General features: G+C 40.5%; 2 protein-coding genes and 1 long non-coding RNA gene across 4 annotated transcripts; 1 reads left to right on the forward strand and 2 right to left on the reverse strand.

Annotated features, from left to right (window-relative positions):
• Positions 1-2,357: 2,357 nt before the first annotated feature.
• MPHOSPH6 (M-phase phosphoprotein 6) lies at positions 2,358-23,903 on the reverse strand. The gene is made up of 5 exons (XM_028097286.1): positions 23,821-23,903; positions 18,391-18,503; positions 6,333-6,423; positions 3,479-3,573; positions 2,358-3,058 (listed from the first exon to the last, which is right to left on the reverse strand). The coding sequence occupies exons 1-5, from the start codon at positions 23,869-23,871 to the stop codon at positions 2,923-2,925; spliced, it is 486 nt and encodes a 161-aa protein (XP_027953087.1). The 5' UTR covers positions 23,872-23,903; the 3' UTR covers positions 2,358-2,922.
• Positions 23,904-23,989: 86 nt separating this feature from the next.
• On the forward strand, positions 23,990-55,963 carry LOC114198898 (uncharacterized). 2 transcript variants are annotated; one of them, XR_003607208.1, is made up of 3 exons: positions 23,990-24,066; positions 38,626-38,723; positions 55,878-55,963. It is a non-coding gene; the product is annotated as an uncharacterized LOC114198898 (long non-coding RNA). The 2 variants fall into 2 exon arrangements; XR_003607206.1 differs by lacking the exon at positions 55,878-55,963 and adding an exon at positions 38,849-38,989.
• Positions 33,622-34,040, reverse strand: LOC114198889 (large ribosomal subunit protein P1-like). The gene is made up of 2 exons (XM_028090589.2): positions 33,954-34,040; positions 33,622-33,874 (listed from the first exon to the last, which is right to left on the reverse strand). Exons 1-2 carry the CDS (start codon positions 34,010-34,012, stop codon positions 33,667-33,669), a joined length of 267 nt encoding a protein of 88 aa, XP_027946390.1. The 5' UTR covers positions 34,013-34,040; the 3' UTR covers positions 33,622-33,666.
• Positions 55,964-72,089: the final 16,126 nt, after the last annotated feature.

The raw sequence follows: 72,089 nt of genomic DNA on the forward strand, positions 1-72,089 counted from the left end.
TCTTTAAACTGTGCTACGTAACTAAACGGTTCCTTCTCTCGTTTCTATCTTGTAATTTACCAGAGGCAGCCAGAAGCAGCCATTTGTCCCTTTTAAGGTGCTGCCTGACAATTTCCCCAGCCAGATCTTACCAGATGTGGTGGGTCCTGGAGTTCATTTCTGGGAAGAACCAGCCTTGGATGCGCTGCATCTTACATTTGACAGAAGTGAGTACAATTTGGTACCTGGATTAAGTAAGAAGGGAGCAAGTGGTTCATCACAAACTAAGGGTTTTATATTTAAGATCGCCTGGGGAAAATAGTGTATTCTACTTCATTACTCTTGAGGCTTGAAGATTTTGAGTTTATGAATATATGCCCGCAGATAGAATTATATTGCAAAATCTTTGAGGAGTACAATATGTTAGGTGGATTCTCAGAAGAGTCACTTAAAAATGTTTATGTGAGGTTGGGTAAATAGGAGAAAATTTTCCTTCGATTCACTGTTATTTATGAAACACCTATTTTTTATAAATCCCTGCATGAAGAATGTGAGGTTGGAACCAGACAAAGAGTGAGGCATAGTCCCTGCTTTCAAATTAGGTAATATTTTATAGAATGATCTAAATGAGTATGTGATTATATATGGTTATACTTCAAGTGAACACTAATTGCTTTTTCAATTTTTTCTTGCTATCATATATTCACATTACATTCTTAATATTGGATCACTAATATTGAGAATACCCTATTTACAAAATTAATCTTTTGTGTTGAAAATTGATGGTTAATGTGAATTTAACTCATATCCTCTATAAAAAGCAAGATTTTAAAAAAAGGATATAATTTAAAATGTCATAGTACAATAATACTATGTATAGGTAGTACAGTAGGATTCTGAAAGATTGTTTAGAAAAAAGTATGGTCTTATTTTGGGGCCGGGCTATTTTCTGCCTGTTTCCCAATTGTATTCCTTTCTTTCCCCTACAGGGTGACATCAGAGAGCGAGCACGGGGCTTTGTCAATAGATCTGCATTTGAATCCTAAATCTAGCACTTAAAAGCTGTGTGGCACTGAGTGAGTTACTGAAGGTCTGTGTAGCCCATTTTCTTCATGGGTAAAGCAGAGATGATACTTTACAAGCCCTGCCCACGGTGCAGTGCCTGGCCAAGTGTACGAACTCAGTGTTTGTTAAACAAATGAATGTCAGAACTGTTGCTGGCACGTGGCTAACATTTAACAGCAAATCCCCTCCGTAGGGCTGTCACAGTGGTTATTCACTTGGAAAACATTCACCAGATCTGCTTCCACCTTGCTTTATTTTCTTTCGGGTAACATCTTGGTCCAACCATTATCAGCTCCCTTCTAGATTAAGTGCCTGAAAGGATCTCCAATGGTCAGGTATGGGTTTGTGCTTCATGCTCTTGATGGAGTTCAGGTTATCTGATACCACTGAATCCAGAATCTGCATACAGTGAAATCCAGGTCTGTGGGACTGCCGCCTTGTTCCTATGTTATTCTCCATTTCTGATTTGTGGCCATCCCCATGAGGTTAAATGAGAATCAGAGGCAGGAGCAGAGAGGTGTCAGATTTAAGGACAGAATCCATTTGACACAGATATTATACGTGATGAAGTGATGAACCATCAGGGACAATGATTAAGGCAGAGGTCAGACAGGGGGATGTGGGTGTGAGAGCCTGCTGTGAGTGGGAGAGAAGTCACAATAAGTCACAGTCTGCCAATATTTGTCAGATTATCCTCTTTATTACCTGAATTGTCTTGTTTGATCCTGCTGCAATTTTGCAACAATACAGGGTTACCCCTGCTACTCCTGGGCAGGCAGAGTTTTTTCCCATTCATACAAAGCTGACGGAATAGATGCTAGCAGGAGATACCATTCAGATAAAATATGCCTTAGGGAAAACAGTGTGACTTTGCACCAGCTCATCTGAGCACTCCTACTTTATAGTGAGTATCCTAAGACACAGTACATTTTCTTTCCTGGGGCCAGTAAAAACACAGGGCTCCAAGGAAAAACAGCAAAATACAGAAAGAAACCTCAGGATATACAAGCGAGCTGCCGGATGCGAGTTGCTGGTTGGGAAAGTGGTGACTTCTCTGTGCAAATGATTTCTTTGTCCAAACAGAACTAAAGAGGGTACCTTTATGGGTTAACAACTTTCATAATGATTAAAATAAGAAACCGATGATTGTTTTTGACCCATAAAAGCCAATTTCTTATGGTTCAACTGAACACGTTACCATATTCTCAATTAATGACTGGTTTTTTAAAGTTCGCATTTGGATAAAAGTTCCAATATTGAATTAGACTAAAACTATTTGAAAGCATAAGAGAACAGAAAAAGTATACGAAAACTTATTATAGAACAATTTTTATTAATAAAAGCTTTAAACAAAAATTCATAATTCCATAAACTAATAATGACTTGGCAGCATGCAAGTACTTCAGGCTGGAGAGGCATGTTTGTTCTTAATGAATTTATATATGCTAAGTCCTCTTGACATTCGATTCCAAAATGTATGTATAAATTAGCTTGGCATGATTAATAATTTAAAGTAAAGTATAAACATAAGGGCAACTTAAACATTGGTTTAATTTATGTGTGTCAATTCAAGGTCAGCGACTGGAAAGCTCTATTAAAAAAAAATCTGAGGTCAAAAAGATCTTTAGGAAGCAACCACATACCTCTGTACATTTGAAGATTTGAGGGCTAAAAATCCATTCCTGATGAACACCATTGAGTAAAGGATGTATAACATCCACCACACATCTGTTTCAAAAATGGCGTTTTTCCAAAATTATCCATTTCTTTACAAATAAACATTATAGTATTAATAACTACAGAGAAGCCATCAGAATGAGTTCCACAATATGCTAACTCTCTCGAGGCTTTCCTGAACTCTGTCTCAAAGCATTTACTTTAATCCTGGGGCTTTAGAAACATCTTCTTTACTTTAACTGTTGGTTTTGTGTGTCCATTTTCATCTTCTTCATAATTGGCACGGTCTCTTTTTTTGGCAAACTTTTTTCCAATTGTCCCCACCAAGGTCTCATATCTGTTAAGATGGTATACAGCACAAGTTTAATTAAACAAACAAAAAACAAGGTAGGAGTCAAGTCTTGTCAAGAATATCAAACCAAATAGGCAATGAATAAGAAAAATCAAAATGATGATTAAAAGAAACTGATTCAAAATTTAAGAACTTTTCCATGAATGATTAAATTTTTCACTGTTTTGTTTTTGCACTATCCTAAATAAATTGAGATGTGTATCTTAAAATATGTATTAGAAGCAGCACTGGACAAAAGCCCTCAACTGCCAGCCTCTGACAGGTATGAATCTCCCCGCGCCCCAGCCCAATTTAGAGAAAGCAGAAAGTCATCTTCCCGCTGGGGCACTCCATGGAAGACTGTGGGGAAGAGGAGCGCCCATGTGAGAGCCAGTGATTATAATGCGGTTCTGAGGTGACTGTTACCTTCTGGCCATTTCTTCATCTGACACATCGAGCTCCACTGCTTCACCTTCAACTTCTTCCACTTTGTTCTTAGCGTTCATCTGGAGCATTAATTTCTGAAAAATGTAATAGTGCTTTCAGGACTGGAACAGGCTTATTAAAGAAACTGGTATCAAATGTATTTGAAGGTAGAGGAAAAGAAGTCACAATCTACAGGAATAACCAAAATTTATGAGGGGGTTGGTTCTCTGTAATACTTTCCTCCACAATGTGCCAAGAGAAGTCAGCTTATGAAAAAAATAAGACAAACCCCTACTAGACTGGACTTCCTATTAATGGTTTTAAATTGTGTTTTAGATTGTAAATCTTATTGGTTACTGACATCTAAATCAAGCACACTGCTAACACCCTAGTGAGTGGGCGAAATAAAAAGCAAACTTTTAGATTTCCTCCAAACTTCCCATCTTTGAGCCAAATGGAAGAAAACTACACTCAAGAGTTGTTAACAGGGCACCTGGGTGGCTCAGTTGGTTAAGCGTCTGCCTTCAGCTCAGGTCATGATCCCAGCGTCCTGGGTTCGAGTCCTGCATCAGGTTCCCTACTCAGTAGGGAGCCTGCTTCTCCCCCTCCCTCTGCCTGCTCCTCCCCCTGCTTGGGCTCTCTCTCTGTCAAATAAATAAAATCTTCAAAAAAAAAAAAAACCCATTCTTTAGATTGATATATTAAAAAAAAACAGTGATACTAAATGCAGTTTTTGGTGGTTGGGGGGCAGCCAATTACTGGATGGATGGACTGGGAGGCTGGCTCTGCCATTATGGGGAAGACCGGCTTCATTCCAGATCACGAGGGTGAATAAAAAGCATTCTACAAGATGTCCATGTGCCACAGTCTCACCTCCCATTTCTTTTTCTCACATTATTAACCCTTTCTTGATCGTTACCCTGGACAAAAAAATTCTTTTTAATGTACAATACTTTTTTTAGCAAAGGCAGGATGAGGAAGGGAAAGCAGAAGAGAAACCAGTTTCAATTAGCTTTTCCAACGTTTAAAGGACTGAAAAGAAAATAATTTTGGGAATACAAGCTCTGTGAGGGCACAGAACTCAGTTTCCTACTGCATTTCCAGTGCCTCAAGAGGGCTGATGAACCTCAGGTACAGAATATTTACTGAATAAATAAACTCCATGCTGGGTGTCACTAAAGATACCTAGAATACTAAAAACATGTTCGAGGGGCTCCTGGGTGGCTCAGTCAGTTAAGTATCTGACTCTTGGTTTTGGCTCAGGTCATGATCTCAGGGTCCTGGGATTGAGCCCCATGTTGGGCTCTGTGCTCAGTGGGGAGCCTGCTCGAGATTCTTTCTCTCCCTCTCCATCTGCCCCCTCCCCACTCTCTCTCTCTCAAATAAATAAATCTTTAAAAAAAGAAGACTTTTGTAAAAATGTGTTCTAAGTACATCCTGCTTATAATGAAGTAAGTACTCTCAACCTGGTATCTTTTCAAAACCAGGTATATATATACCTAACCCTTCTCACGTCTCATGACAGCTCAGATATGCAAGCCAAACAGTTCAAAACCTTTCCCCAGGGAGAAAGTATTCAGTGTTACAGAGTAGCAGTCATGAAAGCCATCTTCTAAAAGCCTCCCACATCAGGATCCTTTTCCCACTGTATGAGACATACCCTGGAGTGCTTGCCTACCCCTAGCCCTAGTCTCTGGGTAGCACACACGCATCATCTTTGCTCCCCTGACGCCCCCTTTACCTCACTGCCTTCTCTCTCGGAAATCTAAAGCTTTAAGCAGGCCAAGGCAAGGAAAATACCTATTATAAACAAACACTTTTAGTGTTGACTTTGTGTAAATAGAACACCTTAATTATCATACACCCTCAAAAAAGGGGGGAAAAAAAGAAAACCCATGATCTTAAACAAACTCTGGCGATTAACTTGGTTAACTGTGATTCTCTATAGGCATCCTCAGGGAAGTAATTTTCAATCAGGGGTAGTTTTGCTCACCAAGGGACCTCTGGCAATGTCTGGATACACTTTTGGTTGTCACAACTGGGGTGTGTGTGTGTGTGTGTGTGTGCGTGCGCGCTCATGTGCACACTACTGGTATCTAGTGGGTAGAGGCCAGGGATGCTGCTGAACATCTAAAAATACACAAACAGCCCCAGCTACAAAGAATTATCTGGCTCCAGAAGTCAGTTGTGCCAGGGCTGAGAAACCCTGGCTTCAACTGAGAGTTATAAAACTAAACTTTATATCATAAACCTCCATTTCATTGGTGGAGTACCTGATAGGATGACTTTTAGTACATGTGCCAGAATTCTAATAAATATTAAACGAAGGTCTGTGCTTCTCTACAAACCTGAACCAGGAAAATTCAAATCAACAGCTCATAAGGTGAATTATTTACTTTTCAAACAAACTTTCCAAAAGGTTCATTTAAAAATCTATTTACAACCTTGGATTAAAACCTGCCTACTGAAAAGTGGAATTACTCAATTTTTAAGTCACATTTTTCCATTAGAAAAGATACATTTACAGGTGCCAGAAAATAAGTTTTCATAATAGCATCATATGAACAAAATCTGGACATTCCTGTGAAAGAGTTGAGCTGAAACTCTAACACTCGCAGGGCGCTGTCGGGGAGTGCGTGCTGCTGTATTAAATCATCTACTAACTCTGCCATAAAACCAGGCTGCAAGGGCTGCAATTTCTTTAAATAGCTCCACCAGTATTTCAAGACTTGTTATTTTGTATATAATGAGAAGAAATGGTACCTGGTGGGAAAAAACCGAAACCCAATTATTAGCAGAAAGAATTCAATTGGAAAATTTTAAAATTTTATTTTAAAGCAATTATATTTAATACCTCAACCTCAGGATTAAATCCTCTGAATGACATTCTTCCATAGAGAAGATCTTCACATAACAAGAAACTCTGCTCTTCTATTATGAAACACCTAAGTGGGAAAATAAACCTGTATTTATAGCGTGTCTACTTATAACAAAGCACTGCAACTAAAAGTCAAAATTTCAAATGAAAAATTGATCTTACTTACGGTTCTTAGTAGAATCGAGTAAAAGTAAGGTAAGACTTCTAAATGTAGGGGTAGAAATAAAAACTGATTACCTTGGCCAGCAAAGGCGTTAGATGACAAGAGCTTGCAGCTGCAGGCACAGCCTTGTCTAAATTACACATTTAATTTGTGTAAATGCCTACACAATGCAGAGACCTAGACTATTTATAATAAACCTGGATTTTTCTAATCTGAAGCAGTTTCCTTGACATTTACATCTCCCAACCCCACCAACTTCTTACTAAGTACTTATTAAATACTCCGAAATTGGAGTCCCAGGCAGCTTTAAGAGTGTTTTAGCTGGAGCTCTTAGCTGTAAACAATGACTGACTTAAGCAGAGAAGGAATTTACTGAAAGGATACCAGGTATCTCACAGAATCACTGGGAAAGCTGGATGAGCAGGAATGGAAAATAGGCAGAAATAAGGGTAGCTAGGTCGATGACCCAAAACCAAAACCATGAAAAAAATCTCCCTAGTAAAAATGACGCTGCACCTGAGGGGGCTAAGCTCTGCACAGCTGAGGGCACTGGGAGGCCAGTGTTGCCCTGAAAAGGGGATGCAGGTGCGACATTTCGGTCTCTAAAAGGCAGTCTCCTCTGAGTCACCAGTTTATTACCCCAGTCCCAGGGGAACATATCTGACTACAGCCTGAAACCGTAAAACTATTAACCATAAAGCACACTAGGAAGGTAAATACCTGGCCTTTAAGGCTTCTTTGGCAGAAAGTAGACACTACTTCTTGTGTCAAGATTCACTCCCTCACTCGCTCACTCACTCAGCCAACACTTAGTAAACCAAACTGTGTGCCAGGCAGTGTTCTAGAAGCTGGAGGGGTAGCCTCGAATAAGAGTCTCTGCTCTCACGGAGGTCACATTCTAGAGTGGTGCCAAATGACAAATAAAAGATTTATATTATACAGTGGAAAAACGTGAAGTAGGTTATTTCACGCCTGGCTGAAAGAAAGCAGCTGGTACTAAACCAGTCCTCCTACCTATGCCAACGATAAAATAGGACTAAATAACAAGTCAAAGAACAAGTCAAAGCACAGGGCTGTGGGCCCTGAGAGAAAAAAAACAAAGTAAACTTTCTGACTGAAGGTAATGGATGCCCACCTTCCTACTGGAGGCAACTTTTAGACTGTGGAGCAGGGAGTGGGAGCCCAAACCGAGCCCAGTCTCACTGAACTGAAGAGACAAAGGAACTGAAGTTCGGGGGTGCAGAGGGGGCTGAAGTATAGGGGTCAAGATCCCAGAGAGAGGGGGATACTTAAAGAGATTCTGGGACCTGCATACACGGTCCCCTGGAATGTCTGGCTGAATTCTAGGCTGTCCAAGTCCAACAGTGTCAGGAGAAAAAAAAAACAATTTCCAGAGAACAATTCCCTGGTGCATTAGTTTCCTAGGGCTGCTGGAAGAAATTACCACAAAACTGGTGGGTTAAAGCAACAGAAACTTACGCTCTCAATTCTGGAAGTCTACAGTCAGTTTCACTGGACCAAAATCAAGGTGTTGGCAGAGACGCGCTCCCTCCAGAGGCTATAGGAGAGAATTCATTCCCTGCTTCTGCTGACAGCTAGGAGTACTTGGCATGTGATTGCATTACCCCAACCTCGGCCTCCATGGTCACATTGCCTTCCCTTCTATCTCCCTTTTATAAAGATATATGTGATTGTATTTAGGGTCCACCCAGACAATCCAGAATAATCTCTCCACCTAAAGATCTTTAACTTAATTACACCAGCAAAGTCGATTTTGCCATATAAACTAACATAGGTTCCAGCGACAAGGACCTGGATATTATTTGGGGTACCATTTTCCAGCTTACCGTAACTGAGAAAGAAAATTTTTTTTTAAATTTTTTATTTATTCATTTGAGACACAGAGAGAGAGAGAGAGCATGAGCAGGGACAAAGGCAGAGGGAGAGGGAGAAGCAGGCTCCCCACTGAGCCAGGAGCCCGACGTGGGGCTTGATCCCAGGACCCCGGGATCATGACCTGAGCCGAAGGCAGACGCTTAGCCATCTGAGCCACCCAGGCGCCCCCCTGAGAAAGAAAATTTACCCTAAAACTGTATGTTGAACAAATACAAGACCTTGCACAATGGAGGGAAATGTCTGAGTTGTGTCTATCCAACCAAGCTGAATATCCTGTGACACTGAACAGAAAGGTCACACCTCAGGAGTAGGGCGCATCTAGCAAAAGTCAAGGCTGTAAAACCCACTCCTACAAAAACAGGGACCAAGCTGATTGGCATGTAAATTAACTGCCTAAGGGAAAATTCAACACTTCATTAAGGAAGACAACAAAATCCAGGTACTCAACAATGTAATACATAATGTGAGACACACAATAAAAAGTTGCTAGACATGTAGGGTAGCAGGAAAATGTGACCCATAAACAGAGGAAAAACAAATCAATAAAAAAGATGATGGTATTAATAGAAAAGAACTTTAAAACAGTTACTTTTTTTAGATGGGGTGGGGAGTGAGGCAGGGGGAGAGGGGGAGAGGGAGAAAGAGAGAGAGAGAGAGAGAGAGAAACTTAAGTAGGCTCCATGCCCAGCATGGGGCTGGATTTCACAAGCCTAAGATTATGACCTGAGTTGAAATCAAGAGTTGGACGCTTAACTGACTGAGCCACCCAGGAGCCCCTAAAAACAGTTATTATAAATTTGTTCAAGGATTTAAAGAAACACAGGAATGTAATGAAGACACAAATAGGGAACCTGATTTAAAATATGGAAACTATGGGGCGCCTGGGTGGCTCAGTTGGTTGGGCGACTGCCTTCGGCTCGGGTCATGATCCTGGAGTCCCGGGATCAAGTCCCGCATCGGGCTCCCTGCTCAGCGGGGAGTCTGCTTCTCCCTCTGACCCTCTTCCCTCTCGTGCTATCTCTCATTCTCTCTCTCTCAAATAAATAAATAAAATCTTTAAAAAAAAATAAAATATGGAAACTATGAAAACTCAACCAATAGAAATTTTACAACATAAAAAACAATATCTGAAGTGAAAAATTAGAATAGTCCTATATCAAAAAAACTGAATGCATTAAGAATCTTTCCACAGAGAAAACTCCAGATCCACATAGCTTCACCAGTGATTATTTTTTTTAGATTTTATTTATTTATTTGAGACAGAGAAACAGAGATAGCAACAGAGACAGCAAGAGACCCTGAATGGGAAGAAGAGGGAAAAGCTGGCTCCCCTCTGAGCAGGGAGTAGGGAGCAGGGAGCAGGAAGGAGGGCTCCACACAGGGCTAGATTACAGGATCCTGGGATCATGACCTGAGCTGAAGGCAGACGCTTAACCGACTGAGCCACCCAGGCACCCTCGAATAAATAAAATATTAAAAAAAAAAAAAAAGGGGCACCTGGGTGGCTCAGTCGTTAAGCGTCTGCCTTCAGCCCAGGTCATGATCCCAGGGTCCTGGGATCGAGTCCCGTATCAGGCTCCCTGCTCCACGGGGAGCCTCCTTCTCCCTCTCCCACTCCCCCTGCTTGTGTTCCTGCTCTCGCTATCTCTCTGTCTCTGTCAAATAAATAAATAAAATCTTCAAAAATAAAAATAAAAAAAAAAGAAGTGTCTGCCTTCAGCTCAGGTCATGATCCCGGGGTCCTGGAATGGACTCCCATATCGGGCTCCTTGCTCAGCCCGGAGCCTGGTTCTCCCTCTGCCTGCCGCTTCCCCTGCTTGTGCTCGTGCTCTCTCTCCCCCCTCTGACAAATAAATAAAATTAAAAAAAAAAAAAGAAAGAAAGAAATAGGCAGGCCACAAACTGGGAGAACATATTCACAATACATGTATCTGTTAAAGGACCTGTGTTCAGAATATAAAGAACTCCTACCTGTATAGAAGTATGTAAGTTTTATCAAGAAACAAAACCCTATACAAACATTGAATTCTAGTTAATGATACGCATGTTTGCAACTTACTCTGAAATACACTAAAAATAAAATGAATTGATGGATGTATAGAGGGATGGATAATTATGTAATATAAAGATGCTAGAAAAAAAGAACCATCTCATTTTTAAAAATGTGCAAAAGATTTGAATAGGGACTTCACAAAGGGAGATATGGAAATGCCAATAAGCACATAAGAGTTCTTTAATGTTATTAGTCACCAGGAAAATGCAAATTAAAAATCATAATGAGATACTACTAGAATGACAGAATAGGTAAAATTAAAAAGGTAACACAAAACGTTGGAAGGACGTGGGAAAAATCAGAATTCTACTTAGTGAAAGTGTAATAAAATGGTGCAGTTACTGTGGAAACCAGTCTGAAAGTTTCTCATAAAGTTAACTATATGCCAACCTTATGACCCAGCAATTCCACTTTTACCGAGGAGAAATTGTAAGCGGAAAGAGTTAGGGGTCCCCCCCCAAAAGAAAGACAAGACATAGTATGACACCAGAGAAGTCATTTTAGGCCCCCAGCTATTTTCTGGGATCTCTGCCCTACTTGCTCAAGCACACTTCTAGCACAACTTCCTGGGAGGTGTCAGAATCACAAAGAAACACAAAAACCTCAGTGGTTAAAGATTTTAAAGGAACAAAGAGAAAGCAAAAACTAACACTCTACCAGGCCAGGAAACAACCTAACCAAATCAGAGACAATAAACCACTGGTAAAACTCCCTGTGCTATTTCAAAAGCACGCAAGGCCTTGCATCAGGAGCCCAAGACCCCACCCCATCCAGTTTATACTAGCTCTTGGAGCACTCCCATGAGCCCTTTCCCCAGTAGAGAGTTACCTTGGCTTCACTGTCAAGTTAGTCTCCACCCTCAGAAGAACACAAGCTTCATTAACATAACAGGATACATGTATAGGCATGTTTTTTTTTTTTTAAAGATTTTATTTATTTATTTATTTGAGAGAGAGAGAATGAGAGACAGCGAGCACAAGAGGGAAGAGGGTCAGAGGGAGAAGCAGACTCCCCGCTGAGCAGGGAGCCCGATGTGGGACTCGATCCCAGGACTCCAGGATCATGACCTGAGCCGAAGGCAGTCGCTTAACCAACTGAGCCACCCAGGCGCCCTAGGCATGTTTTTTTTACGTATGCCTACACGACCTCCTGTCTGCCATTACATGTGATGACAAAGCCCCCCTTTCTGAATATTCATCCTAACCCTAAATAAAAGAAACCCACTCACCCTCACTTGGGAGAATCATGGCTTTGGAAGTTATTCCCCGTGATCTCTTTATTTGCTGCAAAAAGTTTCCTTTGTGGGAAAACTCCACCTGGTTTAGTCCTTATCCCTAACTCAGCAAGGAGCGATGTCACGTTAGTTCGGCTACAAAATGAAAACGATCTATCCAATTCATTCAAATTCTTTTTATCTAAACTTGTCTTTGGCTGCTGTATGAAAAGTGGTCTGGATGGGCTTCTTCTGAGCCAAGTTCAGAAGGCAATGAGGAACACAACATGAGGCCTGGGGAAGAACAGCTGTGGGACCAGTTAAAGACCCTGAGAAGGGAGTGTACAGGGCCCACCTGAGAAACGGCGAGGAGGCCTCCAGACTGGGAAGGAGTGACAGAAGGGAGCACTGGTAGGAGGTCAAAAGTATTTTCACGGTGACATTAAGATGTTGTCTTCTTTGGGGCGCCTGGGTGGCTCAGCCGTTAAGCATCTGCCTTCAGCTCAGGTCATGATCCCAGGGTCCTGGGATGGAGCTGCGTATCGGGCTCCCTGCTCCGCGGGAACCTGCTTCTCCCTCTCCCACTCCCCCTGCTTGTGTTCCCTCTCTCGCTGTCTCTCTCTCTGTCAAATAAATAAATAAATAAAATCTTTAAAAAAAAAAAGATGTCTTCTTCACGGTCGACACTTACACAGAGGGTGCAAAAGCAATTGTGAGTAAGAGCTCATTTTGGCATGAATGAAAGTAGGGATACCATACTACGCTAGTAGTCACTGCTGGTTTTCAAAGTCTAAAAAAAGGGAAAGAAGCCGATAAGAATGTTCTTAATGAAGCAGTAAAAAAATTTATTAATTTTCATTAATCTTGCCCCTTGATTACACTTTTCAAAAATATTCCACATGCAAATGCTAAGTACTTCTGCACAGTTAGGCATGACGACCATCTTGAGGAAATGCACTTGTGTGACCGAGTTCTCAGTTGAACTAGCCACTTTTATCATGGAACACTATAGCTATGCTTATTCAGACTTGGGTACTTGGCAGACGCTTTTCTGAAAATGAATCAGATGAACTTGTCAGTTCAAAGGAACAACTGACAGTACTTGTTGCCAGTTACAAAATTCAAGCTTTTGAGCAAAAATTGAGAATCTGAATAGCTTGTGCATGTCATCTTGGGCTTGAAGCTTCTCAATACTTAAAAGATTTTTCTGATGAACCCATGGTAATATTAATGAATATGGTTTTTGGTATTATATAAGGAATTAAGTTAGCATTTAGAAAATCTATACAACTCACTGAACTAATATTTTCCAAAAGAGAAATGCATGATGTTATGAAATCATGCATGGATAAAAGATCTATTCCAAATGCAAGCTAGACTAATGATTATGAAAACTGTATTGACACTTTGAGATTCCATACTGCAGTTAAAGAAACTACTAGTTACTGGGTTTTGGAGTAGTGTCAAAAAATTATCTAAAAAGGCTATTATAATACTCCTCCCCTTTCAATTACATCACTTGTGTAAGGGTGGATTTTCTTTATGGGCCTCAACCAAAACAACAGACTACAACAGGCTGAGTGCAGAATTTAAGAGAATCGACCCAGAGAATCAACCCATCTCTGACAATACTGGACATCAGAAGATTCAAAAATGTAAGATAATGCCTTTCTTCTCATTAACATTTTTTGGTCTTGGGAAACTGTTCCTTTTCTTTCTTTCTTTTCTTTCTTTCTTTTCTTTCTCTCTCTCTTTCTTTCTTTCTTTCTCTCTCTCTCTCTCTTTCTTTTTTTTAAAGATTTATTTATTAGAGAGAGAGAGGGAGAAAGCAAGCACAAGCAGAGGGAGCAGCAGAGAGGGAGAAGGCTCCCCGCTGAGCAGGGAGCACAATGTGGGGCTCAATCCCAGGACCCTGGGATCATGGCCTAAGCCGAAGGCAGATGTTTAACCAACTAAGCCACCCAGGCGCCCTGGGAAACAGTTATATTTCATGAAAAATGTGTTATTTATGTTAACAACATGAGTTTGTCTTTAAAGTGAGCATTTAAAAAAATTTTGTTGTAATTTTACACATTAAATATCGACATGAAATATATCACACAAATAGAAGCTCTTCAGGGGTTCTAAGTAATTTTATAAAATGTAAATGGTCCTTGAGCCCAAAACTTTGAGAACCACTGTTCTTCGGGTTCCTCTCTCCCTGGCCCTCTAGTTCAGCCAGCACCTCACTTCCTTCAGGAACCCCCCTCCCTGAGGGAGCCTAAATTCAGGCACACATTCTCCAGAACCTTTTGTTCAACCTTTTCCATAAGGTGTGGGATTCCCTCTCAATTGACTAATCCTGGTCATTATCGAGTGCAGCTGATAAAACCTCATCCCTCTCCCCAAATCCATCACCCTCTCAGGAAAGCACCATAACTACACATTTAAGCACTCAAGACAAAAGACAGATCCAGAGGCTAGGAATGGATGCACAGCAGGACCACTGCTCCAGTCAGAGGACTTTCCCAGAGGTTTCCACTGACACAATAACTTTAATATAAAAAGGAGCATAGGTGTTTCCTTATCTACAAGCAGTTTCAATAATTAGGAACATTAATTAAACACAGAATTAGCAAAAAATTAAATATTCTAAAACTGTAAGCATTCTGTATTTTAATATCCTTAATTTTTATTAATAAGGATCCATAATTTTAGAGCCAAAACACATCCAAGATATTATCTATTTCATCTATTTTTACAGATGAGAAACTACTGCTCAAAAAACAAACAAAAAAACCCCCAGACTTGCCTTAAAGCCACAAATAACATGCATGGCAAAGCAGGGGAAAAACTCACTGTAGGAAAACAATTCACTATGGGTCTCTCCAGTGAATGAGACACTACCTGCCCTTTTGGTCTGGAACATCTTTTCAGGGATGTGTGTATAGTGAACCATTTTGAAAGGCAGAGCTATTGTCTTCCTTCTGAGCAAAGTGCAGACTTGCTTAATATCCAGTATAATAATGTCTTTGGGGGCTAAGGGCAAGTTGGCTTGCAGTCACGTATTAAAGATACAGATTTCCTAAATTCAAGACTTCTCAGCTGTGATACAAACCTATTGTGGGCAACACATACAGATGGGCCTCGCCACATCATCCCCCATGAGATTTGAGGGACACAGGGGAAATGATGCAAAAGAGATGCTCGTACTGTTTGCTGCGCTGTGAGTAATGAAGTCCTTGTGTCTGACCCAAGAGTCTTGTACCTTCCACCAGCATCCATGAAACTGTGTCCAGCTAACCTATTAATTTGCAAGTAGGGTACAATCTCGGATCTCACAGTTCCCAACACTCATTAGGCCACAATATACAAGCATAAGAACATGGTAGCCAAATATACTTTCAAAGCAACATTCTATGGCAAAAAAGCACTTAAACTGGCTAGTCTGTGTATTGGGGCACATCCTTTGGAGAAAAATATGGCAAAAACACAGCACAATCTTTGATCTGTAAATTCTACTTCTAGGAACTTATACCAAGCATCTTGTATCAGGTTCCCCAGAAACAGACTTTGAGACAGAATTGTGTGCATAAGTATTATCGGCCAGGGCTGTTTGGGAGATGCCCCTCTATGGAAATGAGGATGGCAGGACTGGGCAGGAGGAGGTGACATGCAATGTGGCTACACTAAGGCCTCAGCCCCTACGAGGAGCTCTGGGCGGAGGGGGAAGGCTTAGAAGGCCCTGCAGGTGTTCCCAGTTGAGGCAAAGCAGTCCCTCATCCCCCTCAGAGCTCAGGCACAAGGATAATTCCCTGAGTGGTGGCCCCTCAGGGAAGCTGTGGACTAAAAGCCCTAATTGTCCTTGCTGAATTACGGGGCGATATTGCTGACATCACAGATGGCAACCTCTAGACTTCCAGAGCGTATATACAGTGAAGCCTCCAATTTCAAAGAGAGCAGTAACCCTCTGGAATAATTCAGATACATCAAGGAAAGACTCACAAACACAAAAGAGCAAGAAGGAATGGGCGAATTTCATAATATTCAAGTATAAGGCAATACACGTGCTAGCAGTGTTTATCGTGCTTTGTGCCTGACCTGCTGTGATAAAGGCGTCACATACCTTAGCTCATTTACTTCTCAAAATGTATGCGACAGACGCTACCATCATACCCAATACATAGATGACAAAAGAGGAGTTACACACCTTGTCCAAGGTCACAAGTAGGCAAGTGGCAGAGCTGGGCATCAAACACAGATCTGCCTGATTCCAGAGCCCATGCACTTAATTAACTAATCCATTCCTCTGGCTCCCTATGTGGGGTGTTTAAAAAACACACACCCTGAAGAAATACCATCCATTTTTCTCTCCAGATCTACTTCTCATTATCTCCCCCCATTCTGTATCCTGGGAGGCTGATTTAAATGTTATACTTGGAAGGGGTCCTTTGTAGTCTGGAACCAGGCTTCCTTCCTGTGGGATTACCTCAGGCTGGCTGTGCTCCCTTATGAAGATAGCAGCTCTTGTAAGATGTCTTCAGATTCAGTAACCATTCCCTCCCCTTGACCCTTTGGTCCTGGAGTGGAAATTACTCCTACCACACAAGCTATGGGGTATGCACCGTCCCTGGTGGCCTCCCTGTGCCCTACTCTGTTATACTCTTGAATTACCCAATTTGACAGTGTCATCTTTTCCTGCCAACGACTTAATCTAATGTACATATCTATACACAAATAGGCACTGGATGGTGGCAAAAGTATATTATTTCCTGCTAGGGTCTGACTGCTTGTACCCCCCACAAAATACATATGTTGAAATCTTAACCCCGAGAGATGGTGGTATTAGGAGATGAGGCCTTTGGGAAGTAGCTGAAGTCCTGAGGGTGGGGCCCTCATAAATGGGATTAGCACCTTACAAAGGAGACTCCACAGAATCCCCTAGACCTGGGGTGCCTGGGTGACACAGTTGGTTAAGCCTCCGATTCTTAGTTTCGGCTCAGGTTGTGATCTTGGCATCATGGAGATCGAGCCCTGAGTTAGCTCTGTGCTTAGCAGAGAGTCGGCTTGAGACTCTCTCTCCCTCTGCCCTAACACCCAGCTACCTGCCCTGCTCTCTCTCAAATAAATAAATAAATAAATAAATAAATTTTTAAAAAAGACAAAAAGAAAAGGAACCTCCTAGCCCCTTTCACCAGGTGAGGACACAGTGAGAAGGTGCTGGCTATGAACCAGGGAGACAGCCATCACCAAAACACCACCACAGTAGTGCCTTGATTTTGAATTTCCAGCCTCCAGAACTGTGAGAAATAAATTTCTGTTCTTTGTAAGCTATGGTGGTATTTTGTTATAGTAGCCCAAAAGGATGGAGATATTTGCCTCCTAGGAAAGGAATCTAAAGGTCATTTTTCTGCAAATATGCTATGTTGGGGGAAAAAATACTGAAAACAAGATAGAAACCATCTTGCCCCTCAATAACAATAAGTAAAAAAAAATCTGGAATACTTTGTGCAAGTTTAGTCAAGGCATAAAATGAAATTATAGATCCTTACCAGTAATGGTCCCTTCCTACACCACCCTGCTCCCAAATCCACACTGTCTCTGGCTTTATCTTCCTCTTCCTCAGGGCCACCTTGCTTCCTCCGAGAAGCAGCAGAGAAAAGCAAACAAAGAAGCAAGCAGAGAAAACAAAGTACCTTCCTTCCATATCTCCTGGTGGGGCATGCTTTCTATCTTTAGGGAAGGATATCTAGCCTTCCAGAAAAGATCCAGAGAAGGTCAGCCAAATGAACAAAGGAATACAACAAAAACGAAAAAAAAAATTATTAGGTAAAGAAAGGAAAAACATAAATGTGCCCGAATAAGCAGCATCTTCCATCATCTGACAAAGCTGAAATAAAACTACCATACCACAGAGCTCACTAAGATAAGAAAGGCACCGAGGAGAAATGATAAATAGTTTTAAGAATTTAGATAAAAATCAATGGATGATATGAACCTGTCACTCCTTCATTCAAAATTATTTCTCAAGCACTAACAATGCTTAGAGGTGGAAGAGAAACAGTCTAGTATGGTATCCAGCATTAGCGATGACCAGCTGGCTGACTCTGGGCAAGTTACTCTCTCAAGCTTCAGATTCTTCAGCTATAAAATGGATGGAATGACAGTAGCCAGCTCCTAAGTCTGCTCTGAGGATTAAATAATTAAGAGATTTTAAATGCTTAGCTCCGTTCCTGGCACATGCTATGGACTCAATAAATGTTTGTTAAGATGACTGGTATTAAAAGCAGTAAAAATTAAAAGAAAAAAGAAAAGAAAAGAAACACACCCTAAACTCTTGACTTGCCTTTAAGAACTCTTACTATTCAAACAAAACTGGAGAGGCCTAAAGTACACACCTTCCAACTTAATCTTCAAACTTAATGTGACAGGGAGCACACCGCAGATTCTCATAAAAGCTCCCCAGTTACTACCAGAGATGAATGGGCTAGATTCCTTTATTCATCACAGAAAAAGAACAACATTGTAAATGAGGGCCAGTAAAAATGTATAAATCCAAGTAGAACTTATATAGATTTAATAATTTTAGAAAACTATTTGCAAAGCTAATTCAAGAAACTGAAGAGATACTATTTTATAGACTTTGTGTCACTGAAACGATGAGTCCCATTTATAGGGATTTCCCTTTGAAGGCCCAAAGCATCATTAATATAATTTCTAATTAACCTACTCTTTTTCTTTAAGCTCTGGCAAATCCAAATACCAGTGCTCTTCACTAATGATTTTCTTTTCCTCCTCTTCTAGTTGTTTCTTGGTCTCCGAGTCCAGTCCCCTTTGCATGAACTGTCAAAACAAAACAAAATCAGTGTCAGCAACTAGTTTTCTCAACTTAGAGTTGAGGAAAACTCAAATAACTTTATTCCTCCATGTGCTTTCCCTCATTTCTCCAGGAATACTATCTCAGGGGTGAGGGCGGAGGTGCTGGGACCAAAGCAGCTTAGCTCTGCCCTTGAGAACGTCACACCGGACTAGCAGGGAGGCCACTAGAGCACACAAAAAAGTAATGTGGACTTCCTTCAGAAGACTTCGGAAAGATCTTTACCGTACTTTAGTTTGTCTAATTTAATAAAAACAAACAATAAAAAGACTGTATTCGGTAAGTAGCTCATAAATGTTTCAGTTTTACATAGTAGCCAGTGGGGAAGGGCTAAGACAAAAGACACAGATCAGGATAGGCAGGTAGAGACGGAAAGTGAGAGGAGCAGAAATAGGAGAGACTCAATACGTTCTGAATCTCTTGATGACCCACGGAGCCCAGTGGTCTCTGTACCTGCTGATCTTGGTCTGGAATGTCTTTTCTCGTGCTCCTCCACCTGGGCAACTCCTAGCCCTTCTGATATATAGGAAAAGCTACTCCATCTCTATGAAATCATCTCTGACACCTGCAAGCCAAACTGACATTTCTCTCCTAGATGCTTCACATGACATCCTGAAACAGTCTCACCACACTTTAATTTCTTGAGCACCTGTCTCTTCTGAAGACCTTGAGGGCAGGGACTTTGTCTAGATTGTTTCCTTGCTCAGTTTCAGCATGATGAATGATATGTAGTAAAGGGTCTATAAACACAGACCAAAGCAAAGCTGTATCTATAAGCCTGCTCTTCACATATATTTGTCCTCTGAAAGGCTGATTACCTCTGTGGCTGCTCTTTATTCTAAAAAGGGCAAAAGCTCAACTCAAAATAGGCCAGTAGAGAAATCAGCAGTCTAGCTGCTAGTCTCTTCCCTCCATAAACAATATTTCCTCAGGGGACCAGTGAACACAGCAAAATGATAGAGTATTAATAAGGGAAAAATAAATTCAGAAAACATCCAGGATCCTCCAGAAGTTAGCTCTAGAATTCCACTAGTTTCCATTTATCCTTATTTCTTTCCCTTGTCCAAGCTCTATATTACTTTTCCCTCCATTCCAACCCTTCCAAAAACAAGCATTTTTAGGCATAAGGGCTTTACCAATGAATACTAAATGAAATGACGAAACTTGAAAAACATTTACAAATAAAATACAGTGATAACATCCAGTTCTGATGAGGATGTGGTACGACTGGATCACTCATACATTGTTGGTGGGAATATAAAATGGTACAACCTCTGCGTAAAACAGCTTGACAGTTTCTTATCCTACTAAACATACACTTACCATACAACCTAGCAATTGTTCTCTTGAGCATTTATCTCAGAGAAATGAAAACTTACGTTCACTCAAAAACTCATACAGGAATATTCACAGCAGCTCTATTTGTTAATAGCCAAACACTGAGGACAACCAAAATACTCTTCAACAGGTGAATGGTTAAGTCCTATGGTATTTCTATAGCATGGAATACTACTCAGCAATAAAAAAGGGAAAGAGCTATTGCTATCCAACAACTTAGATGGAATGCAAGTGAATTATGCTGAGTGAAAAGAAAGCCAATCTCACAAGTTTACATATTGTACAATTCCATTAATAGAACATCTTTAAAATAACAAAATTGGGCGCCTGGGTGGCTCAGTCGGTTAAGTGTCTGCCTTCACCTCAGGTCATGATCCCAGGGTCCTGGGATCTGGTCCTGCATTGTGCTCCCTGCTCCTCATGGTGATGAAACAGTTCTGTATCTTGAATGTGGTGGTAGTTACATAAATCTGCACATGATAAGCTGTATGGAAAGATCACACACACACACACACACACGAGTAAAATGGTGACATAAAATGGTGGCTCTGTGAATTGTACCACTGTCAATTTCCTGGCTTTGCATCGTACTCTAGCAATAGAAGACAGGGAGTGGAGGGTACATAGGATCTCCCTGTACATTTTTTGCAACTTCCTGTGAATCCAACATTATTTTAAATAAATGTAAAGGAAATGTTTACACTCTATCTAAAGTGTTCTGTAGTCTTCATCCTTTTACCAGTGTCTCTATCCTCACCCAGGAAAGAACTGGCAGTTTCTGGAATACATATCCTGTACTTCCCAATCTTTCTGCCTCTGCTCCTCAACATGTTTCCATTTTCTACCTGGTAAAATATCCACTTGTAAAGGCCCAGAGGACATGTCCTTTGGGCCCTCCTGACTGTTGTTTGGCCAAGCTCTTCACAGACCTGTTCCCATAAAAGAACATCTTTCCCTACATCTAAGAGCCTTATAAGCACCGGCTTATTGTTCATTATGCTTCTTCTGTGTCTCCCAAAAGACAGATTCTGAACAGCAGACTATGTCTCTTGTTCATCGTCTATTACTAGTACTCAGGCTGCAGCAGATATACAAGAGTTATCCAGATATACAGGCTCTCCGCTGAGCAGGGAGCCCGACCCTGGCCGACCTGAGCCGAAGGTAGATGCTTAACTGACTGAGCCTCCCAGGTGCCCCTCAGAAAACCTTTATTGAACTCTTGTATATCCGCTGCAGCCTGAGTACTAGATGCACTAGTACTCAGCGGAGAGCCTGCTTCTCCCTCTCCCTCTGCTGCTCCCCCTGCTTGTGTGTTCACTCTCTCTCTGTCAAATAAATAAATAAAAATCTTTAAAAAAAACAAAGGTTCTCTGAATGTAAATCCAGACTTGTCTTATTCTCCCAGACTCTCTTTCTTGGATGGTTCTCTTTAAACCCAGACGCCTCATTTCATCACTTATATTCTTGGTGATACAACTCACCAATCCTACCCAACTGCCTTTTTATCTCCTATTTTTAGTCAAGTAGGTATTATTTATGGCATACAAAATAGCTCTATATGTCTGTGTGTGCGCACGCGTGTGTGTATTCTGTACACATGGAAAGGCTAGAACGCCCTGTGAATATGAATCAAGCAACTCCAGATTTAGCAATCCAATTCTCCTGACTCTACAAGCATCTAAGAACTCTCTATTAAAACTTAGTGATTTGGCTTTACTCACAAGTGAGGGCTTACAGCAGGTATCACAAATTACACTCCTTAGGCTGGACATCAATTGCTGTAAATAAAGTTTTATTGGAACAAAGATATGCTCATTTGGTTCTGAGCTACAATGGCAGAGGTGAGTACGTGCAACAGTGACTGGCCTACAAGCCTAAAGTGTTTATTATCCGTCCCTTTACAGAAAAAGTTTACCGACTCCTGTCTTAAGAGCCCCAAAGAGCTAAAATCACAAACAAGCACCCTCTCTACAGTCATTCCATTACACTGACAGAAATACCACCTACATCCTTCACTTTCTACTTCCCATCAGGATCACCCTCCAGTTCCCAACAGGTGACCAAGGCAGAGGATTTCAGGTACACTTGAAAACAAATGTATTAGTATTAAATTCTCAACTCTCAACTCTCTGAACAGCTACAGTTACACTGGATACAGCAACCTAATGCAGTGCTCCATTCATTCTCACAGGACAGTCCTCTATCTGTATATATATTATTTCCTGCTATCCTGCCAATAAGTTCTTTCTCATCAATGACTGAAGCTGCTAACCCAACCAGAAAATCTGTGTAATATTTCTCCCCCTCCTTTGCTTCCAAAGTCCTGTTGAGTCTTCCCCGCACTAGGGTAGGGGTTGATACTTTTTTTAAGGTAACTTCTTCCTTCCTCTTTAGTCAGATCTTTGGTCTGAGTCCTAATCACTCAGGCACATCTTCGTTTGATGTGCCTGCTTTGCCAATCCAACCCAATTCTCTGATTATAAACCATAAGTCAAAAGAAGACTCTGTTGGGTAAAAATTCAAATTTTGCTAATATGTATGAAAGAAGTACCTTAGAAACCATAAGTTACATGATTTACCCTACACCCTCACTCACCCTATTCATCCCTAGTTACACCCTAGCTTAACTCCAAATCCGGCACATGCAACATTTACTCTCCAATCTTTCAGAACATTATTTATGCCTTGCTTCCTTTTTTCTGGAAATGACTCTCCAAACATGACATCAAACACTGTGCTGTAGTGTTCAGCGACAAGCAGTACAGAGTAGCAGTTGAGAACAGGGGCTTTGGTGCCAGATTGCCTGAGTTTGGTTCTGTCTACGCTACTTGTTAGCTGTGTAACTTTGGGCAAGTTACTTACTTGTCTGTTTCAGTGCTTTCAGCTCTAAGAGAGGTGTCGTAACTGTTATCTACCTCAGAGTTATTAGGTGGATTTTATGGGCTGATATATGCAAAGCACTGAGAACAGCTGTCTGGCACCTACCAGAAACTATAAATGTTTGCTATTATTATTATTATTATTATTATTCAAGTTTTTAAGGCCTGGTTGTTTCCCATTTTTAATTTCTGTATTCGTTTTTATCTACCCTTGTCTTGTTTTTTTCACTTTGAAATTATTTGTGAAATGGATTCGATTTAGAACCTAAAAATCAATTTTGCTAAAAGTCCATGATATTCATTTTAACTGTTCTAATTCTATTCCCACCGCCACTGCGACCAGATCATCAGAACTTCGAACTTGGTCTTTCTGAACGCAATTTTGTCCCATGTCAGGTCTTTCTCTCACCAATGTATTCTCCAGAGGGCAGTTAAAGTAACTTTGAAAATTAAGAAGGACAGCTAAGATGCTGTTACCCGTGCTCAATCGCCTCCCCATGTTCACAAGATAAAGGAAAAAAAAAATCTTAATCTGGCCTAAAATTCCTCACGTGGCCACTGGCTACTTTTCCAGGCCCACTTTTTGCTACTTGCCTTCCAGACATACTGAATTATCTTTAGTTCTTGGAAATCCCAAGGGATTTCTCGGATTTTTGCGTCTCAGACTTCTGAACTCGCTTTTCCCTGGGTTTACGTTGCCTTGCGGCCACCCTCCCACCTACCCTTCAATCTCTACTTTAGGGCCACTTCCCACAGAAGCCAAGTAAGTTCCCGGGGCTTCCGGCGCTCCAAGCATCACCGCCCTGAGTGCTACGGCATCCTGCCTGCTTACGCGTCTCTTTTTCTTATCCCACCGCAGGCTTTATGAGGGAATCCGCCGGATCTATAAACCTGTTCCTGGTGCTTGAGGCAGAGCAAGCGCTAAGTGAGTGAATGAATGAATGCCCAAGCTAGAGGGCCTCCATGGCTTCCCTGGTGCCCCCGCGCGTCTGCCGCGTCGACCCCTGCCAGGTACGGAAGCCCAGGTACCCCTGTTGCCCGGCCCGCCTCCCCGGCGTCCCCGCACCTTCATGCGCAGCAGGTTCTTGGACAATTTCGTCTTGCGCTCGGCCGCCATATCGGCTCCGGCTTGGAGCCGCGCTCCAGCACCAGCCCCCGCTGCGCACGCGCATTGCTGCGTGCGTCGTGCCGTCGTCTCACGCAACCCACGTTGTCCCGCCCCGTGGCTCCGCCCCCGTTTCTCGCGCCTTGGTGCGTCCGGGGATCTCCGCGCGTTGTCTTAGGGAGCCCTCGCCTTACGGAGGAGTTCGGGGTAAGGACACGCAGGGGTGAGAGCCACTTGACGTGGGGAGGGGAAGTCTAAAGAGGCCTCATTCCGAGGAGGCCCGAGTTATGGCCCTGGGAGCGGGCGGTGGCGAGTGCCGCCGCGCGCCGCCGGCCCAGTCGTGCCGGGGAGACCCTTGAGACGCTCACCGCACTGTCCCGGTTGGACCGCGTCACACACGCGTTTGCGTCGCGGACGGCGGCCCTCCCGGCCCCCGCACCACGGCCCGCGTAACCGTTTCTCCCACGTTGAGGACACTGAGGCATGCTAAGGCCGCTCCACTGGCCCGGGAGTCGGAGCGGGGGAGGCGGGTGCAGACCGGGGCAGTCCGGGCTCCTGAAATGCGACGGAAAACCGTGCTGGAGTCACCGTTTGCGGCTGTGTGCGCGTCTCTGACTCTGAGGTTCTGTGACACAGCCCGAGACGAACCCACAGGCACGAGGACGGGCGGCTCCCTGGCCCAGAGAACTGGGGAGACGGTGGCTTCGGTGCTGCGCGGCCCACCCGAAGACGACGTCCACACCGTTCGCAGGAGGGCACCGGGCCTGAGGCCGTGCCGGCGCCTAGCTGCCCCACGCCGCGTTCTTGGCGCTGGCCGCCTCGCCTGCGTGGTTTTTACCTACACCCCCTTACAGCTCGGGACACTGTGTTGTCATGTCCTTAGTGACCCTGAGGCCTACGGAGGGAGGTTAAGGCACTTACCCGCGTTCGCCCAGCTAATAAGTGTGAGAGCCCAGAGTCAGAAAACTTGGTGAAGGGAAAAAAAAAAAAAAACCACCCTAAAAAACCCCCCAAATCGTGGCCCTGCCCTGGCAGGTTTTCTCAGTGGCGTCCATAAAGTCATTATGATACGGTAAGTGGTTATAGAAACTCGCTCATAACTGTGAGACACTGGGCTACAGCCGTGCATAAAGACACGCGACCTCCCTTTCCTGCAGCTGACCCTAATGGTGAGTGCCACGGAAGAAAGAAAATGATGATGTGATACAGTGACTTGTAGGGTTACTTTGGGTAAGGTGGTCCATGATGGCCCTTGTCAGGTGATAGTGCTAAGGCTTAAAAGTTGAGAAAAACCTATTCTGCAAAGAGTTGAAGAAGGGATAGCAACTGAAAGGTCCTGAAATGAGAACAAGACAAGAGTTGACCTAATATTCCAAGTGCAAACAATAGAGGTAATCATGTTAGGGGTTGAATTGTGTCCCTCCAAAATTCATCAGAGTTTTGTCTTGGATTCTGACTGTATTTGGAGATAGGGTTTTTATTTTTTTATTTTTTTTTAAGATTTTATTTATTTATTTGAGAGAGAGAGCACATGACGGGGGGAGGGTCAGAGGGAGAAGCAGACTCCCCGCTGAGCGGGGAGCCCGACGCGGGACTCGATCCTGGAACTCCAGGATCATGACCTGAGCCGAAGGCAGTCGCCCAACCAACTGAGCCGCCCAGGCGCCCTGGAGATAGGGTTTTTAAAGAAGTGATTAAGTTAAAACGAGGCCCTCAGGGTAAGGTCCTAATCCAGTGTGACTGGTGTCTCTATAAGAGGAAGAAATTGGACACAAGGAGACCCCAGGGTTGCACGCATCCAGAGGGAACACTATGTGAGGACATAGAAGATGGCAATCTGCACACAAGGAGAGTGGCCTCAGAAGAAATCAGTTCTGCTGACACCCTGATCTTGAACTTAGAGCCTCCAGAACTGTGAAAATGAAGTTTTAAGCCACCTGGTCTGTACTGTTTTGTTACGGTAGCCAGAGCAAACTAATATACCACATAATTAGCGGTAGATAACAATTATAATAGTAAGAACCCTGTAAGAAAAGTATGGGGTTCATGTGCGGGTATAGCAAAGGCATCTAAACCTTTCTGGCCTGGAAAATGGAGGGACTCTTAAAGGTGTGGCATTGTAGTTGAGATCTGAAAGGGGACGATTTAGCCTCAGGAATAGCCTTCCAATCAGTCTTAATTTTGTGCTACCATCACTCCCATGCATACATGGGACACATTTGTAGGAGTTCTGACAATACTAACTCCATCTTGTTCATGTTTGCTTAGTGATCTCTCTTGGGGTTATAAGTTCCAGGCCCCTTGGAGATGAATATACATACCTTAGAAATGCCCACAAAGGCTGGGATGAGGAGAGGCTTGTTTGGCCTCTCATGAATTTGTTAGAGATAATGTAGTTTCTCCCCTTCTTGACATGGTGGTGCCATTAGATAACTAAAGGTTAGCTGTCAGGTGTGTGCAAGCCCTTTGAGGTGCATTTGAACCTTTTGATCTCAGTACAGTGCCCTTCTGCATGTCTCTTCCCTTTATAAAATTTATACATTAAGGTCTGGATTTTTCAGAGAATAACTATGCAGCTGCTGCTGATTGTTCTCTGCCCCATCCCCCTTGTCAGTAAGTTACCCTGAATAAAACTCTGTGTAAACTGTATGGAGTGACCTGCTTCGTTTTCTAGTCTCAAGGTGCCTTCTCAATTTGGGGGATATACTTTATTGTCTCTGCTACACCTTCTAACAACATTTCAGCCTGCAAAACTGAAATTCTGTACCCATTAAACATTAATTCCTCATTCTCTACCATTCTGTTTTTTATCTCTGAATTTGACTTCTGTTTAGAATTTTGAAAGAAGTTCTGTGGGGGCAGAGGTGAAGAAGTGACCCAGTCTGCTCTCTGCATCCAGGAAACTGCCTATGAACTAGATCTTGAGGGATGAGCACATGTCTTGACACTTAAGAGGAAAACAATTCCTGGGAGAAATAAGAGCATATGTACATCTGCTAAGGATGCTAGGAGCTCCACACCTTCCCTATGGACCTCTTGTTACCAGTCTACTTGCACACTGGATTCTGATTCATTTTCATGAAACTGGCTTCATCATGTCACTCTCCAACTCCAAAATTTATAATAACTTATTGTCTGAGGGATAAAGGTCAAATTCTTCAGCCTGATGCTCAGATTTCTACATTTTTATTTGACAATGGAAATACTTAAAACTAATCACCAAAGGCTCTTCCCACCCATCAAAATGTAATAAATGAGAAGTGACTAAAGATGTAGTAATGTAATTTTAACTTTGAATTAAACCACCTGACTGGAAGGATAACTCCTTGATCGCTCTTTGCTACTGAATTATAGAATACAGAAGATAACTCTCACATTCAATAAGGTGTTGACCTGTTTTAGTTACAAAGTCAAGGAAATGTCATTTTGGGGGAAGAGATACTTCTGTAGGTCTTGACACAATTCTGAATCCGTTCATAATGGAATTTATTGGAAGTGTGAAAACTTCCCAGTTCTTCCAGTTACTAGATACATCAAGAAAAGTTCCCCTGAGTCTCTTCACTCTTGTAGCAGATCTAAGACTGCAGCCCAATATAGTAAGCCTAGTCATATATAGCTACTGAGCACTTGAAATGTGGCCATTGTGACTGAGGAACTGAATATTTAATTTTAGTTAGATTTTTATTTAAAAAATTTTATTTGACAGGGACAGAGGGAACACAAGCAGGGGGAGTGGGAGAGGGAGAAGCAGGCTTCCTGCTGGGCAGGGAGCCAGATGCGGGGCTAGATGCCAGGACCCTGGGATCATGACCTGAGCCGAAGGCAGATGCTTAATGACTAGGCCACCCAGGCACCCCTAATTTTAGTTAAATTTAAAAATGAGTAGTGTAAAATATTTTCTCATTATACACGTTTTAGTTTTGGAAGGACTACATTTCACTTTAACCTTTGAAAATTTAGTGTCCAAGTTGAGGTGAGCTATACATGTAAAATACATGGTATGTTTCAAAGACTTGGAACAACAAAATATCTCAGTGTTTTTTTATATTGATGTTGAAATAATAGTTCATATGTATTGCTTTAAATAAAATATAGCATTAAAGTTGATTTCATCTGTTTCTTTTTTTTAATGACGCCGAGATAAAATTTAAAATTACATGGATCACATTTCTAACTCTATTAGTTTTTGTTCTTTTGCAACTATCAAACATTGATAATGGCTTATTAAATGGGGATTTATTAGAAGGATACTGGATAGTTTCTAGAAGTAATGGTCTGAGGACAAGGCCAAGTTAAATGGTCAGAAACCAGGGCAGCCCAAGGATCTCAGAAGCAGGAATTAACTTAGTGCCACGGCAACAATGACAAACACCAACTGATTTCTCTGCTCTCAGGATGCTCAGGCTTTCAAAGTCTAAGAGAGAGTCAAGACCTGATTATAGTTCTTGTAGGACTACAAAATGGGGGAAGGTAATTATTTTTTATTTTTTATTTTTTTGAGGGTAATTCTTTATAGAGAAACTGGGTGCTGTAACCCAAAGAAGAGATAATGTTTGTAATAGCCAAAATAGCAGTGTCAAATAGAAATACCCATTTGAGGCAAGAAGGAAGAGAGTTCTGTTGACAGCGCTGAAGAACAAATTATTGGTAGAGTCTCAGTTGGGAGAAACTCAAATCCAACATCAAATCTACTCTTACTGCTCACCTGGTTCATTTGATAATCTAGTGTTTATTGGCTGCCTTTTATATGCAAATTGTGACTAGGTCAACCCGCTAAAAAAATCTAATTTGTATAATAACATCCTTTTTGCTCTTAGATTTAGTTACTTACCAAGTCCTCTTATCAATTACTTGTTTGTGGATATTTTGGTTTAATTAGAACTTAGAGCTGAAAGTTGCCTTACAGGACATCCAGGTGAATAGTTCCTAAATATTGGTTAGATATAGTTATGACAGAATTATCAAGAAAAATTAAAACACATTGAAACAAAAAATCATCCTTATTCCTGGGTGATTTTGATGATCAGTCAGGATTTGGACACTGCTGAGTTAGATGAATCTCCTAATTGTGTATACTGAATTGCATCTACTCAGTCAGGATTCAGGTTTGTGAACTTTCCATTTAGCATTTTTATTGTGCCCCTATTCATCCTTTCTTTTCCATTGTCACAAGCCTATCCTTGAACTTAATGGCTAAGTCTTACTACGTTATGATTGTGTGATAGATAGGCTCCTATTTTTTATACCCCCTGTCTTTTTCATTCTTTTAACAAATATTTTTGAGCATCTGTTTTGTTCCTGGCCCTTTGATAGGTGCTAAGGGAACTACCCCTCCCCTGAGGATATGCCACAAACAAGATATAGGTCCTAAAGACTTAGAGATATGAGTTATGGCAGGGAACCTAATCTGGCTTTGAGGAGCTTGGAGAGCCTTCCTTGGGGAAGTGACATCTAAGCTGAGATCAGAAAGGGAAAGGGCTGAGAGGAGTGAAGGAGTGTTTCAGTGAGGTGGAAGGGGGTTTGATTGATGCCTGTGGTATAAGTGACAAGCCTGGAGGGGCAAGCTAGGGCCAGATCTCTAAAGGCCATATGTTAAGTCAGTAGGATTTTCAAAGACACTGTGAAGCTATTGAATTGTTTTGAGAAGAAAGACACTTTAAATTGTACGATAGAATTACGTCATTCTTGAGCTCACTCTGGCTGAAAGAGGAGTAGGGAAATGGAGAAAGGAAAAACAAAAGTCATCTCAAAAATTCTTTTAGATTACTCTTACTCATTTCTCCTAGATTAATTTTTTTAAACTAGTTAATCCTATTATGAGATAAAATCCAGGCTGATGGTCTAGGGTTCCTATACCTGTCATCTAGCCTTATTTCTTAGCCCTCCCTGTCTTGTATACCTCAATTTAGTGTCCTCTAGCTAAACTGATGTAGACAGTGTGCTTCCAAACATTCCACATTTACCTGCCCCCCCATGCAAATATTTGTACTGCCTTCTATTTCTGGAACGATGCCTGGAATAATGTTGTCTTTCAACTTTTCAAATCCTGCCCATCACTCAGAACCCAATTCAGATTTCGCTTTCCTCTTACATCAACTGAAAATGATCATTTCCTTTTTCATTTCAAATGATGATAGGGCTGTTTTACAGTTTTAATGTTTAGTTATACACTACCTTTTACTGTTACCTAACATGACGGCAGGTGCAGGAGGACAGTTCTGAGTTTTATAGTTATCTGAATCTTTCATAGCTTCAAGCAGTTTATATACTTAATAGGTACTTTCTGAGTGGATAAGTGAAAACTCTTTAAAATGGGTGAGACAGCATCTTTAAAATTATTCACACTCTTTAATAACATGTAAGCACCAGAATGCCTAACCAATTCTATCTAGCTGAATTGACATTAAAAAAATTTTTTTTCATTTTACAAAACAAAAAAATATGAAAGGCCAAGGATGTGGTAATGAAACCAGGTTATTTTCCTGTACTAATTCTATTCAAAATATTCTGTTCAGTTAAAAGATTTATGTTCAGACTTTTGTGGAAGTTTCCAAAGAAGCCAGTTGCCATGGGGATTATGAAAAGGAAAAAATTTAAAAATATGACCAATTTATACAAAGGAAGCCACCATGTCCAAACCTGAAAGACCTTTTTGAAGGATGGAGTAAGTCCTCAGAAAGAAAAAGAATGTGGAAATAAAGTATTAGGGGAACATGTATGATTGTGGAAGTCAAGCCACAGCTCAGATGTATGTTTATTTTTCCCAAGGGGAAATTGTGTGTTTACTACTTATAAGGAGGAACAAAAGAAAGGTCTTAAAGCTGAGAGCTGTAGACACTAAATAGTCTTTTTTTACCCATGGCAAGTTCTTTTTACTCAAAAAAGGAGAGATCAGGTTATAGAAGTCAGAGCCAGTAGTTGAAAAGGAGGCTGTTGGGAATTTGAACCAAACCATTTGCGCTAGGAAAAAAAAAAAAAAACCCAAAAACAACTCTCTCTAAATAAACTTTATATCTTTTGAATTGTTTTAAGAAAGAAAAGTGTCTTTGATGGTAAGGCATTACAAACTGTTATAATCTCTTTCCTTGGTTGGATATGCCTGCAGTTGTTTCTTTGTTTTGTTTTTCTCCATTTCATGAGAAGGTTTGACCATGACCTACTACCACCATTGGGTGGCAGCCTAAATTGCAACCCCTTAAGAAGTGAATTCATCTTTGGCATTGGGTTCTGTGAATTTGACCTTACAAATGACAACTTTGCACAGATGTTTTTAAATGAAATGTCGAATAAAATTTTCCTCTTCTGTCTGACAAGAATGTGTGTGAGACAGAGCAAGAGAATACAACAAAGCTAAGAAAATATCTAGTGACCAGTGACCATGTCTGGAAGAAAATCCTCTCTTCCATTAAGCCATTTTGCTCCTGCACATCTACTCTCAACAGCTCAAGAGTCACCAAACCCTCTTAACTCTGAGAGGATCAAATGAGACAATATGTGAAAATACCTTACCAAATGTACAAAGCTGTGTAGATGTGAAGGATGGTAATTACAGCATGAGTGCAGGTTGGTTTTCTAGCACTTTTATTGGCATGGTTGCTTTTTAAATGGAGTAGACTGTATGAATTAACAAACCCAAACCCAAATCTATAAAAATTATTGCACATCTTTAAAGTTCACTTAAACCTGAAGCTAAGATCTCCTCATACTTCTGGGCTGGCAGGAATTAACTAAATATTTATTAGTGCTCTCCTGAACCAAATACTGTGCAAAGTTTCAGGGTCTTAAATGTTGCCGAAGCATAGGTAAAAATTCCTCTGGTCACTGATCATTAGGTCTCACTGGATAATATGGAGATGGCCATTGTTCAGCCAGCTTGGTCATTTTAGATTCTGCTCCTCTACAGTTTATAGTCCATACTTGGTGTTCAAGAATCTTTGAAAGGAGTAGGGGTCAAGTGTCAACCTCTTTGGGTGCACCTCACAGATCCTTCCTTTCCTTTCCAGATTCTGGGTCTCACTGGGCCTTCTGAATCCTGACCTCTTTCCAATACTGAGAAAACTTTAACTCTTCCTTTTTTTGTCCTAGAACTCTGGCTATCCCATCTGCCTCCAGGCCACATAGATATATACCTCTTTAGTCAGCGTAGGCTTTGACAAAAGTCAGGAAGAGCTGTAGAAAACACGCCAACTTCTGCTCTGTGTCCTATTAGATAGTAAGGGCTTGGTTGCCTTCTTGGAACTATTGAGGTTTGTGTAGAGCAAAACAGAAACTAAAAACTCAAAACATTATTCTGCTCCTCTGGCAAAATAAAGGCTTTCTCTTGGCTTCAGCAGGGCAGAATTTTGGTGAGTGCATTCCGGATTGAATGTGTCCTGTTTGGGTGAACAGAGCACACCTTATCTTCTTGATTTCTTGATTCTACATGGACTAGAGAAATGTTTTCCTTTTTTCATCCAGCTGCAATAATTCCAATGTAACAGAAAAAGGAAAACACTTCTTAACTCTAAAAAGCAGTAATTTTAATAGTTTGTAATTTACACTTGTTGATAAATACCTCCCATAACATCAGTGAACATTGCTTCTCTGGGTTGGTTTTTGTATTTGGATTTTTATAGTAACATTCAAACTACAAGGAAGCTAAGTTGCTTTCCTTTGTGCTGCTTAGGGGATAGGCATTAGGAATGATTAATTTTGTTGATTAATCAGAAATTAATTGCTATAGGGGCACCTGGATGGCTCAGTTAAGCCTCTGGCTCTAGATTTCGGCTGGGGTCATGATTTCAGGGTATGATATCAAGCCCGGCTTGGGGCTCTGAGCTCAGAGGGGAGTCTGCTTAAGATTCTGCCCCTCCCTCCCTCTGCCCCTCCCCACCGTGCTCTCTCTCTCTCGCTCTCATTCTTTCCCTAAGATAAATGAATAAATCTTAAAAAAAAAAGAAATTGGGACACCTGGGAGGCTCAGTCAGTTAAGCAACTGACTCTTGGTTTCGGCTTGGGTCATGATCTCAGGGTCCTCAGATCGAGCCTTATGTAGGGCTCTGAGCTCAGCGTGGCGTCTACCTGTCCCTCCCTTTGCTCCTCCCCCCTCTGTGTCTCTCTCTCTGGAATAAATGAATAAAATCTTTAAAAAATTAATTGTTGTAAATTGAAAATATAGCTGTTTGGCATTTAGTAGATCAATTTTAAGGATAGAAAATAATTAAATTTTTTTTTATTATGGAAAACTTCAAAATACTCAAAAGTACAGAGAATAGGAGTCTAACATTCATATACTCACCAACCGGCTTTATTATCAACTCTTGGCCAATCTTATTTTGTTTATGTCCCCCAAATTTCCTTCTCTCCATCCCTCTTCCAATTATTTTGAAACAAATTCTAGGCATCATATATTTTATCTGTAAAAATTTCAGTAGGTATCTCTAAATGGTAAGAACTTAAAAAACGCAACATAATCACAATGCCATCATCACACTTACAAGTTAAACAATGATGTAAGAACACTTTATTCTGATTTTCATCATTTATTTGTTGTCTTAAAATTTAATATTAAATTTTTATCAACAGTATAAATCTAAACATATTAACATATCCTGAAAGATATCCAGGATATGTTGTCAAGTGAAAGAGCAAGTCATAGAATAATTTTTATCACAGGCTTAATTTGTATTTTAAAAAATTATAAATAACTATATTTTTGTTTAAACATGTAAAAGGATTAGAAACATACCTCATACCTCAAGCCAAGAACTGTTGTTATTTTTTTTTTTTAAGAGTTCAGCTTTTTATTGAGCAGCCTATAGAAGAGGTTTAGTCAAAAAGACCAAAGCCCATGTCATCGTCAGACTCCTCAGATTCGCCCTTCTTTGCTTCCACTTTCTTCTCAGCCGGGGCAGCAGCGGTGGGAGGAGCAGGACCTCCGGCTGGCGCAGCGCCAGCTGCTGGGGCCGGTCCAGCAGCTCCTACATCGCAGATGAGGCTCCCCATGCTGACGTTGGCCAGGGCCTTTGCAAACAAGCCAGGCCAGAAGGGTTCAACATTCACACCCGCTGCTTGAAGGAGGGCATTAATCTTATCCTCCGTGACCTCACGACGATGAGTCGTCGTGCAGGATGAGGGCCGAGTAGATGCAGGCGGGCTCCGAGACCGAGGCCATAGTGCGGGCGAGTGCCGAGCGGACGCTGCCGGGCGCGGTGCTAGCCGGGGATGAAGTGAGGGCCTCACGCCGACGCGGCCTTAGCTTCCTCGGAAGGACCGAGCACCTTAGCGGCAACTGAGGAAAGCCTGTTGTTACTTTTTTTTTTTTTTAAAGATTTTATTTATCCATTTGAGAGAGAGAGAATGAGAGATAGAGAGCATGAGAGGGAAGAGGGTCAGAGGGAGAAGCAGACTCCCCGCCGAGCAGGGAGCCCGATATGGGCCTCGATCCCGGGACTCCAGGATCATGACCCGAGCCGAAGGCAGTTGCTTAACCAACTGAGCCACCCAGGCGCCCCTGTTGTTACTTTTTAAAGTAAGACTAATCAGGGTTGGTATTGGGGATGGGAAAAGGACTTTCACTTCTAACCTATTCTGTAGTAGTTTTTATTTAAAAAAATGCATGTTTGGGAACTAAATTTTCAAAAAAGAATTCATGAAAGGAAGAATTTAAAAATAAATTATGTCAACATGTGAAATGAGAGACATTCTTAGGTCAGGATGTCCTGTCCAGATATTGTCTCTCGGTTGAATAATCTTACTCCTGGTCTAGTAAGAGTGGTGGTGAGCATGTACAGTGTGCCTGGCTCTGTGCCGGGCACTTTCGGCAGGTGCTTCTAAGCTGATTACTTATGGTCTCACCACTAACCCTTTGAGGTGAGTATTCCCATTTCTCAGGTAAAGGAACACAGTGTAGAGCAGGTAAGTAACCTGCCAGAAGTTTGGAAGAGGCTGAACAGGATTGGAACCGAGGTCCTGGGACTCTTTGCCCACTCTTTCTTTAATCACTTCAGTGAACTTCCACTTCCCTTGAAGTTCTCACTATTACAGAATGAATTTTGTTATTTCAGTCTGTACTGGTTCGACTCTTTTGTTTTTACATTTCCATATCAGCCTCAACTGCTCCATTTTACTATAAACTCAATGGCTCAGGCAAGACAGAAGGCTAATTCCTCTCATTCCCCCCACCCCCCCATTCATAGAATCTGACTGGCCTGAAGGACTAAGGGGAGAAAGGATCCCAAAAGAACTTCATGCTTTCCTGATTCAAGAAACATTTCAATAATAGGCAGATGGTTCTTGTCGTTAGTGGCTTTCTGTGCAGTTCTCCAGCTGCCTAACCTTTCTTTCTTGATGGAAAAATGTCATAAAGCTCTTCTTAATTTATCTATTCCATAAACGTAGGACAAAGAGATTGCAAGTATATGAGAATCGAAGTGCCCAGCGCTTTTACTTGCAATATATTCCAAGTGATAGATGTCAACAAGCTGTAACTATCCTTTTTAAAAAGTTATGGATTAGTTCTTGCATACTGTAGTAGCAAATTTATTTTGCACAACTTGACCTTGGCACCAACAATGCTTTGGGCTTGTTTGTGGTAATTTTTTTTTTTTTTTTAGGAATAAGAAACTTATTCTTTAACATAAAAAGAGTGCAATAGGAAAGCTAATTTGTCTATAAAACAATATACCTCCCCATACAAACACTATGATACATATGTTCTTTTTGTATTTGCATTATTATAACCCTTATCTATCCTTTATCTATTGGAGATAATTGAGATATTACTGTGTGCCCCCAAGAAAAGTCTTTAACCCCAAGAAATTTGATCCTTACAAAATTCTGCTGAAATTATTCAAGTGATTATTTAAGAAGATGAGTAGTTTGAAGTTTTCTATCCTTTGCATGCCTTCGCTCTACCATCCTATCAAGGATCATAGGAGCTCCACAGACTAGGTTGAGAAAATGCCACTGACAAGACAGAGTCTTCCAGAACTTAGACCACTTGATGTCCCTCTTTACACACAGTGAAAAAGTGTAGCAAGTAGGAACTTCACTGACCACAGGAAGATACTGCCCAATCCTGCTTGTATTATTAAAATAAGATTCCACAATGAATCATGGAACACTACACCAAAAACTAATGATGTAATATATGGTGATTAACATAACGTAATAATAAAAAATAAAATAAATAAGATTCCAGATTTTAATCACTTAGATTTAAAATTTTGCCCTTCAGACAAGCTGAATGATAGGTCACTTTACTGGATAGTTCACACTGTTTAGAGATATAAATTTAATATTTATTCTTTTGCAAATGTATGGCTATACTCTCTGTCTCTGTGTCTAGATTCCCCAAAGAGGATATTTGAGAAATTTCATAAATACTCATAATTATGTTTGGTGAGATGGTTTAAAATAATTCAATTCTAACTCTTTTAGGAGGCTTAGACAGAGGTGAGAATTTTTGCTCTGAAGGGGGAAGAATTTTCTACTGCCTAATGTCCGAAAATATTGTAGCATACTTTGGGAGGTCTTTAGTTAATTTAGAAGTCATATTGTAGGAAACCCTGCTCTCTAGCCTGCCTCCTAAGTAGGTCTCACGCCAGTGTCTGGGGCAATTCATGAATTTAGTCTAATAAACGGCAACCTTATTCCTCCAAGGGTTGTATTTTTCCTGTGACTTATATACCATTGTTGGCTTTTTAGTTATTTTTTCCTCTGGATCATCTTGCAGTTGTTAGTAGAGTGTCCAGACATGGGTGTTTGGTCGTGTATAATAAGTATAACTTTAATATAAATTATTTGGCAGAGGAGGATGTCTGTAAGGTCAAGGCTTTCTTGACATTTTAAGTGTTAGGTTTGGAAATTTTCTACCCAACTTTCTGTTTAACTCATTAGGAAACTGGCTCTGACAAGGTCAGGCAATTAGTGGCAATTCCAGGACTAGGGAGGTTGTAGTGCACTACGGTTCAGTGCTTCAGCTCTGACATCCCAGGGTCTGGGTTTGAATCCTGCTCCTGCCACTTATGAGTTGTATGATCTTGTGCAATTTATATCACCTCTCTGTGCCTCAGTTTCCACATCTGAAAACAGGATGATCATAATGCATAGTTTATAGGGCTATTATGAGGATTAAATAAATGAAATGAATTAAACACTTAGCACAGTGTCTGGTATATAATGAGTACTGAATAAATGCTATTAGAATTAGAACTCATGTCTCCTACCTCTCAGTTTATCGCTTTATAGTTGCACCACATTGTTTCTCCTGATATCCTTTAAAGATAGTAAAATACTGTAATAGTGTTATTTCTCATTAAATATTTCAGTTGATTAAATATTTCAGAAAAGAATACATATTTAACAAATGTCATCTTTTTTTTTTTTTAAATATTTTATGTATTTATTTGACAGAGAGAGATCTAGCGAGAGAGAGAACACAAGCAGGGGGAGTGGGATTGGGAGAAGCAGGCTTCCCGCTGAGCAGGGAGCCCCATGAGGGGCTTGATCCCAGGACCCTGGGACCATGACCTGAGCCGAAGGCAGACGCCTAATGACTGAGCCACCCAGGGGCCCCAACAAATGTCATCCTGACCATTTTTTTTCCACGTGAGAGATGAACATGTAATAAATGAAGAATTTGGAATGAAATGAAAAATTAAATGATGTCTGAGTATATTCAGGTAGCACATTATATAATAAATTACTTTTTAATACAGCTGTGATTCCTAATTTGCATAAACAATTGGCCACATTAGTGGCTCGTTAGATAAATTGAGCCCAACTAACCCATACAAATGTGTTACAAATGCATATCTGAAATGTGAAACTGTTCCTGGAAACTCATTGGAACTGAAATTTCCAGTAAAGGAAACCCTTGATTTTTCAATAAAAGAGGAAATATCTATTCTGGGTTCATGTAGATGATATGGATTTAGCAATGATTTGTTCTTTGATTATAATCACTGAGTGCCTTTTAAAGAGAGATTCACGTCTTTGCAGCTCTCTGTGAAGACATACTGTTATAGCAACAATGGCTAATCTTACATGCATGATACTGTCTACCAGTTAGACCATTAGTGTCACTTCTATGCATCAAGATGTGTGCAGTGAGTTGAGCTCTATTTCTATTCTTATTAGATATATGTGGCAGACACTCTGGGCTTCCTGCTCCCCTGTCATTCTCACTAGCCTTGTTTCTTGCTCGTAGAACCCTGATTTTTCTCAAATATTGGGTGGCCATGTGCTTTAAGGGAAGTTGGGGTTTCTCTTAGCCTTGAGGGGAAGTGAATCTTGAGTAGTCCAAACAAACATTCTAATTCTAATTATTACCCTTCCAGTGACTGATCTAGACATGAGTATGTGACATAATTTTGGCCAATGAAAACTGAGAGTTTTCGAGGAAGAAGGTGCTTCCGTGTAAAATTTATGTGTATAAGGAAACACTTCTGTCTCTGATTTTTGTCATCTTTATGTGTTGCCTGGAATTGCAGAAGCCAATCTGAGCACCTTGAGGAGGTGCTAGCCTCCGGGGAGAAGCCAACATGCTTATATTTGCAGAGTAGACAGATGGAAAGGACCTGGGTCCTTCTTGATGTCTGTGAATTACCAGGTGAACTCACCCTGAAGCTACTCTACCTCTGGACATCTTATTGTCTAATATAATAAAGGACATTATTTAAGCCAATTTTACTCAGCTTTCTTTTTTCAATAGAAACATGCTAATTGATGCAATGTAAAGTCATCTAATTATAATTCTGGTCTCTTTGTATTCTTTGCCTGTAGTTGCCAAAATGAGCTGAAGTCTGAAAATTGCTCAGTAGGACCAGGCATGGGGCTCTTTGTGTGGTTTCCACTTGCCAATGACCACTCTCTTGATAAATGTAAGTATTTCAACTTCTCTTAACCAGTGACATTTCTTTATACCTTGAGTTAGTGTTTTAGGTACAATCATATAAATATTAAATGATATAATTATTAATTTCACAGCATTCCATTTTTGTTGCAGTTTCTTTTTCCTCTTTTAAGTTCTTTGGTTACCCTCGTCCTGGGACACAGTACACTGAAGGAGGCCAACACGAACGGGGAATCACCTCCCTCAGCGCAAGGAATGCTGTAGACCTTTCGTTACCGTAGCTTAGCCATCTCCTTTGAGCTGACGTATTGTTTTCCTAATAAAAATGCTTAATTTAGATGTCTTAAAAATTAACTTTCCTCCTTTTTTTAAAGTCATGAGCACAGAATCCTGTAATAGCAGCTGAACTTTAGAAGACTGAACATATGTGAGTTGGGATTAGTGTTGTGATAAACAAAAAATTAATTTGACATATATTTCAGATATATTTAATTTTTCTGCTGAGTGATTACTAGACATGGATGTTAATTCATGTAAATCACCAGGGTTACAGTTTATAGGCACCTTATAAAATGAATGCCTTTGGATAATGATCAAGCCTATAGGGAAGTCTTACCACCTTTAGAAAATCTTCCTCAATTAATTTCTCTCCTTAATAAGTTGCTCCATTTTTGCTACCATGCCTTGAAATGCCTTTACCATGTACAGTTACTGACATAATAGTATCTCCCTTTACTTTGTGAGTAACTCTTCTTTGAATGTCATGGTTTCATGAGGAGATTTGTCATTGGACCCAGTAGGGGACCAAACCATGAAAGTAGAGGATGGGGTCTCAGTTAAGGGTGACACTATGCAGTCAGGTATTTCATTCTAGACAAAGCAAATTGTGAATGAACTGAACAGATGGGTCTGTTCAGAGAGACTCTTAGGAAAGTCGCCAGGTGGGGCCTGAGCCTTTGGCATCACCATATAGTGATTCCTTCTCTTGGTAATAAATAAACTAATAGACTGTGATCATTGTTCTTAATCAAAGAACAAAGTCCTATTCCCTTTTCTGGTACACAAACTGCAGTACATTTACAGTGAGGAGGAAAATCAAAAATATCCACAGAAAGCTTTAAAAATACCCCTGTAAAGCCTATTAATTTAGAATACCTGCCTGCCAGCACTTTTTAGTAGGTATGTCTATAGAGAGATTGGGAAGAAACTTGTTCTTTCTTGTCCCATATAAGGCAGAACAAAGATGTAACTCGATGTTACTATGTGTTTCTGATTTCTGCCCATAAACAAGTAAAACCTTCTTCAGAATTCTGTCTACTTGCTGGGAAACCTTCCTCTAATTCATTCCTACAGAAACTCACCAGTAGGGGGTGAAACTCCTTTCCACACTCCACTCCCTAATTGAGCAATGCTAGCTTTGGATGATAAAAATTCTCACCTTTAAGCAGAATGCTGGAAGTACGATGAGTTATAATGAAATATTGTTTGGCGTTGCATTTGATAGGAGATAAGAAGTGCTTAATATTCTTTTATGAGTCTTTATCTTCTGGCATCCTGAAATTTCCTCCCCATCACAATATAAAGAATTAAAGTACAGTTTATATTGAGATGAGAGACATCCCCAATTTTGGGGAATCCTAGGACAATATCTACAAATTCTGTCTTTAATGGCATGCATGAGGCCTACAGCCTCAGATTAGTGTGAATCACTAGCAACTTTGGTGAATAAGAATGAATATTTGTGGGGGCCAGGAGGGTTATGTAGCTATTGTGCCAGAATCTATAAGTTTGATTGCTTTGATGCATCTTGTGAAAAGTGAAATAATAAAGTCTTTTTGAAAATATTAGTCTGTCTCATTTGTAGTAAGGAGTACCAAGAAAATTGTGTGTGTGTGTGTGTGTGTGTGTGTGTGTGTGTGTGTGTGTGAAAAATCACAAGGCAGAGCTGTGGTCAGTTGGTCAGCCCTCCTGTCCTTCAGGAGCAGCTCCTTTAAGTGCTAAAAGCTGGTGTTTCATTTTAATAAGGAAGGTGATATTCTCATGTAGTAAATACACACAGCCTTATCTAATTATATATACCCTTATCCCATTTGTTTTCATGTGTCAGGTATTCTTAACATGTTTTGCAAGCATTTTTTTGTCCACTTTCTACCATATATTGTAAGCCCTTTGCATGAACAGATTTTCTGTATTCCGATTCTTTTATATTCTTATAGGTGACACCCACTGCAAATTGCAGGGATTAACTAAATCCTGATAACTTGCCAGTTTTAACTAATAGATAAGATAGTGCTTTAAGGGTTACAGAAAACTTTAGCAGTTAACAGCAGGAGTTGTCTTACACTCTTTTCTTTCCTATTTTAATGAAGATTTTTTTTATAGCAGTATTACAGACAAACATATTAGTTTTAGGCATATAACATAATGATTTGATATTTATATATATTGCAAAATGATCACCACAATAGGACTAGTTAACATCCATCACCATTTGTAGTTACAGTTTTTTGGTTTTGTTTTGTTTTTGGTTATGGGAACTTTTAAAATTTACTCTTTCAGCAGTTTCAAATATGCAATACAATATTAACTACAGTTACCATTTAAGCTCTTGAAGAATACATTTAGGGAAGGATGTGTAAACATTTTAGTTAGTAGCATTCTTCCTATGATTTCTACTTCTTAAAGAAAGTAACAGTAGATGTAATTAAATACTTTAGCTACTGTCATTGTCAAATCTGTTAAGCACATAATTGTCCAGTATATGCTTTTTTTGGTATACATCCCCTTTGCCCATATCTTCCTTGTTGTTTTGTTTTTCAGCATCTTTTCATTGTTAGTTTCATTGTTAGTTTTCCTGTCTAGTCAAGTAAGATGTTAAGTACAGGAGGGAGGCTGGGTCTCTGGGGTGTCAAGATTTCTCTTTTCCCTTAGCTTATTTGATCCATTACTTGCTTTGTATCTCCAGAGTACCCCCCTGACCCACAATTAGCATTTAATGGCAACAATGGGGCCCATAGTTTCAGAGATACTCAGGGACCCAAGGCTGCAGCTGAAGCAAGAAGAAAACACACCAAAATAGATGGATCTGCCTTGGTTAATGAAGATCACAGATGGAAATACGTTTTCCCCCCTGTGGACATGGTGGGATTTTTTTTAAGAACTGATGCTATTAATCAATCTGTCCTAAAACAGAAACAGTTGCAAATATGTAATACAGAGTATCAGTGGAATGGAAAACAAACCTTTAACTAAGCCTGATTTTTTTGAAGTTGGAAAATGTTGCCAGCCTGTTTTTTATGTAATTGAAAATGTTTAGAAGCTTTCCTGAAGAGTTGATTAATATATCAAAATCAAAAAAGGCAATTTTGAGTCTAATTTTGTTTGTTTACTGTGTAATACAGGATTCTTGGCTTTGAAATTCTGCCACGCAGGGTGAAAAATGACTGTCAGTGTGAAACAAAGTAGTCTATTGAAAAGAACATTGTGTCTAATAGGGAACAGCTGATACCAGCCCAATGCTCCCTCTCTGAAATTACAATATCTCAATCAGTCTGACTGATTCCTGTGGATAAAGGAGAGTCCAGATTTGGCCAAGGGGAGCAAAAGTGGGGGGAGGGAGGGAGTCTCTTGCAAGAATCCTAAAATGGGGAGTTGATGGGGAGGCACTGTGGTGTAGGCTGGAGGAACTAGGATAATTTGGGACCTTGATAAGCTGCATAGACTGCAGTTTCCGTACAAAGATAGAAGTGACATTGTGAGGGAAGGGTTGCATAGCTTCTCTAGGAGGGCCTAGAATTTTACTGTACTCCCAGAAGCTTTTCCAAGGGCTTCCTGAGTTTCTAAATCTGAATGAACTAAAATAGGTAGTTACATTTTGGTACTCAGCTTTTGGAGGAAGACACCATGGTTCAAGAAAACTGGGTTGTGGGGGGTGGGGAGGCTTGCTGGCTTAGTCGGTAGAGCATACAACTCTTGATCTTAGGGTTGTGAGTTTGAGCCCCGTGCTGGATGTAGAGATTACTTAAGAAAATTAAGAATCTTTAAAAAAATAAAAAAGTGTGCTAGAAAAAAAAAATGAGTGAATTCCAACCAAGAGTTTCTGCCTATTTAGTTAAAACAGGAGTACTCAAAGAGAAAAAAATGCCTGTCCTAGAGTGATTTTATGTCCTCCCTTTCTCAGGAAAGTGCCAATTTCAAATATTTTCTCATTATTTCAATCATTGACATCTCCTGGAAACTCAATATTTTGGTGGCTAAATAGTCCCGGTTGATGCACTGTATCTGTTAACTGGTCTTTCAAACCCAGAAGCAACACAGAAGTCTTTTTATAGGACCACAGATCTTGGTTTGGGGTTCAGAAAATAAGGTCACTATATGTAGAATGAGGTTGGACTAAAAAACAATCCACAGATCAACCTAGTTTCTCACCCCTTTGGGTAGATACTAAAGTATCTGGGCCAGGTTGTCTTGTAGCCTCCGCATGAAGATTTCCCCCGGTAGACTGGGAGCTCACAGCTCAGAAGGCATCTAATTATGAGTAAGCTTTGCATCTGTAGCCAAACCTGTTTCCTATAGCTTCACTCATCAGGGGCAACAGAAAATGTCCTTTTATTTTGTTGTGTTGGTTCTTCAGTTATGTGGAGGGCTACTTTATCCAGCCTCCCCTTTCCCTCAAGTCAGTCCTCTTCCAGGCCAAGCTTCACCACACCCTCGTGGAGCTGACATTCAAAAGGACAAGGCTACCACACAATGTAGGGACATTATTCACATAGAATTTGTTGGCTTTGCAAGACATACATACAGAGACAGACAGACACACACACGTATGTATCATAGTATATATAATATTAGATAGTGATAAGAGCTAGAGTATATAGTATGATATCAGATAATGGCAAGAACTATGCAGAAAGATAAAACAAGATACTCAGGGTATGATAGGGGGCAAATACTATCTTATATCAGGTAGGTTGGAGAAAACCTCTCTCAGGAAGCACCACTGGGGAGAGTCCTGATGGAGGGAGGAAGTGAGCTATGCATGAAGGGAAAGGTTCTAGTCAGAAGGGTATTGATTCATAAATTTAAGCATTTTTGGTATGAATGGTCAACGAGGCATTTATTTCCTTAAAAATACTCTTATCTATCAGGTCCCAAGAAAATTAAGAGACTTGTTAAATATGCTTTCCCTAATTAATATGAACCACAGATGGATGTGAGCTTGTTCGGGTCTTTGGGGAGGCACGGAATTTGTTTTTTGTGTTCTTTTTTTAAATTTAAATTCAGTTATTTAACAGTGTATTGTTAGTTTCAGAGGTAGAGTTCAGTAATTTGTCAGTCTTATATCAGTGATTTGTCAGTCTCCCTGCTGAATGGAGAGCCTGCTTCTCCCTCTCCCTCTGCCCCTTCTCCCCACCCCATTTGTCACTCATGCTATCTCAAATAAATAAATAAAATCTTAAAAAAAACCCCGAGTGCTCATTCCATCATGTGCCCTCCTTAATGCCCATCAGCCAGTTACCCCATCCCCCCAACCCCCTCCAGCAACCCTCAGTTTGTTTCCTATGATTAAGAGTCTCTTATGGTTTGTCTCCCTCTCTGATTTCATCTTGTTTCATTTTTCCCTCCCTTCCCCTATGCTCCTCTATTTTGTTTCTTAAATTCCACATATGAGTGAAATCATATAATTGTCTTTCTCTGATTGACTTATTTTGCTTAGCGTAATACTTTCTAGTTCCATCCACGTCATTGGAAATGGCAAGATTTCATTTTTTTGATGGCTGAGAAGTATTCCATTGTATATACATCACCTTTTTTTTTAAATGATTTATTTACTGATGAGAGCCAGAGAGAGAGAGGCAGAGGCAGAGGGAGAAGCAGGCTCCCCGCCTAGCAGGGAGCCCAATGCGGGCCTCGATCCCAGGACCCTGGGATCATGACCTGAGCCGAAGGCAGACGCTTAACCGTCTTAGCCACCCAGGCACCCCTATATCACACCTTCTTTATCCATTCATCTGTTGATGGACATCTGCATGCTTTCTGTAGTTGGCTATTGTGGACAATGATACTATAAACACTGGGGTTCAGGGAGGCACAGAATTTGTATCTCCTTATCCATATGACGGTCTTTCTCCCTCTGATGTTTCTCCCTGAATAAATGTGTGCCTTCATGGAGTGTAAAGCAAAGGGAACCCATCAGCCAGCCCAATCCTTTGCATCAACCCTGGTGATGCACAGGGTGATAGGAACGTCAGCCAAGTTGCTCTCACATCCCTACCTGTGGGCATGGCACCCCACTCTCACCTGTCCTTAGACCTATGAAAAAGAGGCATGTAGGATCTTTATGTTTCCCCCAATGAATCTGTCCTGGTTCTTAGTGATCACCATGTCCTTTTCTGAGGACTCACAAATCATCTGTCTCATCACTTTAGAGTATTACCATGTTTCAAAACCAAGCTTGCACATCTGTAGATCATGGGATACATGTTTCTCCCCATGTTGAGAAACTGGAATACTATTTTTCTAGCTCCATTGCCTCAGTACCTTTTCTATTCTCCCTGATTCCTTAAAGATTACTGACAGGGACTCTTAGATTACATCTGCAAAGTCTCTCCATACTCTGGGATGTAATTTGTTTAGGCCTAGAGACTTGAACTCATTTAAAACAGCGAGTTGGTCTCCTGCTATCACCTTACTTATCTCATACTTCAGTTTCTTTTAAACTACATTTATTCAGCTCTCCTGAGTCTAAAGATCATTCTCTTTGATACAGAAGATGGAAATACAATAGAAGTTGTGATATATGACTTTCTCTTTGTTGTTTGTTAATGTTGTATCATCTGCCCCAAGCAGTGAAGTAATGTTTTTTAGGTTCATCTTTTTTACTTTGATTGTAGCTGATTAGGAGTGAGTGTGTTTCTGAGTTTGTGGATGAAAGGCTTAACCATATTTCTCATAAGCATATTTCACAACAGTTCCTATTATGTCCTTTCAGTTCAATATTCCTATGTACATTTTACCTTGTTTTAGAATGCAGTTATTAACAAAGGCTCTGGAACCATACAACCAGGGGCAAATCTTGGCTGTTCCACTTACTCTAGCAGTAAGACCATGGGCAGATCAGTTTACCTGTCTGCATATGAGTTGCTTCTCTGTAAAATGGAGATAATGCTTACCTCGTAGAATGTAAGAGTAAACAATTTAAATTTCTTTTCTTTTTTTTTTTAAAGATTTTATTTATTTATTTGAGAGAGAGAGAGCGCATGTAAGCAGGGGTAGGGGTTGGGGAGGAGAGGGACAAGCAGACTCTGTGCTGAGTGCAGAGCCTGAAGTGGGGCTCGATCTCACTACCCTGAGATCATGACCTGAACCGAAATCAAGAGTCAGATACTTAACCAACTGAGCCACCCCAGCACCCTGAGAGTAAACAATTTAATAAACACAAAGGGCTTAGAATAGTGTCTGGCATATAGTATGTACTTATTGCCCCCACCACCATCATCATTTTTAATGTATTCCTATCATCTTTCAACTATATTTTAAAAATTCTGACCTCATCAGAGAGTTTCCTGGTGAGCCACAGTTTGTCCTTTGGTTAGGGCACATTCAATCCAATTTTTCATATCTTGTATCTCTGTGTATCTAGTGTCAAACAGTGAGACTTGGTATAAACAACAAGAATGTGAGACTCTCAAAGACCATGAATCAAAAAAGAATGATTAAATACATTTAGTGTATTCATGGTGGTAGCAAAGTGAATGGACACATTTTTATAAAGACCCTCACTTGAGTCTGGTTTGAAATAAAAAAGGACTTTCTTAGAATCCAAGAGATTCCAAGTAACCTGTGCACCCATTTCCAAGCCTTCTAGCCTAGTTTGAACGATAAAGGAAAACATCCCAGATGATGCCAAAAAAATCCATAATAAATCATGGGAATCATAAAATATTGTTTCATAGCAGTATGGAAAGGCAAATTTGCAATCACCAAGGGAACCTTGAGCCTATCAGATCTTTGGGCCATATTAGGATCCTTGGAATCTTTGATAGAATTTGGTTGCTATCCAGAAGGATTCTTCATCCCCCTGCCTTTATGTTTTCATAATGGATTTCCTTTGGCATAACAGTCATTACATTCTTGGCCTTCTCTGACTGGAGAAGAACTAAACATACTTAAATCTTGGAGCTCTCCTTTCTACAGGATACTGATATGTGTTGGAAACTTACAGAAGCAGGGTGGGGAAGGTCCTACAGTAGTGTAGGGATGACTGTGATTGGTGGATAAATCTGCCCAATTGAGAAACAGTGTTAGCAAGTCTTTTTGTGCCCAGACCTCAAGCCAAATTCTCTAGTTAGTTTTATCAGTAATAATAAAACTGATGTTTTGATTTCTATTCATCTCCTGTGTCTTGTTTCTCAATAGATTTTTAACTTCAGAAGGGGTGAGAGGGATATTATTGATTCTCTCATACATCAAACAAGGAAAACAAGAAGAGTGAAGATAAGCAATATTCATTAGCTCCTCTCTTTACATGTAACCAAGATGTGAACCAAGACAGTCTTTAGGCAAACTGTACAAAAATGACCTGATTGACTTCCTCCTGGGAAAATCTGCCCTTATTTCTATCTTTCTTCATGGTCAAACAAATAAACAAATCTAGAAACCTATGATGAAGAAAATCAGCTATGGGCAGCAGCGAGGCAGAGGGAGAAGCTAGGTTGAATTGATTGGAAGATGACTCTCACGATTAGGGTGGGCCTCCTATTATTTAGAAAGGAAGTAGCAGAGTGTCACTGTCCTGGGACAAATGGAAAGTCTGAACAAGACCAAGAGCATAGGTAATGTAGATGCACAGAAACTTAGATTAGAATTTTCTTAAAATAGTTGTCTTGTACGACAATCCATGCAGTGCCTAGCTACATTTTTAGTCCCCCCCCACCTCCCTTAACAAATACACACCAAATTTTATTCTTGCTGAGCTAGAGAGAGCTAAGGAGTCAACTAGAGGTAGAAAGAAAGTAAAATGTGGCCTGGATGTACGGGAGATGGGATATGGATGTTGAGAACTGAAAAAGTTGGACCAGGTTTAAAAACTAATGAGTATGGGGCACCTGGGTGGCTCCGTTGGTTGGGCATCTGTCTTCGGCTGAGGTCATGATCGCTGGACCCTGGGATTGAGCCCTACATCGGGCTCCCTGCCAAGCAGGGAGCCTGCTTCTCCCTCTGCCCCCTGCTCATGCTCTCTCTTGCTATCTCTCTCTCTCTCTCAAAAAAACAAGACAAAATAAAACAAAAACCCCAAACAAAAAACTAATGAGCATGATTGAAACAGATTGACCAGAAAAGAAGACCCTGGATATGCTAGGCAAAACCTTCCAGGGGTAGAAAGAAATGAGCAGAGGAGAAATTAGAGTTCCCAAGGTGAAGGACCAAGGAGAACTCTGATGAACCACAAAGTTAATGCCAGGAAAGCTTTTAGATAGTGAAGATTCTTTGGAATTCAGATGGAAGATTGGTTTTCCTAGGGGCCAAATACCAGAGTAGAATCTAAATCCAAAATTCGTGAAATACTTACCGATCAGTTGCTATATGCTTATCATAGTACTGGGCACTGGTGAATGAATGGTGAGCCAATGTGACCTACTCTTGCTCATATGGGGTTTACCCCCCAGGGGGAGCGAGAGCCAATTAAAAAGAAAAAGTTGCAAGTGCTACGTGGTGCAGGATGCCATGGCAACACAGAGGCTGTACTTGACCTCGGAGCTGGGAGATAGGTCAGGGAAATCTTTATGGAGAAAGTTCCGTCTAAGCTGAGACCTGAAGGACAAATCAGAGTTAGGCAATCAAGGAAGAACATTGCAAACAGAATGAAGAGGATGTGACAGGGCCTGGGGGGATGGGCAGGAAAAAACTAGGCAACTGCAAATGGGTTGACACCGCACCCCAGGTACCTTTTTTGTACGTAATCACTTTGCCTGAAGTTTGAGTCTGAAGAAGAAATGAAAATGGGCCTTAGCAAGGTCATCAGGAGAGAATGTCCCTTGGTGTCTGTTCCTTGGGGTGTAAGGGATGGAGCAATAAAAAATGACATGGGGGGGGGGCTCCAGGTGAGTGGAATGGGTATCGTGAGATGCTCTGTATGCTGAGGCAATGGGCAGAGGGACAGCATGCTACCAAGTCCAGAAGAAAAGAATAATGCTGCATAAGAAAGTGGACCTTGTGCATAGCGAGGGGGAAAAAAAAGACAATTTAGTTTTATATGTTACATTTTAATAATAGTCATTTGTAACTGCATAATGAAATTTGTGAACAAAAGTTCATTTCCAGAAGAGTAATCTCTAACTGATATGCAATGCCTCAGTGGGATTTGGCCAGGTTTTAATTTTAGCTTGAATAAATAATGTAAGATACTAGGCTGGGAGAGATAAAAGGAAATCTCTACACTTTCATCTCTCCAGGATGGAAATAATAACTACTTTATTTCAAAACAAGTTTCCAATTAGTTTCTGTGAAATACTATTATCCTCTTTTTCCAGATACTGTAGCTCATTTTGAAACTTAATTTTGATAATATATAAACATTTTTAAAACTTACTCTACAGGAATGACAGTTATATTTGGAGAGACGAATGCTGTTGGGCTATAACTATATTATTTGGGACTGTTCTAAATAATAGTAAAAATAATGAAAAAGAATTAGTCAAAGTGTAATCTCTTTCATGGCCATTCATGACCTGGCATGGACTTATCTTTAGGCCATTTCCTTTAAAATTGTTCAGTGGACTTTTTTTTTCCTTCAAGACTAGTAATGCTTCACTTAAGGTTATAAACTCTCTTATCCCCATTTAAAGAGCTGGTATTATTTATTTATTTATTTATTTAATTAAATTTTTTAAAAGATTTTGTTTATTCATTTGACAGAGAGAGACACAGCGAGAGAGGGAACACAAGCAGGGGGAGTGGGAGAGGGAGAAGCAGGCTTCCCGTGCAGCCGGGAGCCCGATGCGGGGCTCAATCCCAGGACCCTGGGATCATGACCTGAGCCGAAGGCAGACGCTTAACGACTGAGCCACCCAGGCGCCCCTGTGGTGGCTGGTATTATTTAAATAGCCAATGAGCCCATTCAGTAAACACTTGAGTACTAACTATGAACCAGACACTGGGCTAGGTGCTGGGGCTTGTGTAGTGAATCATGTAGCTATGACATTTGCTTTTGAGGTGCTTAGTTTAGGGGTAGCTGAGAAAGTCTGAGGACTCCTTGGGGGAGAGATCTTACAGAAATGAAGACCCACATTTTAATTTGTATCTTAAGTCAGGACTTGGCCATTATCTATAAATCATTCCAGATGGATAAACTGAGGCACGGATTATTCAGGCTCAACCCGTTAGTCATAAAGTGGTGATTTCAGTTGAAAAGTTGGTCCCCTGATGAGTTCTTCACTCCCCAGGCCAAGCTCACTTTCCTACAGTTGCAGTGTTCTCTTCACTCTGTTTTTCTTCCCTCGAAGCAGAAAGACAGACTGGTGATGCTGTTTTTCAGATGAAGAAAACAAGGCAGGGGAGTTTACCCAAGGCCACTTATCACTTTTATGGAGGAGCCAGCATCACAATTCCTACCCTTTGAGTTTCCAGGCCGTTGCCTAGCTACCAAACCTCCCTGCCTCTTCCACTGCACAGCAGCCGGGCAGGCACTTAATAATCATAATTGATGGTGCTGGCTAAAAGGGAGAGCTCGGAGTAATTCTGGGGAGTTTGTTTTCACATACCAATGAATTTTGTTCTTCTTGTGGTCAATAACCTATACCTGTTTGTTTTAGATAGCATCCCTGTCTTGGTCCACAAAGAAGCTTTCTTATCTACATTGATGATTTCACTTTCCTCTCTTTCTCAACTGTTCTTTCTGGGGGAATCCAGTTGCTCTTTACAGGTATCACACACTTAAAAAAAAGTCTATCTTAAAAAAACAATGTCTGGCTTCCCACAGAAGAGTCTCACTATAGCAGTTTTAAGGGATAGAATGCAGTTTGGTGAAAGTTACATAAATTCCATCAGAAAGTAACACTTCTTAAAGTGTTAGCTCCATTAATTATTTAACTGTGTTAAAAATATTTGAGCACTTATTTGTTCCAGATACTAGTGGGAATAAAAAGATAAATTTGTTTATCCTTTCAAGTGTGTTTTATTGATTGCCTGACATGTGGCAAAGACCATGCTAATGCTAGGGATTCTGTAGTTTTCCTTATGTTGCGAATAGTCCAGGTGGAGTCAGACAATCTGTGAAATGATCACACAGGTAGGCAACTGCAACTTTCATATGTGCCTCAAAGGAGAAGCACATGATGCTGAGAGTGCCCATTATGGTGGCTTTCACAGTCAGGGAAAGCTTATTAGGGAAAGTGATGCTTGAGTTGGGTTCTGATGAACAGTAGAGGGAACTAGACAAATAGGAAGGAAAGAGCATTTCAGGCAGAGGAAACAACATGTTCAAAGGCCCTGTGGTGGGTGGGAACATGTGCAGTCCAGGAGCCACAAGACTAGCATGACTGGAATGAAATAAGAGGTCAGGAGGAAGCGGGAAAGGCAGGTAGAGGCCAGACCGTACACGGTATCAGACCTGTACTATATTATCTCATGGCCTTAGTCTGATTTCAGCCAAGGCTATAATGGACAGTGCCATCAGCTCCCACCAAATTTGTGCTGACCTCATTCTAAGTGTGCTTGGGGCTTCTCTGGTTCCCAGGCCTGGGGCGCTTATAGGAGACCACTGACAGTCACATGCGAGCCGCTCAGAAGTGCCAGGGAGTTAGTATCCATAGGCAACTTCCAATTATTGGTAGATGAAAGTTGACTGGTGAATGCTTCTCCCCTTTGTCTCTGGCGGATGGTTCTGAAATGCATTCCCCACGGTCCCTCAGAAGTCCCTATTGGATTAATACAGTTGCTCACAGTGATGGTCAACTTGCTCATTCATTTCCTCCCTCCCCGCTTCACTCACTTTCCCTAATCCAAGACTCCTATTCCTTGGGGTCACTTCCCAAATGAAACAGTACAAGCAAGCTTTTATATTCTGCTGCTTGTGGGGAGGCCAGATATGAGATACCATGTTAAGGAGCTTGGAATTTTGTCTTTGTCTTAAAAGCAATGGAAAATGATTGTTTTAAATAGGGTGGTGAATTAGCACTTTTGCACTTCAAAGAGATCATTTTGACTGCGGTGTGGAAAATGGATTGCAGGAAGGCAAGGGTAGGTGAGGATAGAACAGTCCATGGGCTGTAGTAGTCTAGGCAAACATAGCAGGAGCAATGAAGATGGAGAGAAGTAGGTTTGAAATATATTTAGGGTTCTAATTGACAGGACTTGGTGACAGATTGGCTATGGCAAGTGAGGGATAAGGAAATATTTGAAATGACTCCTAGGTGTCGGACTTGCTTAGCTGAATGGATGATGATGCCGTTCACTGAGCTGGGGGACTCTGGAAGTTCGGGTGTAGGGGAAGGAGTCTCAGTTAAGGTTCTTCATGAATATAAACTGGCTTAAACCAAAGGGGAATTAGTCGACTAACAGAAATGAGAAAAAAAAAAAGGCTAAACTGGCTTTAGGCATGACTCGTTTAGGGGCCAAACAGTGTGATAAGGATCAGTCTCTGAGCTCTACTTCTCTTGGGTACCTTTGGCTGCTTAGGGAAGCAAAATGACCACATTCGCAGACCACTGGGTATAGGAAGAGGGCTTTTGTCTCCAGGGGCCCAGCTAAGGCATCATAGTGACTCATTCGCTCTCACTGGATTATATGCCCACAGGCCAAGAGATACCCTGCTTAGGGGGATGGGATATGTGCCCTGGTTTAGATTAATTGCTGCTTACCCCTGGTTGTGGATGGGGTCATTATCATGGAGACTTAGATTGGCCAAGAGTTGGGGGGGTGAAGTCCTTGAAGTAAATCTGGATGTTGCTGCTGTAGGAAGGGGAAAATGGGTGCTGAGGTGACTAAAAGTTCTCATTCTCAGGGAGAAAGTTCCTGAGTTTTGTTCTGAACAAGTGTTTGAGTTTCCTTTAAGACCTTCAGAAGACAATGGATGGCAGGGACCTGAGGGAATAGATAAAATTAACTAGGAGAGGAATACCTACTGAGAGGAGAAGAGGACCAAGGACCAAGTGTTGAAGGATTCCAACACTGAGTTGGAATTCTTCTAGGTAAAGGGGAATTGATCTGAAAATAGGAGAAGGAATAAGCAAAGAGGTAGGAAGAAATCTTGGAGGACTGACTCATTGAATAAACAGTAAATATGACACATAATAGCTGCCTCCTTGAAATTCACAGTCCAGTAACCAGACTTGAGTTCAAAACCGATGGTGATGTAGAGAGAACTTCGATTTCCACCAAGTTAACTGTTATATCAGAGGCACGGATCCCTGGCACATCCAGCGGGAACACAGAGAAGAGAACGGCTAATTATTCTTGGTGGGGAAAGGGATCATGCGAGAAGAGTCTTGAAAGATGAATAAGATTTTGCCATTTGGAGAAGAAAAAAAGCTCAGGTCCAAGTTCCAACTTACATAAAGGAGTCAGGAAGGAATCAGAGCTAAGGGATGGCAATCTAAACTATGAGAACTTCAGGAAATAAGCAAGGACCAAGTAAGGGTATGTTGGCTAAGGAAGAAAAGCTGGAGGTATCATATAGGTCATGTTTGTGGATGGCTATTTATCTTAGGGCTTGACTGTATCACTCCATCACTTCAAAAACCAACTTGACTGGCCTTTATCCTAGATTGGCCACTTGGTTGACATATGTTGGTTTTTTTGTTTGGCATTAGAAGGACTCTAAATCTAAAAGGTTTTTATGGTGGGTATTGACTAGTTGCTTTCTGTTACTTCTAAAGTGAGGACAGGAATAAATGATTACATTTCTGCAAAGGCAATTTAAGTTAGACATTAGGAAGTGTTTTCTTATCAGTGACATTTATTTTACTTGTCTGCATCAGCCTTACAATTTATAGACTCAGTCAGACAATGATAATAACAGCCAAAGAAAGAAGGCTGTACAATAAACAAGCAAGCAAGCAAGCAAACAAACAAACAAAAAACGAGTAAGTAAAATTGTTAAGTTTATTGGGGATGGGAGTGTTAAGGAAATTACATCTGGAGCAATCACATAACATTTCCAACTAGCTAAGGACATGTTTCTGAAGGAATTATGATTTAGGGATCTGATTAGCTAGAAGGGTTTAGAGCACACTTTCCAGGCATTCCAGGCAGGGGGTAGCTGTGATAGGCACATTAATGGCCCCCCAAAGATGTCCATGTCCTCCTTCCTACAACCTGTGAATATATTTCATTACATGGCAAGGAAGAATTTAGTTTGCAGATGAAATTAAGGTTGTTAATCAGCTGACTTTAAGATACAGAGGTTTTCTGGATTATCCTGCTGGGTCTCATTTTAAAGCATAAGGGTTCTTTAAAATAGAGGAAGGCAGAAGAGGAAGTCAGAGAAAGATCTGAAGATGCTATGCTGCTGGTTTTGAAGATGGAGGTAGGGGCTATGAACCAAGGAATGTGGGCAGCCTCTAGAAGCTGGAAAAGGGAAGGAAGCAGATTTTCCCCTAGAGCCTCCAAAAAAGAAGTGTCCAGCTCTGTCGGCACCTTGATTGTAGCCCAGCAGATGGGATAGGTGGGAGCCACCCTCTTTGTAGTTCTTTGATGGAAAAGGGGCAGCGCCATCACTGAAACTTGGTCCAACCTCTTTGCATCTTACAAAGTCAAACAGCTAAAAGAAGTAAAATAAGGCAATGCTTGTGGAATGTACAGTGCACAGCGGTGATGCACGCCTCATTGCAATTACCTGCTTGCTTCTCCTGTTCAGTCATTTCTTTTGAAGGCAGCGGATCTTTGTCTTCCATTTCCGTCTTCTTCAGTTTTGATTTATTTAATTTCTCACTCTTAGCCATATTGGGTTTTTCAGACACGGATGCAGAGGAAGTGGAGCGAGGTGCCTGAGCTAGCGAAGTCTGGTCTGTGCAGTGGCCACCGAGTCTATTTGCGTTGTTTTACGCCAGGTGGCTGAGATGGTCTAATGGATGAGAGACATAGAGTCAGTTTGCTTCTGGGATAAGGATTCAGACCGAAGCTAGTTGGAAATAGGGGAGGCCATGGACTCAAGATGTTATTATTATCTCTTGTTAATTTTTATTTATTCATTTATTTTATTTATTTATTTTTTAAAGATTTTATTTGTTTATTTAATTGACAGAGAGAGAGAGAGAGAGAGAGAGAGAGAGAGAGAGCATGAGGGGGAACACAAGTAGGGAGAGTGGGAGAGGGAGAAGGAGGCTTCCGGCTGAGCAGGGAGCCCGGTGCAAAGCTCGATCCCAGGACCCCAGGATCATGACCTGAGCCGAAGGCAGTCGCTTAACCAACTGAGCCACCCAGGCGCCCCTCTTGTTAATTTTTAAAACCTTTTATTTTGGGATAATATTTTGGGACTTTTAGAAAAGTTGCAAAAATAGTGCAAAAATTCTTACCCTTTCTATAAGTTACCTAAATGATAACATTGTAACACATTTGCTTGATCATTTTCTCTTTCTACATAAATATATATATAAAACATATTACTGCATAAATACAAGTATTCTCTAATATTTCACTCTCTGTGTGTTTATATGTTATGTATACATGTATAATTTTCTTTTTGAACTGTTTGAGAGTAAATTAAAGATATGGTGTCCCCCTTTTCCCCAAATACTTCATTGTGTGAGTCTTGAAAAAATAACCATCATACAGTGATCAAAATCAAGACATTAAAAATGACACAACACTATTAGCCAATCTAAGAGCTTATTTAAATGTTGCCATTTGCCCCATTAATGTCCTTCACAGCAAAGAGAATATTTTTTTCAGATCCAGAATCTGACCCAGGATCAGATGTTGCATTCGGATCCCATATCATTTGTCTCCTTTCATCTGGAGCAGTAATTCAGTCTGTCTCTGTATTTCATGATTTCCACATTTTTAAAGAGTATAGGCCAGTCATTTTGTAGATTCTCCCTCGGTATGGGTTTATGTAATGCTCTTGTGTGATTAAGATTCAGGTTATGCATTTTTGGCAGGAGTACTCAGTAATGGTACCATGTCCTTCTCTGTGCATCATATCAGGAAGTACTTTCTTTCTTTCTTTTTTTTTTTTTTTTAGTGTTACGATCATCTTTTATGTTTCACGTTGGCATGGGATTTTACAATTTACAAAATATGTTTGCAAACATGGCCTCCATCGAATCCCCGCAAATATCCCCTGAGGTAAGACTTGTTATTCTGTCTGTGCAGGTAGGAAACAGTCCCTCAGATGCTGAGCCTTTCCGACCCAGGTCTGCAATTTAGCAACAACCAGGGCACCATTTTAGCAGTTGTCTTTGAGGATTTAATGGAAGCCCTGTTTACAAGTTTCTTTTCTTTCTTTCTTTCTTTCTCTCTCTTTCTTTCTTTCTTTTTCTTTCTTTTTCTCTTTTTCTTTCTTTCTTTTTCTTTTTCTTTCTTTCTTTCTCTTTTTAATTTTTTTATTGTTATGTTAATCACCATATATTACATAATTTGTTTTGGTGTAGTGTTCCATGATTCATTGTTTGTTCATAACACCCAGTGCTCCATGCAGAATGTGCCCTCTTTAATACCCATCACCAGGCTAACCCATCCCCCTACCCTCCTCCCCTCTAGAAACCTCAGTTTGTTTTTCAGAGTCCATCATCTCTCCTGGTTCGTCTCCCCCTCTGACTTACTCCCCTTCATTCTTCCTCTCCTGCTATCTTCTTTTTCTTTTTCTTTTTTTAAATATGTTGCGTTATTTGTTTCAGAAGTACAGATCTGTGATTCAACAGTCTTACACAATTCACAGCGCTCACCGTAGCACATATCTTCCCCAATGTCTATCACCCAGCCACCCCATCCCTCCCACCCCCGACCACTCCAGCAACCCTCAGTTTGTTCCTGAGATTAAGAATCAGGAAGTACTTTCTTAAGATAATGTTTGCCAGGTTACTTCACTGTAAAGTTACTATCGTTCTCTTTATATTTAATAAGTATCTTGTGGGGAGATATTTGAGACAATACAAATATCTTGTTTCTCAAAATACTTTCACTCACCAATTTTAGCATCCATGATTCTTGTCTAAAACATGTAATTCTATGGTGGCTGCCATTTAGAGTTTCCAATTATTTAAAATTTAAATCTGTGTCTCTAAGAGGTGGGGATTTTTAAAACATAACCCCAATACCTTCATCTCATCTAAAAGCAAATTAATAGTAATTCCTTAATTACAAATTTTAAAGGCTTTTATTTTGAGATAATTTTAGACGTACAGAAGAATTTCAAAAGCAGTATAGAGGGTTACTGTATACCAGTGATTTTCTGTTAAATCTGTAGATCATATTGGGAAGAACTGGCAATTTAATAATGCTGTGTCTTCCATCTATGAATGTGATTATTTGGATCTTCCTTGTTTTTTTTTTTTTCTTTAGTGTTTTGTAGTTTTCATCATACAGATCTTGCATATATTCTGTTCTATATATAACATGAATGACATATATGAAATTAAATTTCATTTTTGGAGGACTATTATAAATGGTATTTAAAAAAAAAAACTTGAATTCTAATTTGTCATTGCCAGTATGCAGAATTGACTCTGTATCCTGCAAAGGTGCTTAACTCATATACTAGTTCTAGGAGGTATTTTTTGGTGTATATTTTGTGATTTTCTACATAGACAATCATGTCATAATATGAATGGAGACCATTTTCTTTCTTCTTCTCCAATTTGTAAGCCTTTGATTTTCTTTTGTTGTTTTATTGTGTTGCCTGGAATGTGCCCAGTATGATGCATCCAGTTGGTGTTGAATAGGAGTGGTGAGAGAGGACATCCCTTGCTTCATCTCAATGGGAAAGCATTCAGTTTTTTGCCATTAAGCATGATGGTTTTCCTTCTTTATTTTTTTCTGTTACCATTGTGATTTATGTTGATTGATTTTCAGATCAGTATTCCTGGGATAAACCCTCCTTGGTTGTGAGGTACTATTCTTTTTGTATAATGTTTAATTTGATTTGCTAATATTATATTACCTATTCTCACTGAACTCTCTCACAGGGTGTCCATCCAGTGGCATTTACCTCAGATAAATGAATGGCCACATTTCTTCTCTCCTTACAGGTATCTGCCCCTTCTTGTGTTTTGGACCAGTTGGTTGCCCTGAGACCTCATTTTCCAATGGGTTTGAAAAAAAATCATGAATCTGTAGTTTGTCTGGCTTTTTTTTCTTTTGGTATTTGCTGTTGTAAGTGTGAGAATTATGTTCTATGCAGCTCTTTATCCCTGAGTGGAAACTAGAGGCTCCACAAGTGTTTTCTCAAAATTGTTTGTTTGAGTCAGAATCCAAATCAGATTTGTGTATGTCCCTTAAGTCTCTTTCGGTGTATATTTTCTTCCTCTTTTTCTGTCTTTTTGTTTTCACTTGCTATTTTTTTCTGTTATTGTTGTCAAAGATACTGGGTTGTCTATCTTATAATGTTTCCCACAGCCTGAATTTTACTGATTGCATCCCTGTGGTATGGCTTAATATGGTCCCCTGTCTACTGTTTTTCTTGTCAGTTTTGAGGCTTCATTAGAATCAGGTTTATTTTTCCTTGAAAATCCATAATCTGGATATTTTGTGTGTGTGTGTGTGTGTGTGTGTGTGTGTGTGTGTGTGATTTACCAGCTGCTGATGTTCAGTGCCTACCTTTATTAATTCACTAAGGCTTTTATTTTATTTTTTTAAAGATTTTATTTATTTATTTGTTGGAGAGAGAGAGAGAGAGCGAGCACACACATGCACAAGCAGGGGGAGTGGCAGACGGAGGGAGAGGGAGAAGCAGGCTCTCCACTGAGCAAAGAGCCCAATGGGGAACTTCATCCCAGGACCCTGGGATCATGACCTGAGCCAAAGGCAGACGCTTAACCAACTGAACCACCCAGACATCCCTCATTAGGACTTTTTTTTTTTTTAAGATTTTATTTGTTTATTTGACAGAGTGAGAGAGGGAACACAAGCAGGGGGAGTGGGAGAGGGAGAAGCAGGCTTCCCACTGAGCAGGGAGGACCCTGGGATCATGACCTGAGCCAAAGACAGACGCTTTAAAGACTGAGCCACCCAGGTGCCCCTAAAAAGCCTTTTTTTTTTAACTGTAATGAAGATTACAGTAAAAAAATCTGTAATGAAAATTCTGTAATGAAGATAAAGAAAATGAGGCTCAGAGAGGTTAAGTGACTTTCCTAGGTCAGTATAGCAGGTTAGTAAAAGTTGTAGCCAAGCTTGGAACCTGTGTTTTAGGAATGCAAGCCCTTTTTGCTTTCTATAAGCATATTGCCTTTCTAGACGTTGCATTATTAAGCAATAGGAGGATCAGTTTTCCATCCCTAGGTACATGAGACATATTCATCTCTTTTAGGAAGATTGAATTCTATTTTGCTTAGAGGCATAGGACCATACCAAATGATTATTCAAAAAAAATTTTCCCTCAAGTTCTGGGTTACATTCCTTTTTATGGATACAATTAAATTTTTTTTTCATGCTAATTCTAGTCTCTAGAATGGTGTCTAAACTCAACTCTGAATCCTGAGCACATTTGGGCTTTTGCTTGCTCCTCCAATGCTATGGAATAAAAGACAACAAAACAAACAGATGGAGATTAAGTACTACAAAGCAATTTGTTTTTTATACTGCATTTAAGACTTGCTACTAAAATTTCTCTTCAGCTTGGAAAGAGAGAGAGAGGAAGGAGAGAGAGGAGGGATAATGTTGTGATTGGTTTTTATCTACCACCTAAATTTTTCATGAGTTTGTATCTAAGGTGATATAGCATCTCTCTTGGGGGGCAAGCAATTTCATGAATTATTGGTTAGAGTTTTGTGGAGACAACTGAAGAAAAAGACATTTTTAACTCTATAAAAAATAGATTTATCATGTTCAAATCAACCAAGGACAGACATCTATCTTGACCCAAGCATTCACTTTTCAACACAAGTGAATGTACTCATGTAACCATCCTATATCATCTGATGCATGACTGTGATGTTCCTGAGCTTATTTTCCAAAAGAGGACAGAGCTTCCCACTCTGCAAGTATTTCCTGAAATCTCTATAATTTATTAAATCTATAATAATGATTATTATTGAAGCAACTTTCAATCTATTTCAAATCCAATTTTTTTTAAAAAGATTTTATTTATTTGAGAGAGTGAGTGAGAGAGAGAGTGTGAGAGGGGAGAGGGTCAGAGGGAGAAGCAGAGTCAGGGAGCCTGATATGGAACTTGATCCTGGGACTCCGGGATCATGACCTGAGCCGAAGGCAGTTGCTCAACCGACTGAGCCACCCAGGTGCCCCTCAAATCCAATTTTTGAATTAAGGAAGGATGAATTTGGCTTTACCTTTTAACCACAGGGTTCTAAGAACCCCCAAGCAGAGGGAAGGCTCTGCCCCCTCTGCTTTTCCCACCTAGAGTCAGAAACTCTTAAGTGCGAATGGACATTTTGGCCTGTGTTGGGGCAAATGGAGGTATTGGGATCATACTGGACATAGGAGAAAATGGAGCAGAAACCCAAAGAACCTACCTAACTTTGGAAACTGTCAAGAGTCAAGCACAAGGACCAGAGTGAACAGATGTAAAAGCAGGAATTAAATTTAGATCCCTAGAATTTTTAGAATATTTAGGTAATATGGAGTTGTAGTGATTGTCTGGTCCAACCCATTTTGGTGAGATGACTTACCCAAAGTCACAAAATTGCCACTGGCCAAAGAGATGTTGAAATTTTGTCCTCTTGAGCTGTCCCCTGAACTTCTCTCTTCCCCCAGCAACTGAAATTCAGAAAACCTGGACATGGGGTCTGGCTCTATTGTTAACTGCATCTGTGATCTTGTGCAAGTCATTGGTTGTCACTGAAACTCATTTTCCCCATCTGAAAAATGGGGATAATAATACCTTTCAGGTTGTAGTTGATTAAATGGATTTGGAAGAAGTAAAGCACATGGAGAAGTTATTAGAGCTGTGGAATCAAGCTAAGTCTAGCTAGATCTACTAACTACTCATATTCCTTAGGAAATTTCATGCTAGATCTAGACTCAACTTCTTCTGGAACACTTTGGGTGTGAATCCAAAGCCCATTAATGTTTCACGTAATTAAGTGGTGGTGAGGCGGCCAGCCACCACCTCAGGAACACCATCTCCAAGGGCCCACTTATAGTGTGGAAGGAATCTGACTCTTGGAAGTTGCTGGAAGAATTATGTGGGCATCCTTTAGCATCTTCTTTCTGCTGTGAAAAAAATATATAGTTAATAGATTTCACTACTGTCTATAGGAGTGTTCACCAGGGATCTTGGGAAAGAGTAATCTTCACATTTAGAAGTATTTTCTCATTTTGGGTAATGGAATGATGAGGTGAAAAATGATCTTGGCTACTTATGATTCTAAAAAGCCTTTGGACTGAATAATGTTTGGTGAATTAGACATAATGGCAGCAAAGAAATAACTCATTTACTACAAGGTCCACTTAGTTATTTAATCACTTTTACTGTCATACAAATATGCATTCCCATGCAAAGTGGTGAAAAGTTAGTAATGGCATAAAATGCAATTGTATAATGACAGCTCTCTTCTATAAAGGGAGAGCTTCATTCTGGACAGTTCTGTGATTGAGCCAAGAGTCTTTGTGGTGTGTACATTATAGAAGGGCAGTGATTGGTATCCCTCACTTTGTCCCTAGATTATTATACATTGTGGAACAGAGTGGCATAAAATTGGCAAGTTAGACCTGGATTCTGCTTTGTGCTTAAATGAGATCATTAGTGTGAAAATACTTTGGGAGAATACTGGAGTTATTATTGGAGTTATTATTACCTTAAATTTTTAGATAATTTAGGCCAAAGAATAGAATGGACACTATTAGCCACATATTCTGAAAATATCACCAGAAAAACCAGTCCTAGAGTTATGACAGGCTTCAAGATGCCCCATTTGGGTTCTGGTGTCACCTGGAATCATTAGCGAAAAGCACAGTAGCCAAACTGTGTTACAGATGCCAGGTGTGCAGGAACTCTGATGTGGGGCAGCCAGTGAGGAGTGGAGCAATTAGAGGGAGAAGAATGGGAAAAATGTAAGTGGGGGGAGCAGGAAGGCAGATTCCAGGCCTGTTTGTGCTCTGAGAAACTAGTCAAGGACAGTGGCTGGAAATGTATGGTCCTAAAAGTTGGGCTGGTCCTAGTGTTGTACCTTTCCTCTTCTTCTGGGTCCCCAAGGAGTTTTTAGCAATGAATCCATTTGAGGATCTTGCTCAAAGATGAGCACCAGGGTAGTCGTGACACAGAAGGTGCCAGAGTGGATGGTGAAACTTTTCTTTCTGCTCAGGCTCATTAAACTGTAAAGCAAGTGTTCTCTCCTTTAAGAGAGCTGTGGTAATTGCCATTGTCCTGGCTCAGCTCTGCTTCTCATCCTCAAGAGCTGTGACAGAGTATCTGTTAGAGCTGTGCTGGCCAATAGAAACTCAATGCAAGCCATGTATGCAAGCCACATACACAACTTAAATTTTCTAGTAGCCACATTAAAAAAGTAAAAACAAATCTGATGAGGTTATTTTAATATTTTATTTGACATCATATATGTAATCAATATAAAAATGATTAACGAGATAATTTACATTCCTTTTTTTTTTCGAAACTAGTCTTCAAAATCTGACGTATATTTTACTCAGTTCGGACTAGCCATGTTCCAAGAGCTCAGTAGCAGCATATGGCTGGTAGCTACTGTACTCAACACCACAGAATTTTCTTCTCCCTTTGAGGAGTGGCTCTGCCTGAGTTCAATTCTGTATTTGAGGATATATTTCCAAAGTGTCTGGGTGGCGTGGGGGCATCTTTCCATACCTAATGACCCATCCCAGATCAACTCCATGTGATCTAAAAAGTTAAAATATCTACCAGAAGAATTTGTATGGTTAATAGTTTTCTTAATTTTGAATAGAAAAAAAAGTCACAAAAGGTTGGTAATTTACCACCATTAAAATATAAACCTTTCAGATAATGAAAAAGCCAAAATTATCATTAAAGGAGGGAATCCAACAGATTGAGAGCGATATTTGCATTTACTATGAGGCAGCTCTTAAAGAATACCCACACCATATAAAAAACTCATTCAGGGGTGCCTGGGTAGCTCAGTTGGTTGAGCATCCAACTCTTGGTTTCAGTTCAGGTCATGATCTCAGGATCATGGATCGAGCCTCAGGTTGGGCTCCCCACTCAGCGGGGAGCATGCTTGGGATTTTCTCCTTCTCGCTCTGACCCTCCCCACCAATCAGGTGCATGCATGCTCTCGGTCTCTCAAATAAATGAATGAATGAGTCAATCAATCTTTAAAAAACCTCATTCAAATATAAGGGATAAATTAATACCTCATTTGATTTATGAGATATAAAACAATTTATAGAAGAGCAAAAAAAAGTATTCAATTTGTTTATTCCTTAAAGAAAAGAAAACTAAACTATCATTAAAGCAAGGTAATTTTTTATATTTATTAGTGAGGCAAAAATGATGGTGCCCAGTGCTGATAAAATTATAGTGAAAAGAGTACATTGGTAAAATCCTTTTGAAATTCGATACGGCACAATAGAACTAGAACCTTAAGACTACTCCTTTCTTTTCACCTGTGAGTCCATTCCTGGCTGTATTTCCTAAGGAAATAATCCATCAGAAGAAAAGAAAGTATATGTTTCAGAATGTTTATTTCTACTTGCCTATAATAGTGGAAAATTGGGGAGTAGGGAAGAAACTAGATCACCTTAACCTATAATTATGTAGCCATTAAAGTGGTAATTATAAAGATTACACAGAAAAATGTCTAAGGCATATTAAGTGGAAAAGAAGAATGCAAAATTTCAAGTACATTTTGAATACAACAATATGAAACTATGTATGTGGACAAAGACCAGAAGAGAGTGAAAAAAGACAAAAACTATGTAAAAGGTAGAGGGATTATGAGTGATTTGGTGTCTTTGTTTTACAAATTCCAAGAGATTGGATCAGGGTAGTAGGGAAGGATCATATGCATGCATCTCTTCTCCTATCCAAAGTCTCATGAAATATAAGAAATATGAGAAAAGTTAAATTTATAGTCATCCCTGAAAACCTGAAGTAGCATGAAATGAACTAAGGTAATCTGTAGACTTTGGGTGATTCTGCAGTCAGTGTAAGTTCATCCTTGGTGAAAGATGCAACAGTCTGGTGAGTGGTGTTGATAAGGGGGAGGCTATGCATGTGTGGGGGTGGAGGGTATTTGAGAAATCTGTGTACTATCTCTAAATTTTGGTGTAAACCTAAAAATACTCTAAAAAAGTTAAGTCTAAAAAAGAAGTAGAGCTGTGTGTTTAGACATGGGATGGTCTCTAGGATGATGTTGCTAAGGTGAAGAGAACAAGCTGCAGCATAAGTAGTATGGTCTGATCCCCTTCGTGTAAAGAAAGCGTTCACATATCTAAGTAAATCCGTGCAAAAATGATAGGAAGAGCACCCAACAAGGTCTATGGGATGGGGGTCACTCATGTTCTAAAATATGTGCTTTGGGATGTTTGAATCTTCCACAGGATGAACATATCCCCATGTTAATTATGTAATACAAATACAAATGAGAAAAGAAATGACAAAATTTTGTTAATATGTTCCCTTTTTACTGTTAAGAATATAAAGTAATACTTTTCTACGTATAATGAAAAATGGGCATTTAGAAATCATGGGGTGCCTGAACATGTCCCTTTACAAAAGGCATCTTTCAAAACTGGCTCACATTTCCAAATAGGTTGGGCTGCTTTTTGGGAGCATGTTTCTGATATCTGTCCGGATTTCCTCATTGGCTCCCCAACCCTGGGCTAGAGCTAAGGGGCCTTCAGTTGCCAGACGCAGGCTGGCAGTTGGCGGCGTTTGCTCAGAGGCAGGCTGATGTCCTCATCAAAGTGCTTTGCCCGTAGCACTGGCATTTCAGAAACATTGACAGCCGAGGAGAAAACACTAGATAAGCAGCATATCACTGGCCAGAATGGGCCTTCCTATTTTTCAGCTTAAATTGAAACATACGCCCAACTGTGAATTTTAAACAATGTTATCAGGATGTTTGACAGCTCATCCCCGAATATAATATGGTTCTCTTGAGGAGGAAGAAGCTATAATCCAAATCTCAAAACTCCCCTTCATACGTTGGTAAACAAGGGATTATAGGTATAGCTTCCACATACCTGGGATTGGTGTGTGTACACATGCATGCCTGAGTGTGTGCATGCACACATTCATGTGTGTACATGCATGTGCCTGTATGTGTATGCTAGAGCCCCAATCCAAAATATTTTATGCTGTTTTCCTTGAGAACCATGAAAATGTCCCTCAAAGATAAAATTTTGCCATCCAAGCTACATTCCCAAGGTGATGCTGGGCAGGATTGAGGGGTAGTGGGCAGGTGTGCTGGAGATAGCATAGGGAGCAAATTCCGATGGCAGTTATGTTGTTTAATGATTTAGAATTTCCAGTCTAACCATGCATCATCCATCCATCCACTCAGCAAGGACATTTGTTAAAGAAGAAACCCACAAAGACATATAGTAGACTACTGAATGTAGAAAGCAATGTGACTTTCAAACTTTCATGGAATTATTTTTGAAAATGGTTCCTTTCCAAGAATCTTTTAAATTTTAATTTTAACACAATTTTTAAATAACTGATGTATTTATGGCCATAATTTTGTATTCTTGAAGGGAATAGCTCAGATCATCAAGATGTTGCCTGTTTATACATCCTGTGTAAGATGTGTGGGGCTGAGACAACTGTCAAAGAAGGTGTGTGTGTGTGTGTGTGTGTGTGTGTGTAGTTGTGGTTATATGTGTGTGGTTGTGTGTTTGGTGGTGGGTATGTGTATGTGTGGTTGTGTGTATATGGTTGTGGTTGTGTGTGTGGTTGTGTTTGTGGTTGTGTATGTGGGGGTGTGGTTGTCCGTGTGTGTTGTATGTGTGTAGTTGTGTGTGTGTGTATCCTCAGTGAGGATAGGAAAGGCCAGGATTAGGTAAGAGCCACAGTGAGAGCCTCCTTTTTTTTCTTCTTTTCTCCTTTCCCCCTTTCTTCTTTTCTCTCTTTTCCTCACTATTTCTGCCTTCTCTTTTCCCTTCCCCATTTTATTCTATCTCCCTTTTTCACATCCACTATTTTTTCCTGTCATCTCTTTTATACACAGTTATGGAATTTTTTTTCAGCGTTTTATGCTTTTAGAAAGCAGGTTTAGGGGCGCCTGGGTGGCTCAGTTGGTTAGGCAACTGCCTTCGGCTCAGGTCATGATCCTGGAGTCCCAGGCTCGAGTCCCGCATCGGGCTCCCTGCTCGGCAGGGAGTCTGCTTCTCCCTCTGACCTTCCCCCATCTCATGTACTCTCTCTCTCTCTCATTCTCTCTCTCAAATGAATGAATAAAATCTTAAAAAAAAAAAAGCAGGTTTAGAAGAAAAACTCATGTGAATTACTACAGTGCTTCAAATCAGAGTTGTTCTAGGAATGTATCCCAAGTAGCTCTGACAGGAAACATTCTTAAACAATTAGTAAGTTATGTCAATAGGAATCATTATGAGGTTTTTTAGAAAGAAAAAAATACTTTTCATTCAAAAAAAAATGACGGTTTTACCGGAATTATCTTTACCTGAATACAAAAAAATTAAGACATTATAAGAAAATGTCGCATTCAGTAAAGTCTCATATCCCCTGTTCTCAGTTTATTTTTCTCTCAAGAAATGCCTGAATTCAACTGTGACATTTAATTCTCAAAGTTTACTTATGTATTACTAGTGCTTTATTTGAGATTTTGTTGCTGGTTTAAAGTAACAGAAAAGTATTTGGTGTGGATAGATTTTAATTGGCAGCTAGAATGGCCTATTGCCTAAAATTCAGTAACTGAATGTCAAACCAGAACATTATAAGACTGTCTAAACTGATCAAAACAAAGATTTCATTATATGTTAGCGTTTGCTCCTGCTGTCTCCAAAGAGGATGTTGCCCTAGTAGGTTGTGTTGGTTGTTCAGAGAAGAGAAGAAAACAAATTGAGCTCAAGATTATTAAATTGTCTGACCTTCTGCTTTTTGTGTGAAATGGGGAGAGTAATAGTACTATCTACTTCATAGGTACTCATACTATTATGAATACAACATAAGAAAGAGATGAAGTATGTGAAAAATGCTATCTAAATATTAGTTATTATTCGGTGCTCAGAACAGAGGTCATGATTCTCAAAGGCTTTGCGCTAAGTTTCATGTTTATGTTTCTAATTTATGGTTTGTTTGTGGCAGCCATGAATAGCTACTGAATTGATGAAGCCTTGGAGTGCTTATTGAAAATCTTCTGAGAGAATAGTAATATATTCATTTAAAAATTTAAACGTCCGCGGTCATTATCTTCAAAGAGTCCCCGGGACTGTGTTTATTGAGGAGAGCTCATGCATTATTATTCATCTTCACATTCCTGTCACAGTGCCTGGTTCAAGGTGTATGCTCAGTAAATACTTGTAGCATGACTGGATCTATAACTCCATTTGTGGGAGAGGATGGTGGTTCCGTCTATTACTAAACAGTTAATACCTGGGAATTGAGCCCAGAGAGTCCAGAACAGTCAAAATGATCCTTTATCTTTAAGTCAACAAATGGAAGCCATGGTAGAAGCAGGTTTTGGAATGGCTCCCCTTTTGTCTTTAGCTCCTGTAAACTCCCAGATTTTCAGGGCTCTTAGGTTCCTCCAACCTGGCTTTTGGGGGTACCTCACATACCCAGTCCTAAACTGTTCTTTTTGTATCTTCTTCCTCTTCTCCCTCCCGTTCCTAACCTCTCCAGCCCTATTTTCTCCTCTTCCCGGGGACTGATTTCTTCTCCCTGGCCTCTGCAGCAGCTCGCCAACCATGCAGTTCCATTCGGCTCCACTCTAGAATGTGTGGTGATGGTAGTGGCGGTGGTGGCAGCTTTCGGTCCCAACAGTTAGACTGTTTATATTGCCAGTGTTGGTCTCCTCGTGACACGGCCACTCTTCATCATGATGTTAATAGAGTTTCTATCTCTTCTTCCACACTGAGTCATATTACCGAATCCCCTTCTGCCATAATGTGTGCCGTGCCTGAGAAGGAGAGGGACTGGGCTGGAGAGAAGGACAAGACAATCCCATCACAAATAAACGAGCATATTAACATTTCAGCACAGAGAATATTCAATCAAAATCTAAAGTTTTGTTCCCTGTACATAAAGCACCAGAGCTCATTATTTTCAGTGGAAACTGAAGTTACCAGCACCATTGAGGTTGGAAGAAAGATCTTTTCTGGAAGCTGAAAGTAAAGAGAATGAGTCATAGTAACTGAGAGTGAGTCGTGAAAGCAGGCAGAGTCCCAGGCTCATTGGTCAGTGGTGAAGGGGTCAGAAAGCACTGCCCAGTGGAAGAATGGAAGGGGAGAGGCCAGTCTGTGGTGCTGACAGCCAGCAGTTGAATTCCCTGATAAAGTTTTTCTTCCTCAAAAGCCTTCCCATGAGCAGCACAAATGGGGTCCTGACTCCACCACTGCATGGCTGTGGAATCTTAGGCAAGTCTCTTGAGCTCTCTGAATCTGAATTTCTTTACCATAGAATGAGGTGACAATAATTGATAATATCTGCTCTGCCTTTCATAGGATTGTTACAAGTATAAAAAGGGACAAAAATAAATGACCCAAAGAGTTATTCAAGTGCTGATCTTAGGTGAGCCAACAGGTCTCACATAGAAAAGGAATTATGGGTCAAAAGCCAGAATTAACACTCATTTGTAGGTCCCTGTACCAAAAAATATGTTTTTTTCCCTTATATTGGAAACTTAACCAGTGTATTTAAAAATGATATTCATTCTAAGTCCCTTCAATCCAGAATTGAGCCAATATGTTTTGTAATTAATATAGATACCAAGCAAAATTGGATCTTTAAAATATTCAAATTGACTTTATCAAATTGATATTATATCAGATTCAGGTCTCAGACATTAGCTTGTGATGAAGCATTCTTTTCAGACACTCACTGTTGTCTGTGTCAGTGTTTTCCATAATCTCTTACAAGTGCAGCTAGAGTAAGCTCATGTCTCAAGATGCCTGCCCTCTTCAGTGTGGGCCCTGGCCGGTGGTGCTTAGGAAGCACGGCTGTGACACAGTCACCATCTCCCTGTTTATTGCTGTCCTTGCCTATCAGCATTCTGACAGGGCGGCTTTGTCACTCTATGAGCTGGCTCCTTAACTTTAACATGTAGCCACAGTGGCTTACACTAGTCTCTAGGCACCTAGGATCTGGCCTAATTAGCAAGGCCACCCATACCTCTCCCAGCTACTCCCCAGGAGCTTCCCACAAAGACCAACTTTGGGGTGAGGTTAATGCTAGATTCATAGCTTGCAAATCTGGCTTTTGATTCTGGCCCCTTGTTCTGCAGGGAGGGACCTCAGCATTAAGGAGATGAAAACAGATCTGACCCTCCGGGAAGATGAGATCCAGAGTTGGTGGGCCCAGAGACAGCCAGGTATGAGCTCATGTTGTTGAAAAGAAAGGGCTATTTCCTTGGTATGGATGGGGTTGGATGGAGTCTCTATCCACAAATAGAAGACCAGCTAATGAAGTCAACAGCATAAAAAGATACCATCAATAACAGATAGATACAGATAAAATATGGTTAGCTCTCAATTGTCTCTGTGTGGTTACATTTTTGTAAGTTAACTTATGACTAATGAATACAAATCTCTCATGGCTGATTTACAGATATGCACAGGTTGGAATGCAAAGTAGTTGCTAAGTTAGATTAAGCCAAAAGCAAAAGATGCAAAATTCATTATGAAAGCAATTGGTTACTAACAGATCCATTCCTTATTCAGGAGTAGACTAGGAATTTGTGTTTTTTTTTAAAATTTTTTATTGTTATGTTAACCACCATACATTACATCATTAGTTTTTGATGTAGTGTTCCATGATTCATTGTTTGCATAACACCCAGTGCTCCACGCAGAACGTGCCCTCTTTAATACCCATCACCAGGCTAACCCATCCCCTCAACCCCTCCCCTCTAGAACTCTCAGTTTGTTTTTCAGAGTCCATAGTCTCTCATGGTTCGTCTCCCCCTCCGATTCCCCCCCGCTTCATTCTTCCCCTCCTGCTATCTTCTTCTTCTTCTTTTTTTTTCCTTAACATATATTGCATTATTTGATTCAGAGGTACAGATCCGTGATTCAACAGGCTTGCACAATTCACAGCACTCTCCATAGCACATACCCTCCCCAATGTCTATCACCCAGCCACCCCATCCCTCCCACCCCCCACCACTCCAGCAACACTCAGTTTGTTTCCTGAGATTAAGAATTCCTCATATCAGTGAGGTCATATGATACATGTCTTTCTCTGATTGACTTATTTCACTCAGCATAACACCCTCCAGTTCCATCCACATCGTTGCAAATGGCAAGATCTCATTCCTTTTGATGGCTGCATAATATTCCATTGTGTATATAGACCACATCTTCTTTATCCATTCATCTGTCGATGGACATCTTGGCTCTTTCCACAGTTTGGCTATTGTGGACATTGCTGCTATAAACATTGGGGTGCACGTACCCCTTCGGATCCCTACATTTGTATCTTTGTGGTAAATACCCAGTAGTGCAATTGCTAGATCGTATGGTAGCTCTATTTTCAACTGTGTGAGGAACCTCCATACTGTTTTCCAGAGTGATTGCACCAGCTTGCATTCCCACCAACAGTGTAGGAGGGTTCCCCTTTCTCCGCATCCCCGCCAACATCTGTGGTTTCCTGACTTGTTAATTTAAGCCATTCTGACGGGTGTGAGGTGGTATCTCATTGAGGTTTTGATTTGGATTTCCCTGATGCCGAGCGATGTTGAGCACTTTTTCATGTGTCTGTTGGCCATTTGGATGTCTTCTTTGGAAAAATGTCTGTTCATGTCTTCTGCCCATTTCTTGATTGGATCATTTGTTCTTTGGGTGTTGAGTTTAAGAAGTTCTTTATAGATTTTGGATACTAGCCCTTTATCTGATATGCCATTTGCAAATATTTTCTCCCATTCCGTCGGTTGTCTTTTGGTTTTGTGGACTGTTTCTTTTGCTGTGCAAAAGCTTTTTATCTTGATGAAATCCCAGTAGTTCTTTTTTGCCCTTGCTACCCTTGCCTTTGGCGATGTTTCTAGGAAGAAGTTGCTGTGGCTGAGGTCGAAGAGGTTGCTACCTGTGTTCTCCTTTAGGATTTTGATGGACTCCTGTCTCACGTTTAGGTCTTTCAACCATTTGGAGTCTATTTTTGTGTGTGGTGTAAGGAAATGGTCCAGTTTCATTCTTCTGCATGTGGCTGTCCAATTTTCCCAACACCATTTGTGGAAGAGACTGTCTTTTTTCCACTGGACATTCTTTCCTGCTTTGTCAAAGATTAGTTGACCATAGAGTTGAGGGTCCATTTCTGGGCTCTCTGTTCTGTTCCATTGATCTATGTGTCTGTTTTTGTGCCAGTACCATGCTGTCTTGATGATGACAGCTTTGTAATAGAGCTGCAAGTCCGGAATTGTGATGCTGCCAGCTTTGCTTTTCTTTTTCCACATTCCTCTGGCTATTTGGAGTCTTTTCTGGTTCCATACAAATTTTAGGATTATTTGTTCCATTTCTTTGAAAAAAGTGGATGGTATTTTGATGGGGATTTCATTGAATGTGTAGATTGCTCTAGGTATCGTTGATATCTACACAATGTTTGTTCTTCCAATCCATGAGCATGGAGCGTTTTTCCATTTCTTTGTGTCTTCCTCAGTTTCTTTCGTGAGTATTTTATAATTTTCTGAGTACAGATCTTTGCCTCTTTGGTTAGATTTATTCCTAGGTATCTTATGGTTTTGGGTGCAATTGTAAATGGGATCGACTCCTTAATTTCTCTTTCTTCTGTCTTGTTGTTGGTGTATAGGAATGCCACTGATTTCTGTGCACTGATTTTATATCCTGCCACTTTACTGAATTCCTGTATGAGTTCTAGCAGTTTTGGGGTGGAGTCTTTCGGGTTTTCCAGATAAAGTATCATATCATCTGCAAAGAGTGAGAGTTTGACTTCCTCTTTGCCAATTTGGATGCCTTTGATTTCTTTTTGTTGTCTGATTGCTGTGGCTAGGACTTCTAATACTATGTTGAATAGCAGTGGTGAGAGTGGACATCCCTGCCACATTCCTGACCTTAGGGGGAAAGCTCTCAGTTTTTCCCCATTGAGAATGATATTCGCTGTGGGTTTTTCATAGATGGCTTTTATGATATTGAGGTATGTACCCTCTATCCCTATACT

This window comes from Eumetopias jubatus, unplaced genomic scaffold, assembly GCF_037043125.1.
Source record: "Eumetopias jubatus isolate StellerSeaLion01/CBP00866 unplaced genomic scaffold, mEumJub1_p1.0 scaffold_10, whole genome shotgun sequence".
NCBI lineage: Eukaryota > Metazoa > Chordata > Mammalia > Carnivora > Otariidae > Eumetopias > Eumetopias jubatus.

Bases quoted from the DNA above. Each gene is read 5' to 3' on its own strand.
- LOC114198889 (XM_028090589.2), bottom strand. From the start codon at position 34,012: ATGGCCTCGGTCTCGGAGCCCGCCTGCATCTACTCGGCCCTCATCCTG. The intron at 33,875-33,953 runs ATCGTCGTGAGG...CTTCTGGCCTGG, and splicing joins CTCATCCTGCACGACGACTC to CTTGTTTGCAAAGGCCCTGG.
- MPHOSPH6 (XM_028097286.1), bottom strand. From the start codon at position 23,871: ATGGCGGCCGAGCGCAAGACGAAATTGTCCAAGAACCTGCTGCGCATG. The intron at 3,574-6,332 runs GTATTAAATATA...TACATTTTTCAG, and splicing joins GATTTAATCCTGAGGTTGAG to AAATTAATGCTCCAGATGAA. The intron at 3,059-3,478 runs GTAACAGTCACC...CCATCTTAACAG, and splicing joins GATGAAGAAATGGCCAGAAG to ATATGAGACCTTGGTGGGGA.